The 72,089-nt window shown below is 42.6% G+C and overlaps 2 protein-coding genes across 4 annotated transcripts; one reads left to right on the top strand and one right to left on the bottom strand.

The window, feature by feature from the left end:
• Positions 1 to 11,502: 11,502 nt before the first annotated feature.
• On the bottom strand, positions 11,503 to 16,591 carry LOC117553273. Its single transcript, XM_034227146.1, has 5 exons — positions 16,538 to 16,591; positions 12,689 to 12,818; positions 12,302 to 12,542; positions 11,875 to 12,151; positions 11,503 to 11,621 (listed from the first exon to the last, which is right to left on the bottom strand). Exons 2-5 carry the CDS (start codon positions 12,780 to 12,782, stop codon positions 11,607 to 11,609), a joined length of 627 nt encoding a protein of 208 aa, XP_034083037.1. The 5' UTR covers positions 12,783 to 12,818; positions 16,538 to 16,591; the 3' UTR covers positions 11,503 to 11,606.
• Positions 16,592 to 21,267: 4,676 nt separating this feature from the next.
• far1 (fatty acyl CoA reductase 1) lies at positions 21,268 to 70,192 on the top strand. Of its 3 annotated transcripts, none has more exons than XM_034227073.1 (13): positions 21,268 to 21,392; positions 44,259 to 44,373; positions 44,856 to 44,972; positions 45,659 to 45,834; positions 47,595 to 47,774; positions 50,137 to 50,314; positions 55,882 to 55,926; positions 62,049 to 62,176; positions 62,288 to 62,355; positions 64,166 to 64,337; positions 66,161 to 66,290; positions 67,445 to 67,572; positions 67,961 to 70,192. In XM_034227073.1, the coding sequence occupies exons 1-13, from the start codon at positions 21,286 to 21,288 to the stop codon at positions 68,118 to 68,120; spliced, it is 1,704 nt and encodes a 567-aa protein (XP_034082964.1). In that variant the 5' UTR covers positions 21,268 to 21,285; the 3' UTR covers positions 68,121 to 70,192. The 3 variants fall into 3 exon arrangements, with proteins under 3 accessions (XP_034082964.1, XP_034082963.1, XP_034082965.1); XM_034227072.1 differs by lacking the exon at positions 64,166 to 64,337 and adding an exon at positions 63,439 to 63,610; XM_034227074.1 differs by lacking the exons at positions 21,268 to 21,392; positions 64,166 to 64,337 and adding exons at positions 40,604 to 40,653; positions 63,439 to 63,610 and having other exon boundaries at positions 67,961 to 68,120.
• The last annotated feature ends 1,897 nt before the right edge of the window (positions 70,193 to 72,089 follow it).

Here is a 72,089-nt window from a genome sequence, read left to right as displayed (position 1 = left end):
AAGGCACTGCACTCATACAGTATGTTGACGATCTTATGATTTGCGCCCTCACAGAAGAGCAGTGTGAGGCAGATACTATTGCATTGTTAATGCATCTCGCAGCCGAAGGCCACAAGGCAAGTTTGTCGAAACTCCAATATGTAAAAAGAACAGTTACATTTTTGGGTCATGTCATTTCAGGAGAGGGGAAAACGCTTTCAGATAAGCGTATTGCGTCATTGGCAGCTCTACCAAAACCTGTCACTAAGCGACAGATGATGTCATTTTTGGGAATGTGCTCATACTGCAGGTCTTTTATTCCAAACTATTCTCCTATTGAGTTGCCACTGCGTACAATTACGCATGTCAGTGGGTTGAAACCTACAGATCACCTCACATGGACAACTGAGGCCGATGAAGCCTTCATTAAAATGAAGCTGGCTCTTCAATCCCCACCAACGCTAGGCCTACCTGATCACACTAAACCTTTCACTCAGGCAGTGGATGAACGACATGGGTGTATGACCTCAGTTCTCCTTCAAGATCATGGGGGAAAACAAAGGCCTGTGGCCTATTTCTCCTCCAAACTGGATTCAGTAGCTGCTGGTCTGCCAAAATGTCTCCGTGCAGTGGCTGCAGCTGAGAAAGCTCTGAACTCCTCACGTGACACCTCTCTGCTGCACGATACCTTAGGTATCACACATGTCTGTTAGACATGCCTAATGTTTATGTCAAGCGATGTAACACTCTCAAGCCAGCATCTCTTATGCCTTTACCTGAGGACGGTGACGAACACGACTGTGTCGCCGAACTTCTGATTGTGTGCACACCTAGACCGGACTTAAAAGACATTCCTCTGACCAACTCTGATCTAATTTTGTATGTTGATGGGTCTGCCTCTCGCGACCAGGGGGGCACTAATCGGGTGGGATTTTCTGTTGTTTCAGATTCAGCTGTGCTCCGTTCCGGCCCGCTCCCATGTCACCTGTCGGCACAGGCAGCAGAGCTCATCGCACTAACTGAAGCCTGCACGTTTGCAGAAGGCAAAACCGTGACTATTTACACTGACTCACGATATGCTTTCGGGGTAGTACACGATTTTGGGGCTATTTGGAAGTGCAGACAATTTCTGAAAAGTGATGGTAAACCAGTGCTTAACCACGTACTGATTGCAGGCTTATTAGATGCCATTCTACTCCCATCTGAAGTTGCAGTCTGCAAATGTGCACACACAAGCAGTACAGACCCAGTTTCCCTAGGAAATGCGCCTGCTGACTCAGCCGCAAAGGCAGCTGCTCTGATTCCTCTCACACCTCACTCACACTCATTTGTTAAAATCCCTGTCACCTCCTAAACTGACAAGATGTCATCACTGACGTCCATGCAGCAGTTAGCTGATAAGACTGAGAAAGCTCAATGGAAGGCGGCTGGAGCTGTATTTGACCCAACCGCCAGCATCTGGTTTGGTCCAAATTCCAATCCATGTCTTCAAAGACATTTCTTGCCCCATTTTGCTAAATTGACACATGGGTTAGACCATGTGTCAAAAGGAGGGATGTTAGAAGCTATCAATCAAGAGTGGTTCACAAGGGGGTTCACAGTGACAGCTCAGAAGCACTGTGGAGCATGCCTGATTTGCATTACGCAAAATTCTGGTAGACCAGTAAAGGTTACAGGACCCGGAGCACATCCACCTCCCACTAGGCCATTTGAGCACCTAATGCTGGACTTCATTGAGCTTAGCCCATCAGAGGGTAAGAAGCACTGTTTGGTGGTGGTTGACATGTGGTCCAAATGGGTTGAAGCTTTTCCAGTAAAAGCACAGACAGCAAATGCTGTGGCAAAAGCACTACTTAGGGAAATCATCCCTAGATGGGGACTACCAGACAAAATTTCTAGCGACAACGGTTCACATTTTGCTAATGAGGCCATTACACAGATAGGAGAATACCTAGGCATGGACATCAGGAAGCATTGTGCTTATCATCCACAGAGTGGGGGTGCGGTGGAAAGAGAGAACGGCACAATCAAAAACAAACTTGCAAAATGCTGTGCAGACACAGGTCTGTCATGGACACAAGCTCTGCCCATTGTGCTGATGTACATGCGGATGCGGAAACGAACACGGAGCCAACTCAGCCCTTTTGAAATCCTTTTCGGTGCTCCTCCACAGATAGGACTCAAGGCTCCAGGATGTCCTCTTCCCTCCACAACGTTGTGTGAGGATGCTATGTTGTCATATTGTGTTAACCTGTCATCCACTTTAGCAGATATCCGACGTCAGGTAGCCGCAGCGTTACCTACCCCTGCCACTGGTCCACTTCACCATCTCGAACCCGGTGACTTCGTGCTGGTCAAGGATTTCCGGAGAAAGAGCTGGAAATCCAACCGTTGGCAAGGTCCCTACCAGGTGCTTCTCGTCACCCAGACAGCGGTCAAGGTCGCCGAGAGAGCTACGCGGGTACACGCCCGCCACTGCAAGGTCGTAGTCACAGGCCAGGAGAGACGGTAGAAACAGAGGGCAACAAGTGACGTGTCCTAGTCACCAACGAGTAGAAGCAGACGGCAACAAGTGACGTGTCCTAGTCACCAACAGGTAGAAACAGACGACGACAAGTGACGTGCCAAGTCACCACCAGCACCACACTTGCACTACATACACCAAACCTCACACGACCCACACGAAGTGCCACAAGCGAGTGCCAGCTGAGCGGTTCCATATGCCCCTGGTTCCTCGTGTGTTGTGCTTTCGGTGTGCGGGGTCTACTTGTCCGTGTCACAGAATCCGAGCGAATACATACACACACCAGATAGAGCATCCCCACCTCGTGATGAGGACTCGCCTGGAAAGACGACAACGCAACCGTGAGCAATATGGATACTACTGGAGAGCCTGGACAATCATAGAACGGTTCCTCTGCATATTTGCCCTGGTGATCATTTTTGGCCTGATAATCATGTGTACCTGTTTGATTATCCCAGTACTGAAGGAATGCGTGTCCAGCATGATATCCTCAGCTTTTGTTCAGTATGCTGCAATCCCGCTAAACGAGAATCCACGCCACAGCTACGAGAATCTCATACCTTGCACTCCTTTCCGTCACACTCCCGACTATGAGAATGAATCAGAAGAGTCCGAGTACGAGGCTACAATATAATCCATGCGAAGTAAAATGTGCCCTCCTCTTATGCTTAAAAATATATCGGAGTCTGTCCTCCACAAAAACAGCCAGTTTTCTATGATATGTTTGTGATGTGTTTACTTAAACCAGGAATGGGGTGTATTCATTGATGTGTTATATCAGTCTATCCTATCATTTTTATTGAGTGATCAAAGTATGATCAAAAGGGGGGTATGTAATGGCAAACTTTGTATATATGTAGTTTAAGGTTTCTTATAGTGCAGACTTTCTATAAGACCATACATGGACACATCCACTGCAGTTCCTAGAATGATGTGTTCTGCTTGTAACCTTTACTAGCACTTTCAGCAATTTCTATAATAATATATTTCTGCTTAGGACCTCTGTCAGCATTTTGCAAGTGTGTCTGTAATGATGTATTGACACTCATGACCTTTAAAAATGTCGAAGTAAGGTCTGGGTGATGTGTTTTAGTTCATGTCCTCTGTCTCCCTGGAAAGTGACATTTAAGGTCGCCTGAGGTCTGAACTTGATGAGGGGGCTGGGTACCAAGCGCAGGGCAATGGGCAAGTTCCTGTTTAGTTTCCGTCTTATAATCAAGTTCCCCATTTCTTAGCCCTCCATCTGTTGCTGACAAGTTTCATCACTTCCCTCTTGCTGAACGGGCCCCTGGTTCAATCTATTAGTGATTGACAGTTTCAGTTCCTTTGGAAAGCTTATCTCTCCTGCCAGGGCCCCTCCTAATAAGTGACGGAATGTTGTTGAACTGACAAAATCCTATATAACCTGTATGCATTTTCTACTCTGGGCGCACTCTCTAAGGATACTCTGTGTTCTGTGAGACCTGTGTCTTTGAGGCCTCAAATAAATAACCCGAAAGACAACTCTGTCTGTTTCACCATTTATTGTTTGATATTTCTGACTTGTGTATCTCCACAGTATTGACTAGGTCTAAAGATTTCCATAACAATCCATAAATTCATTTTGTGCTCAAAGTGCACCAGATTGATGCATTTAACTTCAACATTTAAAAAAAATCATACATTTTCTTTTCACTGAAAACAGGTCCCACAGACCCAAACAGCACACAAAGGTTAAAGGTAAGCATATAATAATGTTAAAATGTGCTAAATATATACACTGCAAAAAAACTCAAAAAGAGGAGTAAAAGTAGCCCCCGACTTGTTTTATTTTTTGAAAGTAGCCCTCATCCTAAAAAAGGTTGGGGACCCCTGTTATAGAACGATACATTTGACCATTTTAAGCTTGGCCTACCATTTTATTGGAGCGGCGAGGAACAGGTGGTGCTTGAAAAGGCCCATCTGTTCAAAGTGGGGAATGCCAGAAAAAGTTTGAGAACCACTGCCCTAATAGGACAGTAGGGTATAATGAGTTCTTTAAGGTAAGATGGCGCCTGCCCATTAAGGGCTTTGTAGGTGAGAAGAAGAATTTTAAATGATATCCTGTGTTCTATAGGGAGCCAGTGCATGCCCGGCGCCGTGGGAGGGCCAGGGAGGGCCAGGCCCTCCCATTTGACATTCCTGCCCTCCCCAATAAACACGTTTTTTTATTATTTATAACAATTAAAAAATATATATATTTTATTTTTTTCATTATAAATAAACTGTGAACTTTTATGCTACGATGTATGTGATGTCAGAACTAAAAAAAAAAATCGCAGGCGCCATGCTACGTCAAATAAATGCATGTGTCTGTTGTGATTTGTGATTCGTCCCCATTTAGACCAATCACAGCGTCACACTCTGCCACCTATTCTGGATTTGTTTATTGTGCATTCTGTAGACTCCCATTTCTGTTTGAATTAGAAAATGGACATCAAAAATTGGCTTAAAAGGTCTAATGATTTATTAAAATGAAATAGCGATGAAAGAACTGCAGCCGATGGTGCTGCTGGCGACCCTGCACCTGCCGTTGCAGCAGCACGCCTTAATGTCACAAGCTTGACCTAGGCAAACCCCGGGGCTGAGTTAGCGATGATCTTGGGGTTAATAAACCCAAGCAGGTGAAGCTGGATCGTTATCCAGGGAGATTGTTTTCAGGAAAGAAGCGCACTTTTGCCGCTGCATGGTACACAACAGACCATGGCTTGAAGATTTGTTAAAAGCAGACGCAGCCTTTTGATTCCCCTGTAGACAGTTTAAAGTGAATACGTCTTCATCTGATGCGGCTTTTACTGTCAAAGGTTTTTGCGACAGGAAACACGCATTACAGACTGATAAAGGACTGCTAAGGCATGCCGCATCAAAAGAACACATTTCATGTGAGCGATTGTGGAGAGAGAGACAGATACGCGAGGAAACAAATAAGGAAATTAGAACTTTGGTGCAGATCAGCTGGCACGGAGCCGTTATTACGTGTCAGCTGTCATTGATATTATAGCTTTTTTAGCTGTCAACCAACTCCCTCTCAGAGGTGACTCGATTCACTCCACAGCATGTCCGAGTGCAGTGCATAGGAACATAAACCACGCCCAAGGCGGGCTAAACAGTTCAACGTCTCCGTCTCTACTATTTCTCTCCGAGTGCAGCGATGAGGAAGCTGCCATCCGTAACCAGTGTGCCTTGCTCGTGATTTACCAGTGTCTGTGCTGCCACGCACAACAATGTTTCAAAAGTGGTTTCTATGTTGCCCTTTATTTGTGTATGTTTGCGATAAGTGTGCGTCTTTACGCAATGCCGTTGGCCTTGCTGTTTGATATATATTGTGCCGCAGGCCCGCAGCACGTGACAGTTTTGTGTGCCCTCCCATGAAAATCATATGCCCTCCCTTTAGATTTGTTCTGGCGCCGGGTCTGAGCCAGTGTAAGGCAGCCAGAACAGGAGTAATGTGGTCCCTTTTCCTAACTCTGGTTAGTACACGAGCTGCAGCATTTTGAATCAGCTGAAGCGACTTGACTGACTTCTTGGTACACCCTGATAACAAGGAGTTACAATAATCCAGCCTTGAAGTAACAAATGCATGGACTAGTTTCTCTGCATCGTTTTGAGGCAAGATATGCCTGATTTTTGCAATGTTACGTAGATGGAAGTAGGCGCCGGCGGTCCTTGAAATTGATTTTATGTGGGCGTTAAAGGATAAATCCTGATCAAATATAACACCAAGATTCCTTACAGTCTCACTGGAGGCCAAATTAATGCCATCCATAGTTAGTATATCTTTATATAATTTGTTTCGTAGATTCTTCGGGCCAAGTACAATAACTTCAGTTTTGGTCGTGTTTAACATCAAAAAGTTTAAGGTCATCCACGTTTTTAAGTCCTTAAGGCAGTCTTGAATTTTATTTAGATGATTAATTTCATCAGGCTTGATTGATAAATATAGTTGAGTATCATCCGGATAACAATTAAAGTTTACAGAATGATTCCTTATAATATTGCCTAATGGAAGCATATATAATGTGAACAAAATAGGTCCGAGCACTGAACCCTGTGGCACTTGTTAGAGATTAAAAGGGATATCTGGTCCGCTTTTCAAATCTCCGTGCGTCCCTATCAAGCTGGTTAATACAGGAAGGAATCCAGACCTACCAAGTAACCGTTAATCTACTTTAATGGTAATATGACAATACAATACAATCAATACAGTACAAATGCAATACAGTTAATCTTTGGGATCCCGAATTTACTTGCACGTGAGCCAGCCAGAGGAAAGAGGCTGAACACCGCGTGTGTGTCTGTGTTTATACTCTTTGACAATGGGAGGAGTTATCAGATCCTCCCATTTGGTCCTCCTTGATTGGCAGCCCCAAATATCACAAACACCTCCGACCTTAGGTTTCCCCAACCACTGTAGCAAGATCTAAGTTGAATGCAAATCAAGACATGCTCTCACCTTCCCCCATCTTCCTTTGTCCTCAAAAACACATGTCAACAGGCCCCAAATCCAGCTCACAGTTTTACCCAAATTATTCCCATTTTAAGCTTATCCATAGTTTGCTAACATGAATAAATACAAATATTTCACTACACACTCCATGGCTAACTTTGGTTTGCGTGGAAGATTCATCGTTAACACGTACAAACTGAGAGCGTTCAAATAGATAGGACCTAAACCAGCCTAAAGCAGTTCCCTGTATGCCAACTAAGTGCTCTAGTCTTTGCAATAGGATATCATGATCGATAGTATCAAATGCAGCACTGAGATCGAGCAAAACAAGAATAGAGACAAGTCCCTTGTCGGAGGCTATTAGAATGTCATTTGTGACTTTAACCAGAGCTGTCTCTGTGCCATGATGTGTTCTAAAGCCAGACTGAAAATCTTCAAATAAATCATTGTTTTTTAAGTAATCACACAACTGTTTTGCGACCGCTTTCTCAAGAATTTTTGAGAGGAACGGAAGATTAGAAATAGGTCTATAGTTGGCTAAAACCTCTGGATCGAGGTTGTGCTTTTTAAGAAGCGGTTTTATCACTGCTACTTTGAATGATTGTGGAACATAGCCTGATAATAAAGACATATTCATAATATTTAATAAAGAAGTGCTAATTAATGGAAAAACTTCCTTCAACAGCTTAGTTGGAATTGGGTCTAACATGAACGTTGATGGTTTAGAAGAGAGAATCATTGAATTTAATTGTTCAAGGTTAATGGCTGAAAAGCATTCTAGTTTACTATCTAGTGTAATATTAGAACTTACGTTTCCGGGAGCTGTTGATAACACTATACTGGTCAAAGGCAAGAGGTCATTAATTTTGTTTCTAGAGTAACAATTTTATTGTTAAAAAAGCACATAAAATCATTACTACTGAGTGCTATGGGAATAGAAGGCTCAGCCTGGCTACAGTGCTGAAAATAAATCTTGCATTATTCTCATCTATTAATGAAGAGTAGTAGGCTGCTCTCGCTTTACGCAGTGCTTTCTTATATTCATTGAGGGTAATATGCCAAATTAAACAAAATTCTTCAAGTTTAGTGGAACGCCATATCCTTTCAAGTTGTCTCGACTTTTGCTTTATTTTGTGGGTTTCGGCATTATGCCATGGAGCTAATCTATGTTGTTTTATTTTCTTATTTTTCAAAGGAGCAACAGAGTCTAATTTTATTCGCAGCGCATCTGTAGCACTATCAACAACATGATCAATTTGGGGTGGTGTACATTTTGTATAAGTTTCCTCCCTTATATGCAGACATGCTATCGAGTCAAGTATTGGTGGAATCTCTTACTTAAAGGAGACCTATCATGCTATATTTAAATGATATAGTGTATGACCATACCTATATAAGGTATATTTATACATTTTATTTTTCAAAATACCAAACAGATCATTTTTTAGCCATGCCTCGTTTCGCTCATTTTCGCTCTTTTCCAAGCCTGTCTTTGAAAATTCTGAGCAGCAGCTGACCACGCCCCCCTGCAGAAGAGCGGGGCATGAGCCGGTGAGAGTCACGTTAACATGCTTGCTGTGATTACGAGTGTGGAATAAACATGTCATCTCAGAGCAATGCATGTGTTCAAGCGTATTATCAATTTGATCCAGAGACTGACCCTGAAGCAGCGGAGGTTTTGGTGGAGGTGCAAACATCTCGGTTGCAGCAGGACGTTTCTGAATGGTTAGTTGACAAGCTGTTGTTCCTATTTATTTTTACTCTGTTACGATGATTGCTACTTATTCCGTTCATATTTTGGCTAATTAGCAAGAATGCTATGTGTACAGTTTATAACTTAGAGCTTGTAACGCAAAAACAGCGATACATATATATATTTATAAAGGGAGACATTCATATTTTCAGCATATATACAATGGCCTCATTGCGTTTATTAATAGTTTACAGCCCTTTTCTTCCAACATCGTGCAACAACCGTTGGAAAGTTCAATAACTTAGGGTGATAAAAAGTATAACTCCAACAACACCTCAGTTGTCAGCAGTGTGTGTAGTTTCATGTGTTTTTAAAAGCTCAGTTATTGACTTCTTTCTACAGGTGTACATGTGCAAATTGCGCCACGATGCCTTCTGAACGGAGAATGTGTGCTGCATGGCGATACCACAGGTAACATTTTTGATAGCTTCACTAAGTTGTCTGTTTAGAGAATGCATTTTTAACATGTCATTCAATATATCTTTATCACACTAGGTGTCAAGATGGATGCAGGAACTTGAGGACTCTGTAACCTGTGGTGGACCATCCTGGATTGGAGCCTGTGTGCCTGAATGTGTTCTCCCTGCAGAATGCATTGAATATTTACAGAGCTGAACATGGTGGACTACAGTTGAGGCAAATAGAGCAGTGAGTGGTTTGTTTCTTTTGACTGAAATTGTAAAACGAATGCCAATATTGTTCATGGAAATAAATACTGGTGTATATGGCTTTATGCAATCTTTCATTGTACATGTACTATTATATATATATATATATTATTACACAGCAATGGCATAACACACCCAAGTGTACGACAAAAAAAGTCCACACACAACCTTATGCTTTTGAAATCAGAATATTCTTTACCCATCCAAACATGAATAATCACGACACATTTGATATCAACTCGGAACTTTATTGTCAAAATCAACGGTTCTTTGAACCCATAAAAAAAAACTAAATGTACTTGTATTTTGTATAAATGACACAATATATTTTTTTAATGATTGCAGGCGTCACAGGTATCTAGCCTACAGAAGCTTTGTGAGCTGGTGCTGGGGCTTCCTTGGACGCAGGATCAGAGTGGTGATTCCGGCCTGCGTTGTCCTCAGGATTCGCAGGGAGTTTCCTGATCCGCGAAATGTGTATGTTGGGTTCAGACGGCAGCCAAATTGAACTGTGTAGCATACCCGGAGATGACCTCCTCCCTGTCAGGTCGCTCATATTGGGAACACAGGTCCTCTGGGATGGGTATCTTCAGAAGCTCCTGTGTGAATGGTGCAGGGTCCACAAAGACTTGGTCGAATATGAGGTCCATCAAGTTGGCCACGTAGCCTGTGCAATATTAAAAAAAGCACAACAAAAAATGTGGTTTAGATATGCATGTAAAAAACTGAAAGTTCTTTCTAATTTTTTTATTTTATATTTGTAAATAGTTGTATAATAAATATTTTAAACACTTACGGAATGTGGGGTCAGTCTTTACTGGTTTTGCTCTGCATTCTCCCTTCCTGGCCTTTGGGAACTGCAGTTTATATAGAGGGTTTCCAGTGGATGTAGTGGCTTGTGCACGCTCAGCGTTTTCATTGTAGTGCAGGGCTGCCAGGTACAGTCTTTCATTTCCGCCATGAGGGGAAAAAAAGTAAATATGGAGCAAAGCGCAGGATGACGGCATGGAATGACTCCAAAGATGAAGTCTGGTGGTGTGGGCTGAGTTTGGCCACAGCTTTCAAAATCCTCTTGGTTGAGAGAATTGTCTCCAGCTTGTGAAAGGCCGGCGTTCCTAAGAATTTGAAAATCAAAGTCATATTTGAATTGTCATGCTTTATAGATTGTGTCTGACAACATCCTGTATTCAATAGTTGTCCCTTACAAATATTTATAGAGGAGTAATGTAATATGGTTTATGAACAACATACCTGCAGCCATCCATTGGTATTGCGCAATGCGCAGTGGATGAAGGCACTTAGGGAACCATTTGGCCACTCTCTCAGGCCCGGTGGTGGAGGTTGCTGCAGTCCAGTATATGTGGTTTCTTATACTCTTCACCCACCCTCAAAGTTTTTCGCAGTCCTTTTTTGCAGCCTTCTCCAGTTGCTTAAAAATCCCTAATAAATACATTTAACATGTAGTTAATATACATACAAGTTTACTCAAAATATTATTATTATAGAAATTAACATAAATAAAAATACCTTTTTCTATGTGCCACACATCAAAGAATTGGGTGATGCTGTTTTCCCTTAGGAATTTCTGAATTTGCAGATGTCTGTCCGTGACAATACAGTCCAGAGTCACACCACGTTCCTTTAACAACTCCAGACTCCTTTTCAGGCCCTCTAACTCCATGTGGTAGCTTCCACCAACCTCATTGCTCTGTTATGACACATACAAATAACCATTGATACACACATTTTAAATATAACATGCAAACAGTGTTAAAGAAAAAAACATTGATATTTCATTTCACCCCACTTACCTGAACCAACTGGAGGTCAACGACTTTGTTGTTCTTCAGGTCCATCATAGTGTAGCTTCAGAACTTTGCATAGTGGCCTGTGAAAATATGTTTTACAGTAATTACTTTTCTCTGCGGATGGTGAATTTGTATTTTTGCTTGTAGTGTTTAGCATATGTTTTTCAGGAACCATTAATTGAACAAATCACACATAGTGAAACCCCTTTCTGAAATGTAAAATGTGAATTATATAAAAAATACATACCTGGAGAGTCAGCCCTCATATCACCACCAACTATCACTTTCTCCTCTGCATGGAGCCTCTGTAGCATGCCTTCCTGTGATTTTTGCCAGTAAGAAACAATCGCTGGCTCAATGAACATCCTGGCATGCCTTCGGAAGGTGTTGTATTTGCATAGCTGCATATTCATTGTTTGAAGACCTAATGGTTGAAAGAAAACCGCAAGAACACATTTTAATCTCAAAGATCACCTGTAGATTTGTTGACGAGTCGATGAGGAGAACCTGGAAAGTGCAAATGAGCTGCCCTTTTTTAAACAGGGAAAGAGCTGAACATGTCATTATTTTATGTCATCATTTTCTCACTCTTGTTATTGTTACCTTGTCCTATCGTATTTAACAACAACATTTGCATTTTCAAACATTGGCAATACAATCTTCTGCAGTTAATTTACCTTTGAAAGTTTGTAGAAAGATGCTCTGTTGACATATGTTGCAACTGATAGCTGCAGGTTTCCAACTGGAGTACTCCCAAGAACAGGCTGGCTATTCCAGTTTCTTGTAAACTGACAATGGGGGCACAGCTGCTGCACTGATATGAATGTACCGATCCTTCTGGTTTGTACATTACACACACGCTTGCACACAGGACATGATTCAAAAAGCTCCATGAGGCAGGTCTCATACACGATGTATGTGTTGATCGTCTGGGGGGGGTTTTGTTCTTGACCACTAAAACAAAAAAATAGAAGTTAATATCCATCACACAGATTGTTGCTTTAGAGATCTTTGGTGTTTCCCTATTATCAATGTTTGAATTATATACAGCAAAAAATACAATACATAGACAAACTCACACATAGTGACATTTCAGTAACTTACGACATGGCTGTTGTTTCTGTAGCATTTGTTATGGATTCTGCTGGATCATAAGTTGCATCCTGGCCTTCGGAAATCACCAAAGAAGAGCTTCCCTCAAATGGATCTTCGTATTCCTCTTCAAGATCCACACGGGGCCTCTTTGGTGGTCTCTTTAAGGGGGTGGATGTTAAAAAGGGCACTGGCACTTCCAACGGAAGTGTTTCGACACCAACGCTTCTGCAGGGAATTTTAGCCTGGACAGCTGTAACATAATTGTATTTGACATTAAAAACAAAACAAAAGATAAAACAAACATATTTTACAACAATTAGAAGCACACAAATTAAAGGCTACAACATCAGAATGTCAAGATGTATCCAAAGAACATTTGAAAAACGTGCTTCTAACCTGTACTTCGATGTGAACCAAGAGTCCTCGAGGATAGCTGTGTACGAACAGTACGGTACTTGGGTGGGTCAGTCTGACATGCAGAATCTGTCATCACAGGTAATCTGCTGGTAGCATGTGAGGTGCTGGCCTGTAAAGAAGAAAACAAAATCATCTCAATTTAGTATTCAGGATGAGAAAATACTATTTGGATAAATATCGTCTGAAATCCCAAAAGATGGGGGCTAAAACTCTCTATTTAGCAAAGCTCTTTGCTTAGCCTTTTCCAATCTGAGTTAGTTTTGAACCGTAACGTGCATGCTGTGTTTCTGACTCAATACAGATGATGTGTTGGAGAGGGGCTGAGCTCAGTAGACTGACTGTAATGAGTGCTAGCCACTAATTAGCCTGTTGCTAGGTAAGGCCTCGTCAACAACAACATACCAACGGGGCTTTAGTTCTGTTTTACTCATGGTGTGTGTCCCCCCTCACATACATACAGACCCGGCGGCAGACCTACGTCTCTGGGCGGGCATTTGATTTACCAGGGCGGGCCCACCCCGAAATTCACATTTCCCGGGAAATCTCGAGATTTGTCAAGGGGGGGGGGGGGGTTAGGTTGCCATAAGGCTGTTGACGGTCTTATTATAGACTACATCCATTGGTTGGTTTTGTGGCACATTTGTAACGCTGTGCCAACTTGGGCAAGCATGCAGGCAAACTTGAGCACACACAGGGTGGAGAGGTGAGCGATTGAGAGAAAGGGAGAGAGAGAGAGATTGAGCGAGGCAGAGAGCATGTGCAGCGGTCTGCTTGCGCACAGAGCAGGAGTTTGTGAGAGCCGGCTTGAGAGTCAATTTCTCTTCAAAATATAATTGATTGCCAGCCTCCCTTGTCCCTGGCTGGCTTGCTAGCTCGTTGGTAACTGATGTCTTCTAATATGCCTGCATCTGGCGCTGAGTTGCCATATTCCTTTCAAGTGTATAAGTGTGAACCACTTCCTGATATCCATTGTTGCAGATAAATATAAATGATAATAGCCAAACTAACCTAGCAAGCGTAAACTGACAGGCTGCTGTGCCGCATCTCACTCAAAAACCCACACGACTCAACCCAGCGAAAAACCAGTCTCGCGCGCAGCCTTTCATTCAGAATTTCATTCAGAATTTCATAGCATAATAAAAAAAATTATATTAAACTAATCTTTCAACATAGTTTAAAACAAAAATAAATATTAGGACAAAGCCCTACAAATAACAACAATAAACATAATCAGTGGCGGCTCCAGAGTGTTTTTGTTGGGTAATCTATGGTAGGGCTAACCCATACAGTGGTGGGGCTCAAATCAGTATTTGCAATGTAATTACATACACGCTCCCCTTGACAGTGAAACGCCAAGCGTGAGGTTTAGATTATTTCCCTGTCTCAATCCAAATTGAACTGTATGAAATAAAAAGGCACATTTGTGTTGTCGTAAATAAAAAGGGCGACCTGGAGCCAATCCTGCTATTTCCCCACAGGTGAAAGAGTTGACATGCTGAAAACCCAACCCCTGCAGGGGGGTCTGGGGGGGATTCTCCCCCAGGAAATACTAACATAAAATACACATTCTGGTACTCTCTTGAGAAGAAAAATAAATAAATCTATTACTACACGACATATTTAAAAAATGAATGCCATTTTAGTTTTCTGTTACTTTGTTCTGAAAGCTGAACCTGCTGCTCCTCACAGAGAGAAGAGGCTGTGTGAATGACTTTACATTGTGGATAAGGGTGGATAGCCCCCATTGTTCTGTGTGTCAAAATGAAAGACAACCGACACACCTATCAATCATCAAACCGTGGGGTCTTATTTCATTACGTGTTGATTCCTATCAACACGTAATGTTGTATCGATGTATATAGAGATCAGCGACGTGCAGTCAGGGGAGGCAGAGCCTCACCTGTCATACTCCAATGTAACGGAAAAACAACTAAAGAAAACCGAAATAGTAATAATAATAAAATGTCTCCACTGATCTGTGTTGTGATTTCTGTATGATTACAATCGCTTTTTATAGTGAAAATCAGCAAATTGGCCGAGCTCCGCTACAACTATGGGAGCGAAGAGGAGTGAGGCAGGGACGAGCTCTGGCTCACCTAAGCCCACAGTAAATTGCTGGAGTGCGGGCACTAATGTAGCGCGGGCACTTATTTTGTGAGCGCGCTCAAGCCAGTTACTGTGGGGTCAGGTCACCTCAGAATGCGTCACCCCACAGAAACTGGCTGGAAAGCGGGCCCTAAGCGCATGCCTGTTACCATCTCACTGTATGTCACCTATGTAATGTTTGTAGATCCCTTTATTACATTTATCCTCGCCATCCATAGTCTCTAAATAACTTATTTCACGTATATATGATATTTAGGCTCGCTGGTCTCACCATACAACGGCAATGAAAAAAGCACCTGGAGAGGCAGCCATAACCTCTGCCGCACTGAAGGGGGCGCACGTGAGCCCACATGTTCTTGTTGCTACTGTTATTCTACGCAGAGACGGTAACAACAAACTAGACTTTTGTTTTGAAACTAGAGGGAGATAAGGAGGACTTTTACAAAAATGTAATGGAGATTGTTGTCCAGAAGGATATCATGGACTTCATCTTCAAGTCAAGGTAAGACCACAATTGTAAAATGAACATGGGATCTTACTAAGAAAGAACAATCCAATATTTAGATTTGGGGTATCCTTTTGTTGAACAGTCTGTTTAAAATGAATCGAAGCATCAGACTAAAAAAGCTTTTGAAAATAACCGAACATTTCGATTAAGGTCAAAATATAATATTTGTAAATCTGACTCTGAAAGAGTCAGTGCCTCACCAGCCATGAACGTCACCGCACGTCACTGATAGAGATGTACTACAGCAAAAGTATTCTCCATCGGGACTTCCTGCAACAACACCACGCCGTTATCGTGATTCTGATTGGCCAGAAGACATTATCAAAGATGTTCTATTGAGAAGACGATCACTACGTGACAAAAGTTTTCAAACCGTTTCTAGTCTTCGGTATTTACTGCTGTCTGTGCAATTTACTCCGCGCGAGTTGGTGGACTTTATTTAGCTTACTTTAAAATCATTTTTCATGGTGGGGCTAAGCCATTTCTTGGTATGGCTGTAGCCTACCCCAGTATACCTTGGCGCCGCCACTGAACATAATAATAAAACAATTAAAATGTTGTATTCAGCCCTGATTAAAACAGCGGGCCCAAATCCTGGATGGGCGGGCCCGGCCCCATGGGGCCCGCCCATGACGCCGGGTCTGCATACATACACACAGTGTTGTATCCTAACACATCCCCATTTATATTCATGTGCGTAAACAAGTAAACATACAAAAGCTTTTACATATAACGCTGGAAAAAACAGCATGTCTCATTAGCGTAGCGTAGCTTAGCTTACAGATCTGATCGTTCTTACAGACTACAATCACAAAAGCTTTTACATATAACGCTGCAAAAAACGGCACTTACCTACAGAAGATTACGTTTGTTATTAGAACTTACTCAATATGATTTTAGAGGATACAAAATACTAATAAATAGGAGAATAAATACTTGTGTTATCGGCTAGGGCGTGGCTTTACAGCCTTCACACAGATCGCCATTACGGCAGTATGTCTGAATATGTTAGCAAATGCCTGATAATTAAAATAAAAGACAAAGCAAAGACTGCGGAGCGTACAATATAAAATGTTATAAAAACATATAAACACCTAACCGATTACTATTTGGGTTTGAGGCGACATTGATACGGCGAAGCTACATGCTACATGCTACATACTACAAGCTAGAGATAGCTTTATCAGGAAAAACACCGCTAAATAAAAACTTACAGCTTCAAAATTGGATGTGTCCTCACTGGCCTGCTCCCGGATGGTTGGTATTGATCCCGGGTTTAGCATTAGTTTGGAGGCATATCCGTGTTGGACTTGAGAGAAGTTCATAAACATGTCCGTGGTAAAATGTTTGGAACACCCAAACAGAAATCTGCCGTGGTCTTCTGGCACATGTCCCTTGAAAATGAAGTCTAGCCACAGATTATTTTCTTTTTCCACTGATGGCATTGCATGCAGTCCCCTGTCCCGAGTCTTGCAGCCAACAACAGCACAAAGTTTAACTCGCTTAGACATCCTGGCAAGAGCAGACAAAAACACAGATGTGACTGGAGTTGATTTAGCCTGCTGATAGCCTATATGCGAATGAGAGGTTTGGCAATGCACGTGGCCGTGGCTCATTCCCCTGATAGGTGGAGAGTTGACCAATAAGCGGAGCACGTCTCTTTGTGACATAGGAAAGTGTTGAAATCTGGATCCGTTTTTTTCAGATCCGTTTCAGCCACTTTTTTAGAGATTTGGCGAAGGAGGAAAATAGAGAGGGTTGTGTTTTCTGACACTTGGTGAGTTCCCTGGAACACCGGGGACACATATTCATGTATAAAAGACGTCCAAAGGTGCATTTTGCATGATAGGTCCCCTTTAAATTTGGCTATAGCACTAACAGATAGGTTTCTGCTGCAAGAGCTTTTGACTAATGCTTTGTAGTCTCGTAATAGTACTTCAAAAGTTACTAAGAAATGGTCGGATAAAGCAGGATTATGCGTTTCGACTAATAGTTGCTCAATTTCAATACCATAAGTCAGAACAAGGTCGAGAGTGTGATTATAGCAGTAGGTTGGTTTATTTACACTCTGACAGAAACCAACAGAATCTAATATAGAGTTAAATGCAACAGTAACGGTGCGTCCACACAGCAGCTTTGACCAAATCTTGAAAATCCTGGAGCTGGGCGTGTCTGACAGTTTGGGGATTTCGCGACCAACAACCAATCACATGAATATCACATGAATATCCCGCCCCCGACATACAAAGCAAAAAAACCCGGTTCTTCTACACTATTGTCAAATAGGAAGGGCTATGATGAACATTTATTTTTTTAACATTTTGAACATTTATGAGATTAATGTTTATGGTGCTATTTTATGGTACATTCCATGCTGGCTAATGATACTGTCTATGCTTGCTAGCAACGAAGTAAACTAGCAACGAAGTAAACTGGATATAAAATCCCCAAACAAGCGAAAACCTACCAGTTTCACGCACTGTCTCTGCCACCTCCCTCCATGCCTGGTTCCTCCGGTTTGTATCCCGGTAAGTAAATAGGGACTGGTCATAAAGAACCGGGTGATTTGCTACCGCAATAACTAAGTTCTCCTCCATTTTGGTGGAATATAGAAATGAACTGCGGGTCTCGTTCTCCCAGCTTGCACGCGGTTTGATTGGCTAGCGCTTGAACTGTCAGATTTGCATAAACGGATCTGATTGGCTGTCGCTTCCAGCTCAGCCTCAAAAGTTGAACATTGTTCAACTTTGGAATCCTGAACATCCTGGAAATCCTGGAAATCTTCGCCTCGCCCCCCCACAATGCAATTCGGCAACAAGCGAGGGAAAGTGACGTCATCCCCATTCAAAGTCAATGGGCGGAGACGCGCTGGAAGCGGTGGACAAATCGCCAAAAGCTGCTGTGTGTACGGGCCGTTAGGCTATTTTTATCATTGTCAACATGAATATTAAAGTCACCTATGATAATGACTTTATCTGTTTTAAATACCAAAGTTGATAAAAACTCATAGAATTCTGATAAGAATTCTGAACAAGGACCTGGTGCACGGTACACTGTAACAAATACGATTGGCTGCAAAGTTTTCCAGGTCGGATGCGTAAGACTAAAAACGAGGCTTTCAAAGGAGGTATAATTTAATTTTGGTTTAGTATTGATAAGTAAACTTGTATCAATGATTGCTGCAACTCCACCTCCTCGGCCCGTGCCTCGGGCAATATGAGTATTGATATGGCTGGGTGGAGTGGCCTCATTTATGCTGACATATTCTTCATGTCTCAACCAAGTTTCAGTGAGACAGCATATATCAATATTATAATCTGATATTAAATCATTTATCAATATTGCTTTAGATGCTAGAGATCTTATGTTTAAGAGACCACATTTAATATTCCTGTTTTGTTGCACTGTAGTAGTTGTTACATTTACTTTTATTAGGTTATTATTAGTGCTGTCAAAATTATCGCGTTAACGGCGGTAATTAATTTTTGGAATTAATTGCGTTAAAATATTTAACGCATGTGCAGAATGGCCGGCCCTTACGTGCCACCAGTGGCAGCGCCAGGGTATGGCTGGGGTAGGCTACACCCATACCAAAAAATTGCTTAGCCCCACCATGAAAAATGATGTTAAAGGAAGCAAAATAAAGTCTGCCAACTCGCGCGGAGTAAATTGCACAGACAGCAGTAGTAAGATTGATTTCAGTAGCCACGGTTTTGAAAACTTTTGTCACGTAGTGATCGTCTTCTCAATAGAACATCTTTGATAACGGGCGTGGTGTGTTGTTGCAGGAAGTCCCGACGGAGAATACTTTTGCTGTAGTACAGGGGTGCACATAACTGGTACGCAGGTTATGTGCGTAATCTCTCTGAAATGCGTACAGTCACTTGTGTCACAAAGGGCATTTGCGTACCGACGTACTTGTGAAGCTTTTCCAGAAGGCGGTTAGATCACCGGACGACAGAGTCGGTCTCCGTGTGCACAGACAGGGCTGCTGTTAACGTCGGTCTGTACAACGGAATTGTGCCAAAACTACGCCAACCGGCTACGGAGGGAGACTTCCCCCCTTCACTGGAGAACTGCGCTAAAACAGCTGATCACAACGTTCACACTCTGTGGTCACGAAGTACTCCACTAGCCCCCCCCCGTCGACTTTCCTGAAGTACTCCCCCGTTGATAGAAATCAACACGTAATGAATTAAGACCCCACGGTTTGATGATTGATAGGTGTGTGGGTTGTCTTTCATTTTGACACGCAGCATTTTTTTATAATAAACATAGATACTGTATGTTAAATGGATATATCCGCCTTCTTTCATTTATCTTTCCATTCCCACAACAATATACATAAATAAATGGCATATTTTGGACATAGTTCGAATGGTGATTAATCATGATTAATTAATTTTTAAGCTGTGATTAATCTGATTAAAATTTGTAATCGTTTGACAGCCCTAGTTATTATGTATGACACCTCTATTAGGTTTTACCTTAAATTGTCCTTGGGCAGACACACACACCGTTAATATTGGGTATTTTATTGGGTTCAGGATTCCTATGGATGACTGCCTAGGAGAGAGCGCAGAGAAGCGTGTAAGACTGCGACTCCGCCTCCTGGTCTCAACTCCAGTTTGTCATGGATTAAGTCCACAAAGCCCTGAAATGTTTGCTGAAATGAGATCTGCACCTTCCAAAGTAGGATGAATGCCGTCTCTCTTAATCAGACCAGGTTTTCCCCAGAAGGCTGTCCAATTATTTACGAAGCCCACATTGTTTGCTGGGCACCACCAAGACAACCAGCGCTGGTTTTATTATGAAAACGTCGAGACCGGAAATACTGTTTTCAACCCGTAACTTTACATGGAGGCTGCCGCACACCTCAAATCATCTTCGTAATATCTATCAAACTATAGGCTATATCCTACATATCGATTGGACGTGGATTCTAAAAATACAATATACACTTCTCGCTAGAAATCTAATCAAAAAGCGTTTTAATGGCCAAACTATTCTACAATTTAGGATTTTACAGAGGGTTATTTGTGAATAAACGACCATCTGTAACGTTTGCATTCAACGGGAGCAGGACGTATTAAGTGCTTGAACAAACGACATATTTGGTCGTAATAATTGGGCCTGAACAATCGGCATATTTGGTCGTATGAGCTGGAGGACTTGTTGATATTTTGCCTAGTTATCTGTCCTGCCCGGTTTTGACCCTGCCTGCCTGTTATCGGACCTCAAGTTTCGTGTCTGCCCCCTGATCGGATTTGTTTGCCTGTTTGACGGATCACCTGGTTCTGAGCCCTGTTTCTGCCTGCCCCTTAATTGGATTTGTTTGTCCGACTGCTGGATTTGCTGGTTTCGACCCTGCCTGTCCCTGACCCGAATAAACCGAACATTCTGAACACTGGTTGTATCTGTGTCGTACACAATCATATATGTAGGCCTATCCTGATGTGCAGGGTTCCTCTGGATGAAAACACATTTTGTATATTATACTACTGCCCAATTGCCCTCAAGGACAATTAGGGTTCATTAGCAATAGTGAACAGCCCCTGAACATTGCCCACCTGTTCTGTGGACACAGTGAGTTTTAGTCAACCTGAATCATTTTTATTAAGAAGTGAAGAAGTGAAATACTATGGCAGCTAATTTCTGCCACAGAAAATAAAAAAATCCTGTAATTCAAAATTATAATTTACTATCTCATTATTTGGAATGAAATTAACTTTAACATTTCTCATTCGTTTTAGATAGAAAGTCATAATGAGATAGTATGTCATAATAATTATATAGTATGTCAAAATAAAAAGATAGTAAATCATAATTATGATTTACAGGATCATTTCTTTATTTTCTTTGGCTGATATGGGCTTCCATAGCTATACGGAGGAGTGGGGCCTCTGTTTCACCCTATCTGTGCCGGGGGCCGCCGTCCTGCTGACGTCACGTCGGCAGGCTGATGGTTCCGCCCTGGCTCTCTTCCTGCTCAGCTCCTCTGTCTCTTCTCACGCCGCTCCGCCGCACAGAAACTCACAACTTCCAGAACCGGGAAACATCACATTTTGGGTACGTACCCCCCTCAATCAATGCTCACGATCCGCAGTCACTGAGCAGCCGCCCCAGCTAAAGCTAACTGCCGCGAGGCTCCAGTGTGTGACGGGTGTAGGGAGAGATGCGGAGGAGGGAGGGAGGGGTGTTGGTCGCAGATATACGCAGATAGAGGAAAAAAGTTACTCTTTGTGGGTAATACCGTTTACTCACATTTCACTGTCACGAATAAAGTCAGTCGTGACCCCCCAGCCTACATGGGGCTCAAATGTTAAACAACAATCTTAATGTGCTATGGTTCTCCTTTTTCCACCCTGTCGTTTCCTCTGTAGTTAGTTTAAGCTCTAAATGAAGGGAGGACGTCTGCTGGCAACACAGTAAGCACAGGGGCGGCGGGTACTGTAGGCTAGGGAAGGCTAAGCCTTCCCAAATATGTGTGTCACTGCATCTTGGTAAAATACAAATATAATGTTTGTGTCTTTGACATTAGCGCTACTATGCAGCCACCTGGATATGTTTGAGTTATCTCAACTAACCCTAACAAACGAGCGGTCCTACGACGCTGGTTATCAACTCGGTAAATCAAGCCAGGGTTTCTCTCCAGCTGAGAGCGCGTTCACGTGAAAGGGGCGGGGTTAGCTACATTTGACCAATCACAAACAGGGACAAGTGTACTGACAGCACAGCGTCATAGATGAGAGTAACTCCTACGTCACTTCCGTGCAAAAATTACGGCCCCGCCCACTTTTGGGGGAAAACAACGCTGTCATTTGAATGGCGGTCAATACAAATTCTGAAGTTTTTGCCAATCCGATCACATTTTTTTGAAAACCGTGGCTTTTTGGATCTTCAAAGAGCTCGATTACGATGGCCAGTCAGGCAAACAATTACATTCGATCATTGTAAATTGACAATCGGTCTCGATATATGGTTAAATTAAAATCAGTAGGCGAGCCTGTAATTTCTCCAGCTCTCTCTCTCATGAGCGAGGCGGAACATAATAGTTGTATCATGCCAACAAGCTGCCGTGTCGTTTATTGCACCTCAAAGATAAAAAATAATCAAGAGTTCAGTGCGTCTGTACTTCCTCTAAGAACAAAGGACAGTAACAGAAGAGCTCTGTGGCTTCAGGCTCGATCGCCATTCAAATGACAGCGTTGTTTCCCCCAAAAGTGGGCGGGGCCGTAAAGTGACGTAGATGTTACTCTCATCTATGAAAATCGATCGCCTACTGCTATATTTAACCATATATCGAGCCCGATCGTTGATTTATAATGGCTTAATGCAATTGTTTGCCTGTCTGGCCATTGGAATCAGGCTCTTTGAAGATCCAAAAGTCTCCGGTTTTCTTACATTTCTGATCGGATTGGCAAAAACTTCAGAATTTGTATTGACCGCTGTTCAACTGACAGCGTTGTTTTCCCCCAAAAGTGGGCGTAGCCGTTATTTTTGCCCGGAAGTGATGCAGTTGTTACTCTCATCTATACTTCATTGATGAAAAGTAAACTAATATTAGACAAATATGAACTTTAAACATCCATGATTTACACATATAATCCAGGATACAAGCCACATAGTTGCACCTGCAAGGAGAATACAGAACAACTGGTTAACAAATAAATAAACTACAGCGTACAACAGTTTTATGATACTGCCCCATAAGACACGAGGGGATCTGACTTTAATTACATTTGAGTTGAGTGTTTCGTCAACTTAATGTGTTGCTTAAAATAATATGTCTGCATACAGTATATGTGACAATGTAAGTGTTGCACGGCCAGATACGGCTCGAGAAGCTGACTCAGATAAGGAAATATATGATATATTATGATATTATATGATCGATGATTTGATTGATGATGTGATATCAGTGTGATATGAATGATAAAGTGCGACACGTCGGCGTCTTCTCTGCAACGGCAGTTTAAACTGTATTTCCTTTATCCTGTAATATGACTTGATAGATTTAAACTCCGCACACTGAGCTCTGATTGGTCAGCAGGCGGTGCTTTCACTGAGTTGATCTGTTTTCTTTAGACGCCGGAGGCGGGCAGCGTCAGGTAAAATAAAGTTATTTAGCCTTCCCAAACCTGAGCCTCACGCACCGCCTATGAGTAAGCATTATCTGATAATTCAGGACGAGGCTGCTGACGGCCTTTCTTTGGATGTGCTGCCGGGCTTCACAGTAATCTGTTACAGTGTAGGGGGGGGGTGTCTCATACTTAATGTAACAACTCCATCAGGTGAGCAGATGAGTGCGTGATGTATGTTGCAGCAATACACGGTAGGGGTTTCACAACTACCAATATTTACTAGTCGACGCGTTTTTCAAAATAGCAGTCGACTAGTCGTTACGTCATAATAAAGACACACAAAGAGAGGTGTACAACTGTATTTTATATCGGAACTCATACAGTTACATTAAACACTGCATTTTAATGTGTGTTACATGGCTGAGTAAATAACAAACAGTAACTGGACTTAGTAAATAACAAACAGTAACTGGACTTAGTAAATAACAAACAGTAACTGGACTTAGTAAATAACAAACAGTAACTGGACTTAGTGAATAACAAACAGTAACTGGACTTAGTAAATAACAAACAGTAACTGGACTTAGTAAATAACAAACAGTAACTGGACTTAGTGAATAACAAACAGTAACTGGACTTAGTAAATAACAAACAGTAACTGGACTTAGTGAAATAACAAACAGTAAACTGGACTTAGTGAATAACAACAGTAAACTGGACTTAGTAAATAACAAACAGTAACTGGACTTTAGTGAAATAACAAACAGTAACTGGACTTAGTAGAATAACAAACAGTAACTGGACTTAGTAGAATAACTAACAGTAAACTGGACTTAGTAAATAACAAACAGTAACTGGACTTAGTGAATAACAAACAGTAACTGGACTTAGTGAATAACAACAGTAACTGGACTTAGTGAAATAACAACAGTAACTGGACTTAGTGAATAACAAACAGTAACTGGACTTAGTGAATACAACAGTAACTGGACTTAGTGAATAACAAAATAACGGACTTAGTGAATAACAAACAGTAACTGGACTTAGTAATAACAACAGTAACTGGACTTAGTGAATAACAAACAGTAACTGGACTTAGTAAATAACAAACAGTAACTGGACTTAGTAAATAACAAACAGTAACTGGACTTAGTGAAATAACTAACAGTAACTGGACTTAGTGAATAACTAACAGTAACTGGACTTAGTAAATAACAAACAGTAACTGGACTTAGTAAATAACAAACAGTAACTGGACTTAGTGAATAACAAACAGTAACTGGACTTAGTGAATAACAAACAGTAACTGGACTTAGTGAATAACAAACAGTAACTGGACTTAGTGAATAACAAACAGTAACTGGACTTAGTGAATAACAAACAGTAACGGGACTTAGTGAATAACAAACAGTAACTGGACTTAGTGAATAACAAACAGTAACTGGACTTAGTGAATAACAAACAGTAACTGGACTTAGTAAATAACAAACAGTAACTGGACTTAGTAAATAACAAACAGTAACTGAGTAATAACAAACGTAACTGGACTGTAGTAAATAACAAACAGTAACTGGACTTAGTAAATAACAAACAGTAACTGGACTTAGTAAATAACAAACAGTAACTGGACTTAGTGAATAACAAACAGTAACTGGACTTAGTAAATAACAAACAGTAACTGGACTTAGTAAATAACAAACAGTAACTGGACTTAGTGAATAACAAACAGTAACTGGACTTAGTGAATAACAAACAGTAACTGGACTTAGTAATAACAAACAGTACTGGACTTAGTAAATAACAAACAGTAACTGGACTTAGTGAATAACAAACAGTAACTGGACTTAGTGAATAACAAACAGTAACTGGACTTAGTGAATAACCTAACAGTAACTGGACTTAGTAATAACAAACAGTAACCCTGGACTTAGTAAATAACAACAGTAACTGGACTTAGTGAATAACAAACAGTAACTGGACTTAGTGAATAACAAACAGTAACTGGACTTAGTTGAATAACTAACAGTAACTGGACTTAGTGAATAACTAACAGTAACTGGACTTAGTGAATAACAAACAGTAACTGGACTTAGTAAATAACAAACAGTAACTGGACTTAGTGAATAACTAACAGTAACTGGACTTAGTAAATAAACAAACAGTAACTGGACTTAGTGAATAACAAACAGTAACTGGACTTAGTGAATAACAACAGTAACTGGACTTAGTGAATAACAAACAGTAACTGGACTTAGTAAATAACAAACAGTAACTGGACTTAGTGAATAACAAACATTACTGGACTTAGTGAATAACTAACAGTAACTGGACTTAGTAATAACTAAACAGTAACTGGACTTAGTAATAACAAACAGTAACTGGACTTAGTGAATAACAAACAGTAACTGGACTTAGTGAATAACAACAGTAACTGGACTTAGTGAATAACAAACAGTAACTGGACTTAGTGAATAACTAACAGTAACTGGACTTAGTAATAACAAACAGTAACTGGACTTAGTGAATAACAAACAGTAATGGACTTAGTAAATAACAACAGTAACTGGACTTAGTGAATAACAAACGTAACTGGACTTAGTAAATAACAAACAGTAACTGGACTTAGTGAAATAAACAGTAACTGGACTTAGTGAATAACAAACAGTAACTGGACTTAGTAAATAACAAACAGTAACTGGACTTAGTGAATAACAAACAGTAACTGGACTTAGTGAATAACTAACAGTAACTGGACTTAGTAAATAACAAACAGTAACTGGACTTAGTGAATAACAAACAGTAACTAGACTTAGTAAATAACAAAACAGTAACTGGACTTAGTAAATAACAAACAGTAACTGGACTTAGTAAAAACAAACAGTAACTGGACTTAGTAAACAAACAGTAACTGGACTTAGTAAATAACAAACAGTAACTGGACTTAGTAATAACAAACAGTAACTGGACTTAGTAATAACAACAGTAACGGACTTAGTAATAACAAACAGTAACTGGACTTAGTAAATAACAACAGTAACTGGGACTTAGTTAAATAACAAACAGTAACTGGACTTAGTGAATAACAAACAGTAACTAGACTTAGTAAATAACTAACAGTAACTGGACTTAGTGAATAACAAACAGTAACTGGACTTAGTGAATAACAAACAGTAAACGGACTTAGTGAATAACAAACAGTAACTGGACTTAGTGGAATAACAAACAGTAACTGGACTTAGTAAATAACAAACAGTAACTGGACTTAGTGAATAACAAAACAGTAACTAGACTTAGTAAATAAAAACAGTAACTGGACTTAGTAAATAACAAACAGTAACTGGACTTAGTAAATAACAAACGATAACTGGACTTAGTAAAATCGACAGCAAAAAAACTCTGTTTACTGAAATGCCCGTAAATCCAGTGCGCAACAGCGCATTGCGCAACAACAGTTTACTCGCTGTCCTCCACGATAACGTCCACCTTTCCAGGTTTTGGTTTGCGTTGAGGAACCCCAACGCATCGACATGTGAGGGAAGGAGGCTTGACCGCTTTCGGGTGACAGTGTTGCCTGCCAGGGAAAAAACCCTCTCACTCGGGGTGCCTGTGGCTGGAATAGCCAGGTAGCTCCTCGAAAGCTTGGCTAAATGGGGGACGCGGTGCGCGTTTTCTGCCCACCACTCCAGTGGGTTATCCATTGTGGGGATATGCGGTGTCCGCTGGCAGTCATCCCGTAGCTCATCATCCGCATCACTGTAGACCCGTTTTTTCTTGCTGCTCGTCTGCCTCTGTCCTGTGCTGACGCCGGTCCGTTGCTCACTGGTGCTAGCATTACTGCTAGTGCTAGCTGTCGGCAGCGGGTGTCTCATCTTCAGATGGTTGCGCATAGCAGATGTATTTTTGTTGTACTTCAGTACAGCTGTACACAACTGACACTTCACTGTGGAGTTGGTTACATCTTTGTTGAAGTACTGCCATACATAAGAATGTCGGACGTGTTTTGAAGCATTTTGCAGCACCTCGTTTACCTCCATTTTTCACACGACTAGTTGACTAGGGCCTACAGCGCCGACTAGTGGTAAAGGTAGTCGACTAGTCGACTAGTCGATTAGTTGGTGAAACCCCTAATACACGGGCAGCAATACACGGGCAGTTCTTGGGGGGAAATGGTACCATCATCCGGTTTAGGTGCTAAATTAATAGTATTATATTTAACATGTTACACATATATTTCTGATTTATTGTAAAGTGTAAGAGATTTAAGATGCTTTTTCCTGCCTACAGATAATTGTTAAACCCTCAGGGGTTAATTTCTCCACTGTCAGATCCACACACAAAACAGACATTTGAGTCTCTTCTCTGAGGTCTCAGTACTCAGACTCCAGTTGTTGCTACTGTTGGTGTCCCATGACATTCCTCTTGTACTGTTTGACTTGTGTGTGTGATTTGACCTGGAAGACATGCCCATACCAGAGATGGTGCATTGTGACATCACTATAAGCAGGGAGCTGGCATTTCTTACTGGAATCGTGTTCTCGGTGTTCCTGGAGAATACATCCATCGCCATGGTCTGACATTGTTGCCTTTTGAATTTCTAATGTTTTCTGCTGGTAAATCTTTTTTTCTGTGTTAGATGACATTGCAAATGGATACTTATTCAAATGGTTTGCATCTCCCTGCTCTACATTTAGTTTTGATGTAGAGATTTAAGGAAATGTCTCTGTGACAAAGGTTTGAAATATCACATTTCTTGCCCTTTGCTTGTCGTTGGGTATTCACGCTCTTCGGGAATGGATTGCTCTTGTGAGACTCTTTCTGCAGGCCGTTTAATCTCAGCCACAGTGCTCAATTTAAGCATTCTAATCCGTCTGATTAATTATTTAAAGTGAATATTTGCATCAGGGATCAAGTGCTGCCTGTCTGACTGCCTGAGAGATGCAGTAGCTCTTCAGAGACACCTAATGGAGGATACCGTGGATGAAGGCCAAGGCAGGTCCCGGCTCAGGCTTAAGATTACAGATCCTACAGTTTGATATCATGGAGACTAAACGAGAACGTACCTTTTAGTCCTTGCTGATATGCTTTAATGTCATCTGTAAGAGACTTTCAGGTTCTCCTTCTCAGGGCATACTGCAGAGGGAAACAGATTTGACCTGTCCCAGTTCTGCATTGGTTCACATAAACACAACTGCAGTGACATACACAGGACCCCAGCTTTGTGTATCAAGATGTATGATCATTACATGATTTATCTTATTTAAGATTTATTTACAACATTTTGTAAGAATTACTTACACAATTAAAACCAAATCCAAAAGATTCCCTCTTCAGTTAGTTCATGACCAAATTGAGTTTGTTTTCTCAAACATGGACACTGAGTTTGTAGACAGGGCAGCAGGAGGAAATCTGAGCCCTGGTGTAGTCCTGCCACTTAATGTGACATTACCTTAACAACTGGCACTTATTCTTTATCCAAATGAATATATGTTAAGTTTATTAACATATACTGTAGGGGTGCAACGGTTCACAAGTCACGGTTCGGTTCATACCTCGGTTTGGGGGTCACGGTTCGGTACGGGTTCGGTACAACAAGGAAAAGCAAACAAAAGTCCCAAATGCATAATATTTTTTTGCTGTTATTTATTTGTAACAGTCGTGCAAGTTTTGGTATGAAAATAAGGAACTCTACCATTTGGAATCATTAACTGTATTATACAGTTAAAAACAAACCACAAACAGTAACACACACACTCAGATGGCCATATTATCTATAATGGCTAATGTCAAACTAAAAGGTTAAATAAGCTGTACAACTAAAAATAATGTCTTGAAAATATTAAAATAAATAATAAGAAAGTGTTTCAATAAAAGGCAATACAGAACTGTATAACATCTCCTGATGTCAAAATATAAAATAAATACAATGATAAATATAAAACAAAATAAAATCTGTACCTTTAGGAGCAATGTCTAACATGTGTAATTAATTTGTGAGTGTGTGAGGCCATTATGCCTAAATAAAGGTACTCAAGCTTTACTCTATTTTCAAGTTGTTCTTCAGAAAGATGAGTTTGTCTACGTTGTGAGGGCGGATCTGTTGGCGGTAACTGTGTCACCTGCCGTCGAGAAAACCCTCTCGCTGGGGACTGAGACTGACTCGGATGTGATTGAGCATGTTTGAAGTGTTACCACTAGCATTCCGCACCGCTGTCGAACAACGCCGACACACCGTCCTCGTCCGATCCACAACTCGCACACCATCATTGTTGTAGTCCACAGGGAACCTGAAATGTTCCCACACTTCTGATTTAAAAGAAGCAGGTGGGTCTTCTAGCTCCTGTGTGTTGTGTGAACTCGCCGTAGCTACTAACTTTTCTTCTTCATGTATTGTGTTCGTTTTGTTGTGTTTTGTTCTTCATTTGTTATTTACGGGCAGCTGGCTTTTAGGCGCAATACCGCCCCCTGGGTTATAAATAGTGTAATACTGCCCTGAGTGACAGACTTTTTTCCCACTCGTAAAAAAAGGCGTATTTGCCGTGTGACTGCATGTGCCGAACCGTGACGTCCGAACCGCGACGGGACGAATACGGATACCGTTACACCCCTAATGTACAGTATACATTTCTGACATACAAACGTTGTCTACTTGTTGCTCTCATTATCATTGTGAGTGCTGTGCTTACAGAGATGACAGCCAACAAAAATAAGTTGAAATAATCCTGATTAGTTTCATTTGGGTTGGTCTCATCCTGTCCGAGGTATTTTTTGCATCTCTGTAAAACCTAGTAATTGAGCAGCACATGTCGAGGACTGTGCTCACATGTTTGTACTGACGGTGTGTCAATATCAGGTTGTGCAGGACGACACACGCCCTGATTTCACATTTATCTGGCTGCTGCTTGCATCGAAGAACAAAATAACACGAGACACCAGAGGCCTGTACTACAAAGCCGGATTTTCACTTAGCGAGCTAACTTCAGGGAAAACTCTGGGTTTCCGGTCCTACGCCAAACGAGCCGGATCATTTGGCTCGGCTCACCAAGAAGAGCCGGCTCTTTCGGCTCCCAAACGGCTCTTCAGTTTACCACATATTATACCTTTTATAATTCAATCAAATGTAGCCCTGTTTTGACTAATGATGTGTACACATATATCACTTAAATTATTCAATACATCCTTTGTACTGAAGTATTCAAAAGTAAAAATGACATGTTTAATATAAACGATTTGCTGTGGCCAAATGTTTTCATTGCATTTACAGACCCGTGTAACTCTCTGAGACCACCCAGTGAATGCACTGACTTGCAGAACCACGCTACATAAAGCAGATAGCAACACCTATAAAAACTTAAGCATAGACATTTAGAAAAAGGACAGCTACTGTATCGACATTTTAATTATATTTAAAGAAAAAAACCTTAACAAAACAGCAGGGCTCTATTTCAGTATTAACTAAAGAAAAAAAGACAGCAACAGCTGAGCCTAAAGATAATCATAAATAACATAGTGAAAATAAATATATTGCAATGCTCAAAACAGCAGTATCCAACAGTCTCTAATCCTTGGATATTACATGCATGCACGGAGCACCCGTAGCACGGAGATCATCATATCATTCTGTCTTGAATTACTTGTATCGTTCGTTCGCGACCGACACATCACTACAAACTACTATACCAATTGCTTCCAATCACAAAGCACAGGTGTGCAGCATATGTTCAGCTCATCACAGCATGAAATGCATTGTATACAATTAGATAAATGACCAGATAATTGCACACAAAAAGCCTTTAATTCACCATTACAACAGGACTATTAAGGGTCTGCAGACATATTGTCCAAAAGCTTCCCTCATTGGGCTAGATTTATCTGTGACTTATTATTTCCCCCACCTTGTGAGTGCATTCAAAGCTGCCTGCAGTCATGCAGCGATGTAGCGATGGTGATAGATAGCGATGGTGTACAGCCTGGGTGGGGGAGTGATGGTGTACAGCCTGGGTGGGGGAGTGATGGTGTACAGCCTGGGTGGGGGTGTGATGGTGTACAGCCTGGGTAGGCGTGTGATGGTGTACAGCCTGGGTGGGGGAGTGATGGTGTACAGCCTGGGTGGGGGAGTGATGGTGTACAGCCTGGGTGGGGGAGTGATGGTGTACAGCCTGGGTGGGGGTGTGATGGTGTACAGCCTGGGTGGGGGGTGTGATGGTGTACAGCCTGGGTGGGGGTGTGATGGTGTACAGCCTGGGTGGGGGTGTGATGGTGTACAGCCTGGGTGGGGGTGTGATGGTGTACAGCCTGGGTGGGGGAGTGATGGTGTACAGCCTGGGTGGGGGTGTGATGGTGTACAGCCTGGGTGGGGGTGTGATGGTGTACAGCCTGGGTGGGGGAGTGATGGTGTACAGCCTGGGTGGGCGTGTGATGGTGTACAGCCTGGGTGGGGGAGTGATGGTGTACAGCCTGGGTGGGGGAGTGATGGTGTACAGCCTGGGTGGGCGTGTGATGGTGTACAGCCTGGGTGGGGGTGTGATGGTGTACAGCCTGGGTGGGCGTGTGATGGTGTACAGCCTGGGTGGGGGTGTGATGGTGTACAGCCTGGGTGGGGGTGTGATGGTGTACAGCCTGGGTGGGCGTGTGATGGTGTACAGCCTGGGTGGGGGAGTGATGGTGTACAGCCTGGGTGGGCGTGTGATGGTGTACAGCCTGGGTGGGCGTGTGATGGTGTACAGCCTGGGTGGGGGTGTGATGGTGTACAGCCTGGGTGGGCGTGTGATGGTGTACAGCCTGGGTGGGGGTGTGATGGTGTACAGCCTGGGTGGGGCGTGTGATGGTGTACAGCCTGGGTGGGGGTGTGATGGTGTACAGCCTGGGTGGGCGTGTGATGGTGTACAGCCTGGGTGGGGGTGTGATGGTGTACAGCCTGGGTGGGGGTGTGATGGTGTACAGCCTGGGTGGGCGTGTGATGGTGTACAGCCTGGGTGGGCGTGTGATGGTGTACAGCCTGGGTGGGGGAGTGATGGTGTACAGCCTGGGTGGGGGTGTGATGGTGTACAGCCTGGGTGGGGGAGTGATGGTGTACAGCCTGGGTGGGGGTGTGATGGTGTACAGCCTGGGTGGGCGTGTGATGGTGTACAGCCTGGGTGGGGGTGTGATGGTGTACAGCTGGGCGGCCCCTTGGCTCAGATAATATGCAGCAGACTGTTCCTCCGCAGCAGTCTGAGCAGGTGTCCACTCACAGTGCACTGTGCAGCGAAAGTCACAATACCAGAAATGAAGTCAATTGTAGTGAAGTTCCATGATTCACCTGCTGTTTCTGACACATCAAGGCTTCAGACATTTGAGTGGGGAATTTTCTGGTGTATTTTATGTCGTAGGACCAAATGTTAAAATCTCTTCAGCCTTTAGTCTACTTAAACACAGACCTTATGTCAGGCTTCTAACAAAAAACATGTTCAAGCTGACTCATTTCTGGGTTATGGACTCATTCTTGCACCACTCTAATCTAGGTTTTGCAATGGATTCTTGCTAATCAATCTCATTCTACACTACTGTTTAATATTGGTGTGCTCTCAGCCGGCTAGCTAAGCTTGATTGAAATATATCACTTTATGTGATGTATCCTATGTAAAAACATGCTAAATATTAAAAGCAGTTTTGATAAAGGAAGGTTAAAGTTCTTCTTTATTATTTATACAGATTGGAAACGGTTTTGAATGTAATCATTTTATTTTTTTTATCAAATGTTTTTATTCACACAAATTTAGTAAAATGCAATGTACAATCACAACACAAATAACACAAAATACAGAAAAAAGAAACAATAACAACAATCTGACAAGAGGACAAAACTAAGGGGAAAAAAACCCTCCCACCCCCAATCCCAGGACCTCTCACGACCAATGACTGCAAACAACTATATCAGTGAAGATAGCTGGATCCGCTCCTTCAATTTTTTAGCTGTCGACACCCATAAACCGATATTGGACTCCTTAACTCCAATCACGCGTGCAGTGGACAGTTCCATGTAGACTACGTCAAGAAACGTCAGTAACCAGCAGGTCACTGAGAGCTTGTCGGGTTGTTTCCACCTCATAGCAACCAATTTCTTGGCAGCCGTAAGGCCAGCATAGGGAGGTCTTTTCTGGTACCCAGTAGCCGGCAGCTGAGATAAGTCATTTAAAAGAAAACGCACACAGATACAGGTACAGTCAAAGAAAATATGTCGGACAATTTATAGGAGACCCCGTTTCAAAAGCGAGCAACAGGCGGGCATTCCCAGAACATATGGAGAAATGTACCAGGAGCCCCCATGGAGCACAGGGTACGGTTTTGAATGTAATCATGTGAAAATGTTGCGTCATGTAGCCTGGTTGTCATTCAACTGTTCCACCATTAGGGGTGTAACGGTTCACAAACATTTCGGTTCGGTACGTACCTCGGTTTTTAGGTCACGGTTCGGTTCGGTACGTTTTCGGTACAGCAGAAAAAATCACCACAACATAACATATTTTTTTTTAATTATTATTAAACTGTGACTAATGTATTCACTCAAATAAATACAAAATATAATAAAATGAACATTAAGGTGCAGCATTTCGATGAACTGAAATAATCTGTATTTGAACTTTACTGTACTAGTACTCACAAAACATAAACTATTAGTTTTGGGTTTTTAATTATTATTAAACTATGAATATTCACTCAAATAAATACAAAATATAATAAAATAAACATTAAGGTGCAGCTTTTTAATTAACTGAAATAATCTGTATTTGAACTGTACTGTACTAGCACCTAAGCAGCCAGTTTGACATTATGACTTGCTTGTCATTGTATTTTCATGTTTTTTTAAAGAAAGATGTACTTGTCCACATTGCTAGCCGAAAGGGCAGATCTGCTGGCACTAACAATGTCTCCTGCTGTGGAGAACACCCTCTCTCTAGGGACAGAGGTAGCAGATACAGCCAGGTAGCGCTTTACTAACATGGCAACATAAGGATATTTGGCGTTTGTAATAGCTTTGGCTTGGTCTGAACTTTTTGCGAGTGGTGGAGGCTTAAATGCTAGCGGGAGTTGGGTTTGCACTTCAGTCTTTTGGTACCGGTGATATTCACGTTCGGGTGATGCCTTTTCAAATGAGTGTGCAAGTCTGATGTATTGCCAGCCGCGTAACCAATGTTAGTTGAACAATGCCGACAAACAGCTTTGGTTCGTTCCACCTGTCTTTGTCCGTCATCCTTGTACGTAACTGCGAAACCAAAATGTTCCTAAACCGGAGACTTCAATGATGCTGGAGGATTTTCGAGCTCAACTTTATCTGCGTTCGCCATTTCGATAGTTCCTCAAATTACTGACTACATTTGAACGCATCCCTCTGACATAGTATGCCTCTCGTCCAATGAAATGACTTGCTCGCTCTATGACGCGTTGAACACAATGTGAGCAAATTACTCTGAATGCTGCGACGCAGCACCTGAGATTACTTCCAAGAAGTTGTTCACGTTCTCAATTTTTTACGTTTAACGTTATATTCGTTCGGTACACTTCGGTATACACGTGTACCGAACCGAAGGGCCCGTACCGAATAATTTCGGTACGGGTACGTGTACCGTTACACCCCTATCCACCATGTACAGTTTGTAATTCAAATGTAACATAAACATATAAAGTTATTATATTCAGAAAAGGACATGTTTATCATACAGTGTTGGGGAAGCTACTTTAATAACATCACACTGGAAGAAGTCAAACTACCCGTCAGTAGGAATCTGGTTTAGTTAACTAAAGGTTACTTTGTTGATCAAATGGATCAATCTGTTACTGTAAACAAGATCATCCATCTTCCTGAATGCCAGCTTCATAACAAAACACAGGGCTTAATTATGAATTATTATTGTTCCTTTCTCAGACATATCTCCTTAGCCACTGGCTTGGTCAATCTCGAGTAAAGCTGGTCCAGAGCCACTATTTCAAGCATGCTACGTCATCGAGTGCCGCAGAAGGACTGTTCCAATGTCCAGCATACTTGGAATTCTACCGAGCCCGGCGTACTTCATAGCGAGAAATTTCGAGGCTGCACATGTGTAGACTCCGCGGTCTTACAATCCCCACAATGCTTTGCGCACGTACCAATTTCCCCAAATCTGTGGCGGAAAATGTAAGGCGGGGCCTCTCATATGACGCACACCTGCTAGCCTGTTCCACTCTTCGTTTTCCGAATGCCAGGAAGTATTCTTGCCTCGCTTCTGAAGCAAGTGACTCGGAAGACATGTGCTACCAAGCAAGCGTACTCGACATTGAGAAACACCCACTGACTGAACCTGGAGTGTGTGCTGAGGAGCTTTACACATGCAGTATGTCGGTGTGAGAGCTGAATAACAGGTTTAACTGTGATGTGCATGAGCTTTGTTTCTGCCACTGCTCGGGCAAAGAATAACAGAAGATTATTCATTTAACTTTAGGTAGTGCTGTACAGTCTGCAGTCAGTATGCTGAACAGTCTGCAGTCAGTATGCTGCACATTCTGCAGTCAGTATGCTGTACAGTCTGCAGTCAGTATGCTGAACAGTCTGCAGTCAGTATGCTGCACAGTCTGCAGTCAGTATGCAGTCAGTATGCTGAACAGTCTGCAGTCAGTATGCAGTCAGTATGCTGAACAGTCTGCAGTCAGTATGCAGTCAGTATGCTGCACAGTCTGCAGTCAGTATGCTGCACAGTCTGCAGTCAGTATGCTGCACAGTCTGCAGTCAGTATGCTGCACAGTCTGCAGTCAGTATGCTGTACAGTCTGCAGTCAGTATGCTGCACAGTCTGCAGTCAGTATGCTGCACAGTCTGCAGTCAGTATGCTGTACAGTCTGCAGTCAGTATGCTGCACAGTCTGCAGTCAGTATGCTGCACAGTCTGCAGTCAGTATGCAGTCAGTATGCTGCACAGTCTGCAGTCAGTATGCTGCACAGTCTGCAGTCAGTATGCTGTACAGTCTGCAGTCAGTATGCAGTCAGTATGCTGCACAGTCTGCAGTCAGTATGCTGCACAGTCTGCAGTCAGTATGCTGCACAGTCTGCAGTCAGTATGCTGCACAGTCTGCAGTCAGTATGCTGCACAGTCTGCAGTCAGTATGCTGCACAGTCTGCAGTCAGTATGCTGCACAGTCTGCAGTCAGTATGCTGAACAGTCTGCAGTCAGTATGCAGTCAGTATGCTGTACAGTCTGCAGTCAGTATGCTGTACAGTCTGCAGTCAGTATGCTGTACAGTCTGCAGTCAGTATGCTGTACAGTCTGCAGTCAGTATGCTGTACAGTCTGCAGTCAGTATGCTGAACAGTCTGCAGTCAGTATGCTGTACAGTCTGCAGTCAGTATGCTGTACAGTCTGCAGTCAGTATGCTGTACAGTCTGCAGTCAGTATGCTGTACAGTCTGCAGTCAGTATGCTGTACAGTCTGCAGTCAGTATGCTGCACAGTCTGCAGTCAGTATGCTGTACAGTCTGCAGTCAGTATGCTGCACATTCTGCAGTCAGTATGCTGTACAGTCTGCAGTCAGTATGCTGAACAGTCTGCAGTCAGTATGCTGTACAGTCTGCAGTCAGTATGCTGAACAGTCTGCAGTCAGTATGCTGTACAGTCTGCAGTCAGTATGCTGTACAGTCTGCAGTCAGTATGCTGTACAGTCTGCAGTCAGTATGCTGTACAGTCTGCAGTCAGTATGCTGTACAGTCTGCAGTCAGTATGCTGAACAGTCTGCAGTCAGTATGCTGAACAGTCTGCAGTCAGTATGCTGTACAGTATGCAGTCAGTATGCTGTACAGTCTGCAGTCAGTATGCTGAACAGTCTGCAGTCAGTATGCTGTACAGTCTGCAGTCAGTATGCTGTACAGTCTGCAGTCAGTATGCTGAACAGTCTGCAGTCAGTATGCTGAACAGTCTGCAGTCAGTCTGCAGTCAGTATGCTGTACAGTCTGCAGTCAGTATGCTGAACAGTCTGCAGTCAGTATGCTGAACAGTCTGCAGTCAGTATGCAGTCAGTATGCTGTACAGTCTGCAGTCAGTATGCTGAACAGTCTGCAGTCAGTATGCTGTACAGTCTGCAGTCAGTATGCTGCACAGTCTGCAGTCAGTATGCTGTACAGTCTGCAGTCAGTATGCTGTACAGTCTGCAGTCAGTATGCTGTACAGTCTGCAGTCAGTATGCTGCACAGTCTGCAGTCAGTATGCTGTACAGTCTGCAGTCAGTATGCTGAACAGTCTGCAGTCAGTATGCTGTACAGTCTGCAGTCAGTATGCTGAACAGTCTGCAGTCAGTATGCTGTACAGTCTGCAGTCAGTATGCTGTACAGTCTGCAGTCAGTATGCTGCACAGTCTGCAGTCAGTATGCTGTACAGTCTGCAGTCAGTATGCTGTACAGTCTGCAGTCAGTATGCTGTACAGTCTGCAGTCAGTATGCTGAACAGTCTGCAGTCAGTATGCTGTACAGTCTGCAGTCAGTATGCTGCACAGTCTGCAGTCAGTATGCTGTACAGTCTGCAGTCAGTATGCTGCACAGTCTGCAGTCAGTATGCTGTACAGTCTGCAGTCAGTATGCTGTACAGTCTGCAGTCAGTATGCTGTACAGTCTGCAGTCAGTATGCTGTACAGTCTGCAGTCAGTATGCTGTACAGTCTGCAGTCAGTATGCTGTACAGTCTGCAGTCAGTATGCTGTACAGTCTGCAGTCAGTATGCTGCACAGTCTGCAGTCAGTATGCTGAACAGTCTGCAGTCAGTATGCTGCACAGTCTGCAGTCAGTATGCTGTACAGTCTGCAGTCAGTATGCTGTACAGTCTGCAGTCAGTATGCTGTACAGTCTGCAGTCAGTATGCTGTACAGTCTGCAGTCAGTATGCTGAACAGTCTGCAGTCAGTATGCAGTCAGTATGCTGTACAGTCTGCAGTCAGTATGCTGTACAGTCTGCAGTCAGTATGCTGAACAGTCTGCAGTCAGTATGCAGTCAGTATGCTGTACAGTCTGCAGTCAGTATGCTGTACAGTCTGCAGTCTATGAGGGGCCGTGTAGGCCAAAATTCAAACTCACCTCACACACACACTACTGAAAACATCTGGCCTTGCACACACACTACTGAAATCCTCTCACATTCACTACTGAACACCTCACACACACACTACTGAAAACATCTGGCCTTGCACACACACTACTCAAATCCTCTCACATTCACTACTGAACACCTCACACACACACTACTGAAAACATCTGGCCTTGCACACACACTACTGAACACCTCACGCACACACTACTCAAAACATCTGGCCTTGCACACACACTACTGAAATCCTCTCACATTCACTACTGAACACCTCACACACACACTACTGAAAATTAAGCCTCACACGTACACACTACTGAAATCCTCTCACATTCACTACTGAACACCTCACATACACAATACTGAAAATTAACCTCACACACACACTCCTGAAAAACATTTTACTGAAAGGTTCTCAGTAGGGAATGTGCATGTGTTTCACCTATGTGTGTGTGAGGGGATTCTTGCTGTAACGGAAGTCATTCTTGCTGTAACGGAAGTCATTCTAATGTAACGGAAGTCATCTGCTGGTGGTCTCTTTGCTAGCCCCGTTAGCTTCATTAGCTCCAGGCTGCTACTCGGACGTGTTTTTTGTGTTGATGCCTGGTGGAGTATTCTTCATTGAAATATCGCACTTATCTTATGGCTCTGCGGTTCAAACAGACCGTCTATGAATGCAGTTTATTCGGTAAGTGAAATTCAAGCACTTTATTTCTTACTTGTCTTTTTATTCAGCTAACAAGCGAGACGAAGCTACATCTGTGCTAACGATGCTATCCATAGCATAGGCTACAAGTTAAAACATTAAGAAGAATTATACTGTAAAACATAAGGCTTCTCGGTGAGGTTGGTAAAATAAGGTCATGCTTTAGTTAGTTTGCTAGTTAGGTAACTGTATGCATTGTTATTGTTAATTTAAAATAGCTATGCTCGACGATGCAGACAGCTAGCGTCACATTAGTGTTGAAGAGCAGAGTATGAGATTAACCTCACTATAAGATCTGTGTATCTGAAAAATATGAATCTCACATTTCCAGTTGGTTCCAGAAATAACGTTGACGTAGATATTGCAATATGGTTTGTTGAGCTGGAGTTGATTGTTGAAGCTTACTGGTTAACGTTCATCATATTAAACGAACGAACCCAAACGTTGTTGTTTTTAAATAATATTATTACCAATACTTACTTAGCATTTTATTATCATAACACTGGAGAAACCGATTTATTGTGGCAGCAGAACGTGAACATGTAACTTAATGCCTGCATTTGAGGACGAAAAATAGCTCAGTCAATGCTTTAGGGACAAGGAAATGATTTGTTTAAATATTAGATATGACGTTATGTGTGCTTCTGTGACAATGAAGCTTATTCATTGCATTACATTTGTTGAAGTTGTTTGTCTTTTACCCTTACGTGTGTGTTACAAATGAATGTGAATATGGCATAGTACAAATATTTAAATTGACTGTCTCATGAAAAACGATTCTAAAATAAAAAGGACCCCAAAGTGAGTCAGCAAAACTTTCAATAATAATCTAAGGTATTGAGTTTTGGGATGTTACTTGCATACAAATCTATAAATGCCTTAAGGTTTCTAAAACATACAATATGTGGTAAATTCAACAGTGGACCCAGCAAAGATTCACATTTTTGCATGATTTGTTATTGATTTGTTGCTGTTACTTAATTTTAATAAATTCAAGTCAAGCTTGGTTACATGTGATGGTAGCTATATGCTCTTACCTGTGTGCCTCCTCCGCAACCAGACTGTATTCAAACTCTTAAGTACCAGTTCTATCTACTTTAAACAATTAAAAAGACAAAATCAACTACATTTATTGATATACCAATCTTTATTTTTGGGGCCTCTTCTTCTTTTAAATTAAACTTTCAGACATGAGATATTGAAATACAGTAATAGTTTTGTCTATTTAAAAAAGAATGAGCCATTCCTTACAGTTAACTTCATATTTCTTATTGTCTAAAGCATTTATGACACACATTTCCCCCTCATATTCACAGTGTGGATCAATTGAGACAGCGTGCAGAGACTTTGAGAGAAACCTCAGCATGACGGATGTCCTGTCTGTGGGTTTGGCTGGAGAGGACTGAGGTGGAGAGGTCTTTCTCTGGGAGGAGGCCCAGGCCTGATGAAGAAACCACCTAACTGCATCTGTGAGCACATACTGGGCTCAGCTGTCACAAACAAATGATGGTCCTGTTTGACTTTGTGTTCACAATAAAAGTGTAGTTTCTTAGTGAATGTCCTGTATTGGTCTTTAATCTGAAATCAGCTTTTCATTTTCTTCTTGCCCCTCTGAGAAAACGGTGAGGCAGTTGTGTCCTTCAGGTATGTCATTTCCTAACAGAAATGACAAACATATGACATTATTGCAGAGCAAGTGTGTTATTTATGAAAGGTTTGTTTATTTAGCGGCTGTAGAAATAATGTATTTTTTTAATTTTAATGTGTTTTTTTAATTCATCACTTTGTACTACAAAGATAATCAGATTATGAATGAACAGTCTGCAGTTAATCAACATTAAAATATCTTATTAAATAATATTCAACTGCTCGGTTGTCTCACTGCAAGAACCACTTTTACCACGTCTTTTACAGACAATATGTAGAGACAAATGGTAGCAATTCTCACAATGTAAAATAATAATTGCCTTAAATACATTGAAATGTGAAAGCTGATTATAGTTGTTACTTTATCTATTTAAACCAGAACGTTTCTCGATTCTTTGTACAGTATGAAAGGGGTCTTTGTACCTTTGAGTCCATGCTGAAGTTCACTGATGTTAGGAATAGGTCTGTCTCTCGTGGTCAGCATCCTCTGGTCTGTCTGCATCACCTGGAAACTTTAAACAAACAGATGTATATGTAAAGTAACAATGTGTTGGTCACAGACTTGTTTTTACATGCAAATGTCATGTGATAATCTTTTTGTTATCCTTAAAAAAAAGTGCTGGATATCAAAGCCCACACACACGTAAGGGTAAAAGACAAACATCTTCAACAAATGTAATGCAATGAATAAGCTTCATTGTCACAGAAGCACACATAACGTCATATCTAATATTTAAACAAATCATTTCCTTGTCCCTAAAGCATTGACTGAGCTATTTTTCGTCCTCAAATGCAGGCATTAAGTTACATGTTCACGTTCTGCTGCCACAATAAGTCGGTTTCTCCAGTGTTATGATAATAAAATGCTAAGTAAGTATTGGTAATAATATTAATAAAAACAACAACGTTTGGGTTCGTTCGTTTAATATGATGAACGTTAACCAGTAAGCTTCAATAATCAACTCCAGCTCAACAAACCATATTGCAATATCTACGTCAACGTTATTTCTGGAACCAACTGGAAATGTGAGATTCATATTTTTCAGATACACAGATTTTATAGTGAGGTTAATCTCATACTCTGCTCTTCAACACTAATGTGACGCTAGCTGTCTGCATCGTCGAGCATAGCTATTTTAAATGAACAATAACAATGCATACAGTTACCTAACTAGCAAACTAACTAATGTACAAGCATGACCTTATTTTACCAACCTCACCGAGAAGCCTTATGTTTTACAGTATAATTCTTCTTAATGTTTTAACTTGTATGCTACGGATAGCATCGTTAGCACAGATGTAGCTTCGTCTCGCTTGTTAGCTGAATAAAAAGACAAGTAAGAAATAAAGTGCTTGAATTTCACTTACCGAATAAACTGCATTCATAGACGGTCTGTTTGAACCGCAGAGCCATAAGATAAGTGCGATATTTCAATGAAGAATACTCCACCAGGCATCAACACAACAAGCACGTCCGAGTAGCACCCTGGAGCTAATGAAGCTAACGGGGCTAGCAAAGAGACCACTAGCAGATGACTTCCGTTACATTAGAATGACTTCCGTTACATTAGAATGACTTCCGTTACAGCAAGAATCCCCTCACACACACATAGGTGAAACACATGCACATTCCCTACTGAGAACCTTTCAGTAAAATGTTTTTCAGGAGTGTGTGTGTGAGGTTAATTTTCAGTAGTGTGTGTGTGAGGTGTTCAGTAATGAATGTGAGAGGATTTCAATAGTGTGTGTATGACGTTAATTTTCAGTAGCGTGTGTGTGAGTTGTTCAGTAGTGTGTGTGTGTGTGAGGATTTCAGTAGTATGTGTGCAAGGCCAGATGTTTTCAGTAGTGTGTGTGTGAGGTGTTCAGTAGTGAATGTGAGAGTATTTCAGTAGTGTGTGTGCAAGGCGAGATGTTTTCAGTAGTGTGTGTGCGAGGTGAGTTTGAATTTTGGCCTACACGGCCCTTCATAGCAGTCAGTATGCTGTACAGTCTGCAGTCAGTATGCTGCACAGTCTGCAGTCAGTATGCTGCACAGTCTGCAGTCAGGTCAGTCTGCAGTCAGTATGCTGCACAGTCTGCAGTCAGTATGCTGTACAGTCTGCAGTCAGTATGCTGTACAGTCTGCAGTCAGTATGCTGTACAGTCTGCAGTCAGTATGCTGTACAGTCTGCAGTCAGTATGCTGTACAGTCTGCAGTCAGTATGCTGAACAGTCTGCAGTCAGTATGCTGTACAGTCTGCAGGCAGTATGCTGAACAGTCTGCAGTCAGTATGCTGCACAGTCTGCAGTCAGTATGCTGTACAGTCTGCAGTCAGTATGCTGTACAGTCTGCAGTCAGTATGCTGTACAGTCTGCAGGCAGCATGCTGCTCTTTTATCCTCATGGTTTCAAAAGAAATGCCAAACCTGTTTTAGCTTTTCATTCAGCCCATCATTGTTTTATTCACATAACCTACATAATCCCAGATGGCTAAATATGAACCGGTTGGTATCAGAATGACGACATTAGTTGGATTGCACAGAGGTCTCTTTAAATCATGTCAACTGTAATTCGACCCTATCTGACCACATTCCATATTCCTGTCGTGCAGAGAAATGGGGCAAGAGTTTCCTGATCATTATTTCCAACGCAAAGTGAAGAAGACATCTGCACATGCTCACATAATCTAGACATGTGTGTTGTATTTCAAACCGTCGCAAATATGTCTTAGTAATGTTGTCATTTTGAAAATGATCATACGATCAAAGAAAGTCCTTCAGGGAATGATCTGATGAGTTATCTCATGTATGGCCTGTTATCAGCTCAAAGTGTCGTACTTATAAACCCGTATCCTTGAACTGATAAGGCCGATACAGAGCTGCTAGTGCAAACAGTAACACATCACGTGATCTGCTGAAATGCATGCCTGACTCAGGGACTACAGATATTTAGAATAATGGTTAGTTCATCAACAGAAAATAAATGTTTCCCTTTTTTTTAAAGCAAACGGTCAGATTAGATTCAACTTGATTGTCTTTGCACAGAGTAGGACACCGAAATTCAGTTCTAACTAGAAGTGAAAAATAACAACGTGCAGAGTGATGTTTAGAATAATATAAATATATATACATCTGACAGTATTTACATTATGAACAGTATAGGCAGTATAAACTGCAACTTTTTCTCAAACCTTTTTATGAAATCATGTTAAAAAAGAAATACAAACATTATCAAAACATTTTTGGTTGTGGGTTAAAAAAAACAGATGCAAATCGTACCAATATTCACATCACTGACAGAGTGATCACTCACTTAAGTCCCTTCTGAGCTCCTATGGGAACATCCTCTTACATTGGTAATGTCACTGAAGTTCATTTTAGATCCACCTCCTCATGCTGCACGTTGCTCACTTTGTATCCTCTCTTTGTTTCTGTCCTGTCTGCAGGTGCTGTGGTGTGAGGGGCTCACTGAACAGACCAACAGACATCATGGTGAACATCCCAGAATACTTTGCAGGGAAGACGGTGCTGATATCTGGAGCAACAGGCTTCATGGGCAAGGTACAGTAGCCAATCAGAAAGGACCAAAGCCAACAACATGACCTGCTGAGGGAGATGAGAGGAAGCTGTGTGAAGACATGTACAGTTAACATCAGTTATCTTCTTGTTGCTAACTGATACATGTTGCATATCATTCAAATGTCCTTTTACTGCCCAACTCAAACACAGCAAACACAGCAGCCATTGTGTCAGGGTGTCCTTCAGGAAAAAAATGTATGCTGGGCAGTGTGTCCCGGAATATTTCAGTGTCACAAAAGAATGAGAGAAATTCCGGTTAAATATTCAGTGTGACCTTTTCTGAGGCACTGAGGGTACTAAGTTATTGCGGAAACGTTATTTTACACAATGTTAATGCAATTGAAATCTGGCTTAGAGGTTTTAAATATTTGCACCATCATACACTAAAGCAAATTCCTGGCAATAAAGGTGATTCTGAAGGAGGAGCTAAGAGTTCCTGATGGAGTTCTCACTTCTTGGTTCAGGTTCTGCTGGAGAAGCTGCTGCGGTCCTGCCCTGAAGTCAAAAGTGTGTTTGTGTTGGTCCGGTCCAAAGCTGGTCAGAGCCCCCAGGCCCGCATCGCTGACATGATCAACTGCAAGGTGAGTGGTGAGAGGGGGAGGGGGGGGGGCCTTGAAGTAGCATCTGCAACATTGTTCAGACGCCACTTGAAACGTACCACTCCCCTCAGCAGATGTGTGGTTGCCTGTGGTGGAAGGAAATGATCTTCAGCATTTGATCTACAACCACACTGACCCTCAGTGTTGTGCTGCACTGTTACTTCCATTCAATCAGTGTTCCTGTGTGTAGAAGCATGTGCTTAAGATGAGAAATGCCCCGTGTTTCACAGTTTGGGTGTCCTGCATAAACCTTTCCCCAAAATCTAAGTTTTCCTTTTTCCATTCTAGCCTTACTGAAAAATATCAAGCACAACAGAGGACATTTAAATGAATGTTGAATAATATGTGAGGAAATGTATGTTGGTTTATTCACATTGGTTACAGTGTGCTGTAGGTTTGCTAACATTGTCAGTTTCTAGAGAACAGGAGAAATATACGTAAAGATCTGAGATCAGTTTAGTGAACAGTAGTGCATTCTGCCATCAGCTGTTCAACACTGAGACTACAAATAGTTGGCAGACAAATTGAACTTTGAAAACGTTGCACTGCACTCTAAATAACTGCTGAATACCACAAATGCCACATTATTTAAATGCAAATTTATACTTTACAATTTATAGCTGTACAGTTATAAGCAGTGTTTTTGATTTCATCATTTCCCCATTCAGTTGTTTGAAAGACTGCAGGACGAGCAGCCAGGCTTCTCAGAGAAGATCACAGCCGTGAGCAGCGACCTGATCCGGCCCGGGCTGGACCTGAGCGAAGAGGACCAGAGTGTCCTGGCCGACCGCGTCAACATCGTGTTCCACTGCGCCGCCACCATCCGCTTCAACGAGCCGCTCAAGTGAGCCCTGTTCATGTTGCTCACTTTCCTGTACCTATCTTTCAATACATATCTTTGGATATGGCTATTTCTCCCAGATGGTTAAGCAGGTCTTTATCAATGTGTTTCTTTCTCCACTTATACATTTGGTACAGTTGTTCATAGTTCATTATCTGTTGTGTTTTCGCAGTCAAATGAAGAACTGATGAGTGTTTGCTTGACTTAGCAGTGAGAAAACAACATGGTTTCAAGAGATCGTTCTCTCTTAAGTTAGAATTACACAGAAATGTTCTTTATTACTGTGAACCAAACACTCACAATGTTAACCTTTGAGACATGTCGGATTGTGTTTGGAAAGCAACTAAATTACTTTGGAAGGAGTTTTTTGGGTTTGAGTTTTTGGGTTTGAGTTTTAGTCACATTTGATGCTATCTGTGTATCTTATGTCAGTGTTACGTTCCCTTGTAGATCTAGGGGTACCAAGGGAAGTAGCGACACACAAGATAGCCGGACGAGAGAAAAAGGAGAGGAAACTGAATGCTGAAGAAGTTTAAGTGAGGTTTTAATTAGTGAATAAGTAAGGCGGCTCACCAGCCAAATTACCAAAACAAACTTGCAATAAACAACACACAACTATGCTGGGTCTCATACAGAGACATGCTGCACACATGCAGCCAGATGAGAAGGAGAGAAAAAGCCTCTCACTGCCGTCCTCCTCCGGTCCTATATGGAAGCCCTGATTGTCAATTAGGAGCACCCGGGGAGAGGCTGCACCTGGGGACAATCAGAGGGAGAGAGAGGAAAACACACACACGACCACACAAACACTACGGCACGTAACAGGCAGTCTGGCGAAAAATAATTGTACTGATAATGGTATTTAAAGAAATAATTCAACATTTGGGCAAATAAGTATGTTGGTGAAGGTGAAGGAGGTGTGCATTCGTGTGTGCATTAGTGCGGCTGAAGCTCAGTCTGTAGGGACTTGGCTTGGGAACCGAAGGGTCCCTGGTTCGAGTCCCTATCGGACCAAAAATAGTGTGGACTGACAGCCTCTTCGCTCTACCAACTCTTCATCTGTATATCAATTGTAGGTTTGTGCATGTGTGTGTATTTCAGGCCTATGTGTGTCATTTTATACCAACACTAGAAATAAAACCTGAATATCCCCTTAATAAAGGTCCATTTGAAGCATGGAGTCAGGATGTGATTAGCCTAGCTTAGCTTGGAGACTTAAAGCATGGGGAAGCAGCTCCAGCTCTTTCCAAAGAGGAAAAATGTGCCCACCAACACATCTGAAGCTCACCAGTTTACATGTTGTATCTCGTTTGTTTAAACTGTACACACATTAAGAGAGCGTGGGGTTAGAGTAAATGCTGGAACTATTGCGTAACAAGCAACAGTCCCTTTGTGCAGCGTCTGCAGCTACAGCGCTCATTCACTCAGTGTTGGTCTGATCTCTGTAAAGGCATGAACAAAGCTGGCAATCTCACTGCGACAAGACTTTGGGACTCTCTGACTATTGTTCATGAAATGGATCCACAATGTGACTTTGACATTATAGCTGTTTTAATTGTTGTATGACAAATTAGATATAATGTGGTAGCTAGTACACTAGAGAGCTTCTGGTAGATGTTTCACTTGTTGATGCTAAGCTAGGCTAACAACATCCTAGCTAGAGAAATGAGATTGAACAGACTCCAAAATGTTTGTCTTTAACCCCCCAGACGTACTGTTGGGTCAGTTAGATTAAACGTAACCGTCTCCCCCCCCCCCCTCAGAGATGCAATGCAGCTGAATGTGCTGGCCACTCAGAAGATGCTGGCCCTGGCCCACAGGATGAAGCATCTGGAGGTCTTCCTTCATGTCTCCACCGCCTACGCCAACTGTGACCGAGAGCTCATTGAGGAGGTCGTGTACACCCCCCCCGTAGACTACCGCAGACTCATCGATTCTCTGGAGTAAGTTGGTCTGATCAGCTGTGGTGATGCTTGTTTCTCCACACAGATGTGTTCGTGCTCTATTGTGTCATCAGTTCACAGTAGATTGGGTTTATGGTTTTTCAAAGGGACTCTACATTTCCTCTTTGGATGCATAAAAAGCCAGTAAGAATGTACCATAAAGATTAGTGTCGCTGATACACTGATCATGCCAGCTTAGCAGGGCCGGAGAGTAAAGGCTGCTTTAGTAGCACTAATGTTGTTCAGGCTGTCAGTCATTAGTAAAGCATTAGAAGCCTACAGAGGCAGTGCAGATTAGTACGAGGTTTCTGAGCGATGTATGTATAGAAAGGTAGCCTGGATATATATGTGCAAACATACTGAGTTTTACTGTGGAATGAATTAAACAAAATGGACCTTTAGCAGTGAGATGTATTCCCGTCTGATGCAGAGTGGTTTTAAGTAAGACCTCTTACTCATAGACTGGAATGTGATGCCTTTCTTTGCGTGGAGTGGAAAAGGTTTTCACATCCAAATTCATGCAGTTTAATGTTTTAATTAGTAATCCATTTTAAACATTAATTCAGCTCATTAAACATTTGCCAACTCCGTGGTTAAATATCTGATATGCCATTAAACGATTTATTAAAGACCTTTCGTCTCGTGTTGATGAAGTTAAAGAGACATCTTAGCAAACTGGCACACACTGAATGTAAACACACACTGTTTGCTCTGTTACCTGTTCAATAACATGTCTCTTTTAGACATTGTGATCCAAGGATCAGTGGTTGAGTGATTACAGGAGAGGTGAGGACAAGTACAACGTCACTTATACAGACAAAAGAGTTTTTGAAGTAAGACAAATACCAAGTGTGGCCAAAACACACAACTGTGTGTGTGTGTGTGTGTGTGTGTGTGTGTGTGTGTGTGTGTGTGTGTGTGTGTGTGTGTGTGTGTGTGTGTGTGTGTGTGTGTGTGTGTGTGTGTGTGTGTGTGTGTGTGTGTGTGTGTGTGTGTGTGTGTGTGTGTGTGTGTGTGTGTGTGGTGTGTGTGTGTGTGTGTGTGTGTGTGTGTGAGAACTTTAAGAAGAAAACGTTAACCTTTATGGACTCTACATCTTTCAGCGGCATCTGTCCGCCACTTTGCTCTAGATTAAAGGTGGGGTATGTAAGTTTGAGAAACCGGCTCGAGATCGCTAGAATTTGAAAATACACGACCGGAGAAAATCTGCCACTTCCTCACAGAGCCCCTCCTCCAACACACACGAACGCGCACATGACCAATGAGGGCACGAGATAAGTTTGTGCACAGATGGAAGGCTGACAGGCAGGTAGGCCATCCAGTTACTTTAGCCGGCTCAAATGATTGGTCGTGCTTTTTACAGCGCCACAGCTTCCACAGATGACATTTTTTAATGGATTTGTTGTCAAAGCACTTCAGATATGCATTTCTATCGGGATGTTAAGAGCATTCCATGGAATATAACAAAAAGTGTATCTCGAGCCGGTTTCTCAAACTTACCTACCCCACCTTTAAGTACATTTTTCTGGTATCAGTACTTTACTCCACTACTTATTTTTCTGACGACTTTTTACTTTTACTTCTTACATTTTCAAAACAGATTCGTTACTTTAGTTTTAATCTGCATTTGGTGGCGTGATCATTATTATTTAGTCATTGCATGCAAGTTGGCAATGGCCTTGATAATCCCCTGAATTATCACTGACATTTTTGGACCACATTTTGTACTAGTGTTCATGGTTCAACGATAATGGCTTCTACTGAGTTAGACATTTGAGGTTTTGAGTTTTGTATAGATTGCGCCTGAAATCCAGATAAATTGTTATCTCTTCCTCGTAGTGCCTTAAAGGTGGGGTGTGTAATTTAATTCAGAAACACTTTTTGTTATATTCCATGGAATGCTCTTAACATCCCGATAGCAATGAATATCTGAAGTGCTTTGACAATAAATCCATAAAAAAATGTCATCTGTGGAAGCCGTAGCGCTGTAAAAAGCACGACCAATCATGTTAGCCGGCCCGGCTAAAATAACTGGATGGCCTACCTGCCTGTCAGCCTTCCATCTGTGCACAAACGTATCTCGTGCCCTCATTGGTCATGTGCGCGTTCGTGTGTGTTGAAGGAGGGGCTCTGTAAGGAAGTCTGAAGGAAGAGGCAGATTTTTTACGGTTGTGTATTTTCAAATTCTAGCGCACTCAAGCTGCTTTCTCCAAAATTACATACCCCACCTTTAAGCTTGGCAGTACAATCACCATATTATTTGTTCATTTATTTCCGGCGATTAAAGACACATTTGTATTGCTCCATATTAAAACTGTATTTGGTTTAATCAATAACTTTATTTATTGTTCACTTTGTCCAGCTGGATGGATGATGAGCTGGTGTCTGCTCTGACTCCCAAACTCATCGGGGAGCGTCCCAACACCTACACCTTCACCAAAGCCTTGGCTGAATACATGGTGCAGCAGGAGGCCGGAGACCTGAACGTGGCCATCGTCAGACCCTCCATCGTGGGGGCCAGTTGGAAGGAGCCCTTCCCTGTGAGTCACCCAGCCTGCTGGTGTTGTGTTGCTGTGTCAGGATGTGATTCACCTGGAGTCAGGGAGAGAGTTACTGTTGAATGAAATGTTCCACTACACCACAGATTAACTTTAGGTTCTGATATTCAAATGTACTAAGGAAGGGAAAACCATAATACTTATACCAACTTTAGGGCTCTGGCCATTTTCTGTGTTTTCAAAATCTCCTGAATATTGCAGTAGGATTGTGTTCATTTAAAGGTGTTAATGTTTTGTATTTTTTCGACTCCACTTCGAGCGATAGAATTACTAACTAAGCACTTATATACTAATAAAGGACTGGCTTATCTAAAGCCAGTTGAGTAGCACTTGAAATGTTTTAGCTCTATGAAACCTGATGTACTTATATGATTCTGTTTTCTTCAAGTTTGTATCTTGTTGGTCGAATGCACTTATTGTAAGTCGCTTTGGATAAAAGCCTCAGCTTAATGTAATGTAATATTAGCTTAGCACAAGGTCATGTTGACAGGCCTCAGCGTCACATGCGTTATAGGTAGTTTGAAACAATGATTTATCCACTTCACAATGGTGAAGAAAATACAATTACTTTAACAGAGGTAGCACAAAAGTGGCCCTGTTTTATTGTGTGTATTGAACACACAACATAATATTTTCTCTTCTCTTAAAGCACTCCCTCTTTAATGCTGCAAACACAGAAAGGAGTGAGGCATGTGCAGACAAGAAGCTCTGTACACCTTTAGCTCCTGATTAATCACTGTGGAGGGCCTGTTGCATTTCTGGTTTAGGAGAGTTTGAGAAAACATACCGTAAATAAATCAAGCAATTCCTTGCATATAAGACAGTTTAGCCAGCAAATGCAGCAAAATATGTCAAATTGCAATTTTGTTTAGTAGTATTAGTTAGGGATGTAACGATACCAAAAACTCACGGTACGATAATATCGCGATAACAAGTCCACGGTACGGTATTTCAACCCAGTCTCATGGCATTTCGTGTTCACCAACACGATTTCCCCCTTTTTTTCGTGTTGCACAGCACGATTTTAAAAGCAATGTATTTCTACTGGTAATGACGCTCATGGAAGCACGACATTCGTTTGTGTCGGCTGCCCTTAAAGGCAATGTGAGTGTCCATTCCCATTGGATAACGGAGAATTGTACACCCGGAAGTAAGTATTCCCCTTACTGTCGATTGATTTTACAGTGATATCTGCACTACTCATCGACTAAAAAACACCAGATTATCCTTGTTAATTACACAACATTGATTGGTTTAAATTGTGTGCAATGCTTTTATATTTTTCCCCTTCAATTCGGAGAAACAAATATTTTTTCGGAGTAAAGGATGGCAGAAGACACTACACTACCCAGAATCCCCAGCGATCGTTTAGGACTACACCATGTGCTCTGTTTGACAAACCCCGTGATAGTCCTCAAGCTCTGTGATTGGAAAGTGTGCTCCGAGGGTTACGCCATTCATTCCAATGGCTGGCGTCTATGTCACTTGATCTTCAAATTTCTCCCTGCAGAAAAAAAAAACATGGCCGAACTTCGTTTTATTCTCGGTGGAAAATAATAATAATAATAATAATGCATTTTTTATTAGAGCGCTTTTACAGGTGCTCAAAGCGCTTTACAAGTACACATTACACATATTACACATGTAAGAGTCATTACTGCGGACATTACCCACAGGATTAAATGCGGGTAAAGTGTCTTGCCCAAGGACACAACAGCCTGACGCAGTGGCAGCCGAGGCGGGATTCGAACCAACGCCCCTTGATCTGATGACCAACGCTCTAACCACTGCGCCAAAACCGCCCCAAAATGCCTATTTTAAAGTTAGTTTGGCCATTAAAATGCGTTTTGATGTAATTTGATGCGAGAAATATGAGTTGTTATTTCAGATTATGTGTGCAGTGGATGTACATGATGTTTTAGTTTGCTAGTTATTATGAAGATTACTTCAGGAAGTTTTCATTGTTACCAAGGTGGTTGCTAGGGACGCTGCTATCGATATTATTTCTGTTATGTTGTGTAACTGTTTAATGGTGTTATCTTTATTGCTACCCCCTTCCCCGTCAATGTATAGTGTTGGTCCACAGCGCAAACGTATTAGTTTAACAAAATCCGCATCTAAAGATACGTTATTTTCCCCTGTGCAATTCCAGTCTCACATCTCACAGCACATCGTCATTAACAAATACCGGAAACAGACCGAAAACATAAAAAAAAAAAAAAAAAAAATACTTTATTCCGAGTGTGCTTGCTTTTCTCTTTGGAAGTCATCACATAACGGCATTGTAATACACGGTTCAGCTGCATTAAATATTACATATCTGCCGTAGTTCTGTATTTATAGAGCCCTGATGAGCAGACTTCTAGACAAACATGAGGAACTGAAAACGTGACGTGGATCATAAATATATCAGCCATTAAACAACATCTTACATTTCTTTTTGCACAATACGTCTCCTTGCAGTATCAACACTAATTCGGCTGACTTTTATATTTGATCCAATTGGTAGATAGGCTGTATTTACACCATAAAGGTGCACAGCTGATATAAAGGGACACCTAGTGGTTAAAGCATGTTATTGAATTTCATTAGTTTTATTATTAGATATTAATAGGATCCCTATAAAGTATATTCATTACTCGTTATTCTCTACTAATAGTTAATTAAAGACTGTATATAATGACTATTTTGCACATCCCTTTCAAGATTTTCTAAGGTTTATTGACATATCATATAGGCCTACACAACTATGGTGTAGTTCTGCATTGAATGAAAAACTTGGGTCGCAGGTTCCTCAATAGTGCATTACAAGACATCTATCAATATTTGTGCATACCTCCAGCAATGTTAACTATGTTGAAGCACTTGTTTTAACTGATATTATACATAATGTATTATACTCTTATAAGATGTATGTAGATATTTCATCTCCGGCCTTGTCAGGTATTGAACAATCAATAAATAAAGAACACAGAATTGTTAAATATAAAACACAGAATTTGTGTGATTATACTAAATGATTTACAAATAAACACCACTGCATATTTACAACTGTTACACATGCTGATGTAACGCAAATGTTCCAACTTGGGATCAATAAAGTATATCTTATTTTAAGCTGATCGATCGCTACTGCCATATTTGCAAAATTTGCCTCTGAACCTTGACAAGTGCATGTTTCAGGCTTATCAATTAATGTAATGTAATGTAATGTTATCAATTAACAACAGGGGTCACAAACATAAGACCAGCTGTTAAATAAAGCTCTTCTGACCTTAGCTGGCATGTGTGTATATATATTAATGCTGCCCATTATGGGCACAAGCAATTTTCACCCATTTATTAATTATATGTTTTAAATTTGAGTGTTTCCTATCCCCTAAACCTCCAGGGATGTACACAGTTTAATACTGGCAACTTCTTATTATGGGAAATACGAAAACGTCTTTTACAACTACAACTCCCAGTAGAGACGTGCCATAGATAAAGAACATGTTGCGAAACACAATAGCCAGCATGTGTAGTTCTGGGGATGGGGTGGGGGAGGGGGGGACGCGGTGGACCCGTTCAAATCCAGTTTTGGACAGTCTGCTGTGGTTCCATCCCATTTCAAGTGCTGTTCGAGGCTCGGCGTAACCCTCGGAGCACACTCTCCAATCACAGAGCTTGAGGACTATCACGGGGTTTGTCAAACAGAGCACATGGTGTAGTCCAAACGATAGCTGGGGATTCTGGGTAGTGTAGTGTCTTCTTCTATCCTTTACTCCGAAAACATATTTGTTTCTCCGAATCGAAGGGGAAAAATACAAAAGCATTGCACACAATTTAAACCAATCAATGTTGTGTAATTAACAAGGATAATCTGGTGTTTTTTAGTCGATGAGTAGTGCAGATATCACTGTAAAATCAATCGACAGTAAGAGGAATACTTACTTCCGGGTGTACAATTCTCCGTTATCCAATGAGAATGGACATTGCCTTTAAGGGCAGCCGACACAAACGAATGCCGTGCTTCCATGAGCGTCATTACCAGTAGAAATACATTGCTTTTAAAATCGTGCTGTGCAACACGAAAAAAAGGGGGAAATCGTGTTGGTGAACACGAATCAAAAGATTAAAAATCGTGTTGGTGAACACGAAATGCCGTGAGACTGGGTTGGGTATTTATCGTGATATTGAATAATAAAGGGGAAAAAAAGTTTATTTTTTCAATAAAAAATTGTTTTACTCGGAAGATATTTCTTTATTACATAATACATCTGATTTGTACAGCATTTTAGTAGGATAGCAGTATTTTAAAGTGTCAAAAACAAAGTGACAATACAAGACTGGAACAAGAAAACCAGTGTCTTTGTACCTATAGTACTACCAAACAAAGTAGGCATTTTCTTTGTGCCACTGCATCTCACAAATAAACAAGGACATTTAATAATCAGACCTTGCAATAAAATAAATCAAGTTTCACTTTAGTTTTTCAAGTAACTCAACTCAAACTCACTAGTCACTCACTCAGCATCATCAGACAGGTTTTTAGGAATATGAGAATGTCCACATTTCCAGGTAGAAGCTGGGATGTTTGGGCATTTACAATATCCCCTGCTCTGGAAAAAACTCTTGGTACTGATGTTGCTGGGAAAGCAGTGGTCGCGTTAACCGAATATTTTATTTAACAATGACGGAAAAATCTGAAAGCAGTCATTTTGACAGATTAGAACAAACTCGGAACAGCGCCAACGTTTCCCCGCAGCGAGGCTCTGGTGTTATGCCGTGTTATGCATGCCCTCCAAAAGGAAATGATATAGTTTCCAAACCGTACCGTACTTTGCCGTACAGAGGTGCATGCACACTCGGCATAACACCGCCCCCCCCCCGTTGACAGTTCACGAGCGTGCTCTCTCGTGAACTGTTCAGACCCGACGGGTAATAACGGATTATGACGGATATTTTACGATCCTGTCTGTCAAAATGACGGACAGCGAAAAAGTCTAACGCCACCTCAGTGGGACGGAGAGATATGCTTTGGCCATGGGTGACAGCAGTGGGTCAAACTGTGCATTGTCTCTCCACCACTTCAAAAACAATACAGTTTTTGCCAAGAAGGTGAGGCTTATTGACAGGGCGAGATATAAATATACTGTTGGTACTTGTCAATGTCTCTAGGTGTGTAAATGTAGCCCTGTTAATACCATGTCCTTTTGTGTTCTGTTGTTTTATGTTCATGTTGTAACCTACTTGCTGCCATGTTGGACAGGTCTCTCAAAGAGATCGATGATCTCAATGGGACCACCTGGTTAAATAAAGGTTTAAAACAAAAAAAAGTGTTTAAAAAAGAATTAATAAAAAAAAAAAATCGCGGTAGATTTAGTCAGTCTCACGACGGTATTGGGACGTTTATTTACCGCGATATTCGGTATATCGTTACATCCCTAGTATTAGTAAGTAATTTGGTAACTAAAAAAACTAAAAATGTCTAGATGAATTCCTGTTGATTAAACAGCTGATGGTTTCAGTTCTAATGTAAAGCTCCTCTGCTCTGACTGCTCTCTCAGGGTTGGATTGATAACTTCAACGGACCTAGTGGAATCTTCATTGCCGTAAGTATTGACAGAAACCGTATCATTGTTTTTATCGATTTATAGAAAGATGAATTGTTTCAGTAAAGCATGGTAGCCTAGCTCCACTGAAAAGAAAGAAAGAATGATAAACAGACACATAATTCCTTGCATCAACTCACTGAAAGGAACCACATGGATGTGAAAACGTGCAGTTAGATGGGGGGGGTCGCTGTCTTTTAAGTTGCCCTGATGAACTTGTACTTAGTGTACTGCCTGAGCTCCTGCAGCAGACTCGGCGTGCCTGCTGGTGTTCTTGACATGACCCTCCTCCGATGCCTGAGGAAGGACAGTTGTTACTGATTTGAAATGGAACATCAATCACATTATCAGAGAGTTACATATGTTAGACTGCTTCAAAGTTATACACACTGTCAGGTTTTAGGTTTGTCCTCCTGAGAATCACAACTATATATAAGTATTAGGTCAGAGGTTGTTTATGACACAAAGTTGCACCAGGAAAGATGATGTACAAATGCAGCTGCCTTACCTACGTAGGATTAAATCCTAAAATATCTACTGCAGCCTGAACCTGTCTTAATGACTGATTAACGTGCTTCAGATGTTCCATTGTCAGAATTTCTTGACAGTATTAGCCGCTTTCACACCAAGTATTTTGCCGTACTTAGTGCCCAGCACTTATGGTGCATTTCCACAACAGCGCGGAGCTCGCTTTAAGCGTGCCTTCCCCGGCCCGTTTTTTGGTTGCGTTTCCACTTGGCGTAGTTCCGGCTAGCGGGTACTTTTTCACAGTTTTTCTGGCCCCATAAAATTGAGGTTCTTTCCGGGCCAACAACCAGGCTGAGTCGGGCTGAGTATGCTAAACTAGAGAGAGAATCGCTGGCAAGGGGGCTACAACTCCAACAAAATGAACATATTTGACCGTGATTTAATTGTAATACACGTTTCAAAACAATGCCGAAGTAACAACATACTGATACCGGTTAGTAAAAACCATGAATTAATGCTTTGACAAGTCTGCAGACAGACGGCAGGCGAAAAACCTTTTAGAATGCGTGTTGTCTAAATGGAGATCGGCTAAGCTAACGCAGTATATGCTCCGACCGTCCACACTCACAACAACGGCCTATACAAACATAAATAAACCAGCGACTGTATTCTCCATGACACAGGCAGTCTGTGGTTTGTACTTGTTTAACTTTTGTCTAGTTTCTGAACAGATATGAGGAGCTGTGAGCTCTGAGTGCTAACAGCTAACGGCTGATGTTGTTTTTCTGTGGTTCTCATTGAAGATGACGTCACGTCTCCGCCTACACTGCGTTACTATAGTTACTGCCCCAGTTCCTAAACTGTAATGGAAACACAGCATAAAGTGAGCCAGTCCTAACAAGGCCTAATGAGGCCTAGCCATACCGAGCGAGGCCGAGCGAGGCCCTGGGTGTTTCTCAATGTCGAGTAAAGCTGCTCCAGAGCCACTATTTCAAGCATACTACGTCATCGAGTGCCGCAGAAGGACTGTTCCAATGTCCAGCATACTTTGAATTCTACCGAGCCCGGCGTACTTCGTTTCGAGGCTGCACATGTATAGACTCCGCGGTCTTAAAATCCCCACAATGCTTTGCGCACGGACCAATTTCCCCAAATTTGTGGCGGAAAATCTAAGGTGGGGCCTCTCATATGACGCATACCTGCACACTTGCTCGCCTGTTCCACTCTTCATTTTCCGAATGCCAGGAAGTATTCTTGCCTCGCTTCTGAAGCAAGTGACTCGGAAGACATGTGCTACCAAGCAAGCGTACTCAACATTGAGAAACACCCCCTGTAGTGGAAATGCGCCATTAGTGCCAGCACTTAGTTCCCCCATGGAACTAAGTACAGATCGCGTTCACACCGGAATAAATTCCCTGAGGGAAGATTAGGCAAATGAAGCCGCTGACGTCACTTCGTCTTCTTCTGCTTTGGGTTTACTGGCAGGCCGCAAACAACTTCACGGCGTATACTGCCACCCGAAGTCCCCGGCCGGAAGTCGCCGGAGTTGGGGACTGGCTTCAGTGGTAAATCACTCCACCGCTCCCATGTTTTCTTTTGTGTTGCCATAAGTTATTCTCTCTCCGTTGGTGCGCGGGGCTAATGCTAATGCTAATAATGCTAATGCCAGCAAATACAATGGCTGCTTCACAAAACTTTTCAGAGTTTCACGGGGCGTGGTTTGCAATTCGCCCAGCCAATAGAAATTGGTACTTTTTTCTCCCCAGGATAGTACCACCTCTCTAGCAGGGACTGAAAATGGGGGTAAAAGTTCTCTGAACCAAGTACTCTTTTTGGTGTGAACGCAAAATTCCAGGCACTAACGGAACTAACCGAGAAAAGTACGGGTAAAAGTACTCCGGTGTGAACGCGCCTATTAACAGACACACCTGTTTTAAAAATGACAGAGTTTTAGTGGGCCTGTTTAATGCTGCTGTTTGCTGGCTCACATAATTCAACTTGTACTGAGCCTCTGAGCAGAGTCCTCCTGGAGAAATTTGCCATGTCGGGAGGGACAGGAAATGGTGAGGATGTGGTGTGTAAACATCAACTGTGGAGCTAACGGGCTAACAAAAGCAGTTCACAAAGTCATCAGAGGTTGAAAGTAACCAAGCAGAGTGTAGTCCAAAGAGAGTATACGACTCTCATGTGTGAGGTCATCTGAAACAGCTCCAAATGAGTGCTAATGTTTCTGCTAGATGTGAAACAAGCAGTGGTGTAGAGTAACTAAGAACAAGTACTGTGCCTAGGTACCATTTTCAGATTTACTTTCAGTATTTCAATGTTTTGCTACTTTGTTCTTCTACCCCACTACAATTCAGAGGTAAAAGGTGCACTTTGACTCCACTACATGTATGTAAAGGTCACATGTCATGACTATTTCCACTGATCATAATTCCATTGTTGAGGTCTACTAGAATATATTTATACTGTGCAATTTTCCAAACTCACATTGGTTTCGCATACAGCATCTCTGTATAGTATGTGTATTCAGCAGTATTCACTCTCTCCACTAAACGGCTCATTGCAGCTCTTGCCCCCCCCCCTCCCTGCGAGCTCAGTGTGCTCCGATTGGTCGGGACCAGTCGGGACGTTGTGAATCACGCTGAGCTCCGTGGAGGTGTTATTTCCTTGTTTAGCGATACACAGCCAAACACAGCCAAACTCATCCTGAGCACACACAAAGTCACAGCCGAAGTAAAAACAATAAGTGTAGCTTGATATTGAGTAAGAAAAAGGTTGATAAACGCTGTGAGAATGGGTCTGTAGAGAGAATGGGTCTGCAGAGAGAATGGGTCTGCAGAGAGAATGGGTCTGCAGAGAGAATGGGTCTGCAGAGAGAATGGGTCTGTAGAGAGAATGGGTCTGTAGAGAGAATGGGTCTGCAGAGAGAATGGGTCTGTAGAGAGAATGGGTCTGTAGAGAGAATGGGTCTGTAGAGAGAATGGGTCTGCAGTGAGAATGGGTCTGCAGAGAGAATGGGTCTGTAGAGAGAATGGGTCTGCAGAGAGAACGGGTCTGCAGAGAGAATGGGTCTGCAGAGAGAATGGGTCTGCAGAGAGAATGGGTCTGTAGAGAGAATGGGTCTGCAGAGAGAATGGGTCTGCAGAGAGAATGGGTCTGCAGAGAGAATGGGTCTGAGAGAGAATGGGTCTGCAGAGAGAACGGGTCTGCAGAGAGAATGGGTCTGTAGAGAGAATGGGTCTGCAGAGAGAATGGGTCTGTAGAGAGAATGGGTCTGCAGAGAGAATGGGTCTGCAGAGAGAATGGGTCTGCAGAGAGAATGGGTCTGCAGAGAGAATGGGTCTGCAGAGAGAATGGGTCTGCAGAGAGAATGGGTCTGCAGAGAGAATGGGTCTGCAGAGAGAATGGGTCTGCAGAGAGAACGGGTCTGCAGAGAGAATGGGTCTGCAGAGAGAATGGGTCTGCAGAGAGAATGGGTCTGCAGAGAGAATGGGTCTGCAGAGAGAATGGGTCTGCAGAGAGAATGGGGTAGAGAGAATGGGTCTGCAGAGAGAATGGGTCTGCAGAGAGAATGGGTCTGCAGAGAGAATGGGTCTGCAGAGAGAATGGGTCTGCAGAGAGAATGGGTCTGTAGAGAGAATGGGTCTGCAGAGAGAATGGGTCTGCAGAGAGAATGGGTCTGTAGAGAGAATGGGTCTGCAGAGAGAATGGGTCTGCAGAGAGAATGGGTCTGTAGAGAGAATGGGTCTGCAGAGAGAATGGGTCTGCAGAGAGAATGGGTCTGTAGAGAGAATGGGTCTGCAGAGAGAATGGGTCTGCAGAGAGACGGGGTCTGCAGAGAGATGGGTCTGTAGAGAGAATGGGTCTGCCGAGAGGATGGGTCTGCAGAGAGAATGGGTCTGTAGAGAGAATGGGTCTGTAGAGAGAATGGGTCTGCAGAGAGAATGGGTCTGCAGAGAGAATGGGTCTGTAGAGAGAAGGGTCTGCAGAGAGAATGGGTCTGTAGAGAGAATGGGTCTGCTAGAGAGAATGGGTCTGCAGAGAGAATGGGTCGCAGAGAGAATGGGTCTGTAGAGAGAATGGGTCTGTCAGAGAGAATGGGTCTGCAGAGAGAATGGGTCTGCAGAGAGAATGGGTCTGTAGAGAGAATGGGTCTGCTAGAGAGAATGCGGTCTGCAGAGAGAATGGTCTGCATGAGAGAATGGGTCTGCAGAGAGAAGGGTCCTGCCAGATGAGAATGGGTCTGCAGAGAGAATGGGTCTGCAGGAGAGAATGGTCTGCAGTGAGAATGGGTCTGTAAGCTGGAGAATGGGTCTGCTAGCAGAGAATGGGTCTGTGAGAGAATGGGTCTGCAGAGAGAATGGGTCTGCAGAGAGAATGGGTCTGCAGAGAGAATGGGTCTGCAGAGAGAATGGGTCTGCAGAGAGAATGGGTCTGCAGAGAGAATGGGTCTGCAGAGAGAATGGGTCTGCAGAGAGAATGGGTCTGCAGAGAGAATTTCGCCGCGATCCCAACTGTCTGTTATCAGCCTGCAGCCAGGGAGGAGAAATCAGCAGAGCTGCCTGCACTGAGTGTGTGAGGAAGTCCGTGGATTGGTCAATTTGGACCAATCAGCGGGGGCTTAACGTAACGGCTCCGCGGACGTAACGTAACGGCTCCACGGATTGGTCCATTTCGTTCCGGGGACGACATGACGTCATGATGTACCAGGAAGAATCAAATGGACAGTGACGTATCTCCAACGAGGCGTTTTGGGGAGGTATTTTCTGTGTTAGAGTTTTACTCGATACATGGTGTACTTTGAGGGTTTTGACTCTGCACACCATTTACATGCATAAAAACCTTCATAACACACAAGGGGACGGGTAATAACCGGAAAAGCATGACATGTCACCTTTAATACCTTTAGTTACTTCACAGATGTGGATGAATTATATGAAATCTAATCAAGTGTTAAATCAGACTGTAGTTCCACCTGGAGTAAATCCACCAGCTACCCTGCAGTATACAAAGTCATTCAAACTAGCTGCACCTTTACCAGCTTTGAGAACACTTTCATGATCAATCATTCTAACATGACATGTTACTTGTTAGACGCTTTTATCCAAAGCGACTTACATACTCAATACTGTGGACAATCCCTACAGGAGCAATTTGGGGTGAAGTGTCTCAGGGACACAAAGACATGCTGACTGCAGTGGGGTTTGAACCTGTGCTCCCCTGATCCCAACACCAAAACCCACTGCACCACACGCCTCCCATTATAAAACATATCATATATATTATTCTGAAATGGACCAATCTGCACAATGACTCCTTTTACTTTTGCTACTTTCACTATATCTTGATGATAATACTTTTGTATTTTTACTTGAGTAACATTTTGAATGCAGGACTTTTACTGTAACAGAGTATTCCTACACTCTGGTACTTGAGTACAAGATCTGAGTACTTTTCCCACCTCTGACTGCCCTACTACAGCCGTTCTTTTATCTGCCGCTCACATTATGTCACAGAGCAGTCATAAAATAAATAATATCTAAGCCAACTAAATCCAAAGTGAGAGGGTAGGGTTTGGAGAGCCCTGTGATCATGATGCTAGATTTCTGTTCCATGACTAGTTTACAGTTTCTTTGTGTGGCCCTCTGCAGGCTGGTAAGGGGATCCTGCGTACGATGAGAGCGTCCAATGATGCGGTGGCGGACCTGGTGCCGGTGGACGTGGTCATCAACGCCACGCTGGCTGCTGCCTGGTACTCTGGATCTCAGACACTCAAAAGGTTGGAGAGACACTTGTCTCACACATCTTCTGGATAAGTTGGAATTAAATGTTAATGTGCTTTTAACAGTACAATTCAACTATTCCCTGAACTATTACCTCCATATCACAGGTCTAAAAGCATCATGGTGTACAACTGCACCACCGGAGGCATCAACCCGTTCCGCTGGGGGGAAGTTGGTATGATTCCTCTTTCTCTCTGCTAAACACAGCCTCTGTAAAGGCCTTACTGGTAATGACATACTCTGGTTGTAATATGATCCACTGTCTGGCACACCCAGACTGAGAGCGTTGGTTCAGTCGTACCCTATGGATCCTGCTTTATAGCTGCCGGGTCATTATGTGGATCCTACCCACAGAAGACACACATAGTAGGTGATTATTCACAATGCCATTTAGTCATTCTACATTCATAGATTTGATAATCACACCTGAACTGAGTTTATTTATCTTTTAGTTTTAGGGTTTACTATAAAGTGCAGCCATAACTTCTCTCGTTCAGCCGTGTACACAGTGATGTTGTGTTGTACCTCATTTAGGATACGCATTAATGGGTGCATCCTTCGGAGTGGCTACAGGAAGAGTTAAAGTCTGAGAGATGATGTTGGTTCAGGATGAGAACACATTCTGTCTGAAAAGTGCATAACTACTGCCTAGTGCCTACACAGTCTATTGATTCAAAGTTGAACTCTTCTGCTGTGGTCCTTCAGCCTACAGATGTGCACATGGGTTTTTATATACAATGTTAACTTCAGTGGTTGGAAGAAATGGAATAAACTATAGTTGACCACAAGGTCAATTTGAGTAGCTGTTCAGGAGGTTACTATCAAATCCCACAGCAGGTCTGCCTAAGCACCATGGGTACAGTAGCTGACTAAACTACATTTCAATGACCCTTGACTCCGTCTGCTGCTGCTGAACACATGTTATCAGTCGGTGGAATTGTTTTGCCAATAATGAATATCTTTGTGAACCTCAAGTACTATATGTGCGCAGCATCAGAGGAGTATTAGATGCATTTAATAGTTTGTTAAATCTGGTGGTTTTATATTGGATTGCTGTTTATTTAGTTGATGTCCTGTGAACTACACAATGATGGTCATGATATGCTAGCATTTGGGTTATATGTAGAGTCAAACATAAGCTTATCAGATGTGAGCTATATAATGATTGGGGAAGCAGTGCTGAAGCTTCCAGTCAGGCATATAAACATGTGTGTAACTGCTGATTTGATGATGTGTTGAACCACCTTGTGTTTCTTAGAGTACCATGTAATATCCACATTCAAGAGGAACCCCCTTGAGCAGGCCTTCCGTCGGCCCAATGTTAATCTAACATCCAATCACCTTATCAATCAGTACTGGATCGCCGTGAGCCACAAGGCTCCGGCCTTCCTCTATGATCTGTACCTCAGGCTGATTGGACGAGAGCCCAGGTAACCTCATCATCGCCGACTTGGACGTGTCTCGCCTCTGCTGTTTAACGCCAAACGCCCCTCACACGCCCACACACCTTTGCTGCTTTAGTCTGTCACTTTCCTGTAGTGTAGTAGCCTAACTGCGATGCTAATGTGTTACATGATGCTTGTGTGCAGTTGTGTTGGCAGTTGAAGAGTGTATAACCCAGCTGCTCTCACACCAGAGTCACTGCTGGGTTCTGCACTCTTTACAGCTTGCTATTTACAATGTGGATATCCTCAGTTGGGTTCCCAAACTGTCAGCACTGAGGGCATCTTAGTCCAGCTCATCATGGACTATGTTGGACTTCAGAATGAACATGCTTTTGGGAACCCAACCCAAGTTGCCATTTTCAAAATAATGTTAACATCCAGATATATAAATGTCTGGAGCCATTCAGATATCATTCTGTTACAATGACAGCAGGGGTCAAGCCCTCACTAAGGGCTGCATTGTGCCTTTATCAGAAGAGGAGGAAACAAGCCTTACCTTCATCTCGTCCTCTCTGTCCTGTCATATGTCTCTCTCTACAGAGTACTGTATAAACATGAACTTCAAGACCAATCCCTTAGAGCAGGCCTTCAGAAGGCCCAATGTCAATCTGCGCTCCAACCCCTTTACTAATCAGTGCTGGACGGCGCTCAGCCACACGCTGCCCGCCCTGCTCTATGACTGCTGTCTCAGGCTGACAGGCCGCAAGCCCCGGTAAGGTTGCAACGGCACCCCCACCCTGCACATTCCCACCTGCCAGTCAGCACCCCCCCCCTCCCTTACTGTTTGTCTGTTTTCTTTACTGACTGGTTCTGTGGGATGGAGGGAACAGGGAAGGGTCCAGGCAGCAGGGACAAACTTTGGCTCTGTCTTTAAGCGACCCCATGGCATCAGCTGCACTTGTATGTGAAGACAGGTTGTCATGACAACAAGATGTGGCTTCTATCAGAGCATGTTTTCAGCTTTGCTCTGTTGTTGGGAATGCTTTTCTAAGACTTTTTGTAAACAAGCCATGCTATGAACATGACATCCATTATTACCATCACTTCTTACCCAATCATGGAAATCCTGAGGCATCATGGCACTTGGCAAAATTGTGTCCAGTCGGGGACACATCATGTCCCGCTGAACACAACCCCTATGCATGTTAACCGATTGATGTCCACATTTATGTTCTTTCTTCACTACAAGCCACAGGTATTTCAGACAGTAGATGCAAGCCAAGCAGTCACTGCAGTTAGCGTGTTAATCAGCTCTCACTTAGTGTTTGGCTGTCTGAAACTCATTTGGCTTCGTAGCTAACTCACATTACTAGGCTGTGATGTGATTGGGAATGTCAGCAGCTGTTCTGTCAGTATTGTCTCTGCCTCTGTGTGCTGATCAGCCGTGCATGTTCATCCTCTGAATGAGGACAGGAGGAATCTGAGTCTCAATCCGCCTGCGTTACTGTAAATGTTCATTCAGAATGACGGGCCTATTGGATAAGGGCCTTTTTATTCATGATACATTTAAATAGTTGCAACCATGCAATTTACATTCTGGTAAAATGTAGACTTGGAGAACTTTTACGTTTCAATTCATTACAAAAACTGCGCAGTTTGAGACCCAGAGACCCTCCTTTAATCCTAACCCTAATGGGCACTGCGGTTTTATATTTCCACCCTGATTACCAGAAAGCTGTTTACTAGTTTTGAATAATCATCACTAACATCTCAACTAACATAAACTGAAAGATGTTAACTGGATTCAGAGGAGGGCTCTGTCTGTCCCTCGGCACCAAATCCCATTTCAATCCATATTGAATCCATTTGACCTGAAATATGTTGATTGGTCCATTTAACGGTGTCCCGTGTCCTCCTGACCTGCAGAGTGAATCCAGTTAGTGATCAGGGCTCTCACTCACACTTGTAGTGCTGTCACAATGTGTGTACCCCCTCTTGACCATGTTGAAAATGTGTAAAGAGAATAATGATGTATTTTGAACATTTCTAAACCATACCTGTAAAACAAACTTTTGCACTACATAGTTTTGTAGCTAAGTTGAAATCATTTAAGGTGAAGAGGGGCACAAACACATAGCACGGTACAGCTCATATTACCACCTGTATATATTACAATTGGAACGTTACTAGATTTTTGTAATTTGTTCACGCCTTGTGAAAAATCTGTGCACATCTCAGGGTGTCAAATAATCCATTTCAGACTGAATTCAAACTTGTTTTGTATAAAAGAACTTACTTTTGTATTACTCTACCTGGTGTTAATCTTTGTCGTTTTTTGCTAACCTTCTGCCTCTGCTCTTCATTCCTGATTCCTCCACTCCTCCCATGTTCCCTCACCCCACCACCTCTCTTTTATTTCCTTTCCCTCTCCTTGCTGCTTCTCTCTGCACTGCCCTTCTCCTATGGTTTGCTCATCATCTTCTCTCTGGCTCTGCACTACAACCACCTTTATCCCTTCATATCTTTTTCACCTTCCTCCATATTATTGCTTCTTTCCTTTTTTTCTGTCTTGCTTTCACCGCTGGTTTATCATAGGATGATGAAGACAATCACGCGCCTCCACAAAGCCATGATGGTCTTGGAGTATTTCACCAGTCACTCCTGGGTGTGGAGCAACGAGAACGTCACCATGCTCATTGGCCAAATGAGCCAAGAGGATAAGAAGGTGGGAGGACACAGATGATGGGCTTGTGTTTATCTGTTGCCCATGTACGCTCCGCCACACAGGGCTAAAACACTGAGGAGATTCACCACTCGGTGTGTTACAGTCTGACACAGGCTGGCTGCAATAGAGAGTCATTCATCCAGTGCTGACGTCAGTGTGGGGAACAGAGAGGCTTTCAGAGGGCTGTCTGCAGGAATGTGTGTGTGTGTGTGTGGAGGGGATGTTGGTGTGCTGCCACTTTCACACATTAGACTTATTGTTCCTGCACGAAGAGACACTCACAGTAATTATCTTCACGGAAGCATATCTGATGAAAAAATACCATAAAATAGTTTATTTCATTAGTAATTCCACAATAGTGTTGAAAGTGTCGAAAAACAATTTGACAGGCAGTTTGAGGAGTCACAACCTGAGACTGAAAGGCTGCCAACATTAGCGCCACGTCACTGCTCTCTGATCCAAACCACGGTCCTCTCCTCTGAGCTAATGATGCCGTGTGACTGCGTGGGGGAGACCACTGGGGGTTCAATGAGACAGCTGGAGTTCAGTGCTGCAGCCTTCAACACTGAAATATGCAACTCTTCCCTTTCCCTCTTTTTTGATATGTTACCTTAAATGTCGGTATAAGTTCAGTAGAATAGGACCAGTAGTGTCTCCAAATGTTTTCTGAACCATTGTTATATGTGGGAAGGTAGGATGGGTCATGCTATCAGTAAACATGATACATTGTGCTAAGCATCAGCATGATGAAGTTGTCACTGTGAGACTGTTGGAATGCTCACATTAACACTAATCCTATTCCTAAATCAATGCTATTCCTAATTGTAGCTCCAGAGAGCCGTGTCATCTCAGTACATCTGGGTTGTATATTTAAAGAGGCCCTAATTAGCTTCCTTTCCTGTAGTGTGTGCTATAGGTTTGTGTACATGTAAATGCTCTGCAAAGGCTCCAATCCCTGAGTTTCTCTCGCTTTTGTTTTCTACACTGTAAAAAACCTCAAATATTTAAAGTACCAGCCAAAATAAACAATCAAGAATATGTGGTAATGAATTCCATCTACGGAAGATGTGCTTATTGTTGTAGACTGCATCTTTTGTCAGTCACTGCAAAGTTTTGATTTTAACTGAATGTTTCTTGTGTTTTGATTTGTGTAGGTTTTCAATTTTGATGTGCGTCAGCTGCACTGGGCAGAATACATGGAGAGCTACTGTATGGGCACCAAGAAATATGTCCTCAATGAAGAGCTGTCGGGCCTGCCTGCTGCACGCAAACACCTCAACAAGTAAGACAGACACCAGACAAACTGGAGCGCTCATCTAGGTCACAGTACACTCCATGCGTCTCTGCACATTGTTTACATTCTCATCTGCCTAGCATCTTTCCATTAACAACTGATGTCTCTTCAGTAAGAAATGACTTTTCTGTCAAGTAGTTGTTCAGATGATCCTTTGGAGTGCAGAGTGGCAGTTCTCCTCTCAGCCTTCACAAAGCTCTTGTGAATAGTTCAGCATGCAGACTGTCAATGAGTATCTATGTAAATGGTGCTGAACTGTGGATACGAGTCTTGTTTGAGTGACTTTAGACACTTCCTATCTGTACCATAGCAAACCTCAAATAGGAGTCCTCCTTTTTGAAGTCCATGAATCGTCTGAATTGTGTTTTCTCCCCAGGCTGAGGAACATCCGCTACACCTTCAACACCGTCCTGGTTGTGCTCTTCTGGCGCGTCTTCATCGCCCGATCCCAGATGGCCAGGAACATCTGGTACTTTGTGGTGAGCCTCTGCTTCAAGTTCCTCTCCTACTTCAGAGCGTCCTCCAGCATGAGATAAGGATCCAAGCGACGGGTGGTGGGTGGGGGGGACGAATCAATGAAGAAACACTGGCTGTGGATGATGACCGGTTCCTGAGCTCAAGGCCCTCGCTGTCTGTCTTTGGCCCGCTTTGCCTGGAGGATCAGATGGACCCGTTTCACCCAGGAAACAGAGAGAACCACTGGAGGCCACAGCCCTCTGAATGTTGATCTCTAGCATTTCATAAAACAGAGGGCATGGATCTATCTCACTTGTACAACGCTCAGATTAACAACTTTTGGACGAGTTAGAGAAGCAGGAGCACAAACCCTGTTCCTGTTGGTTTCCGTTAGCCCCGCCTCCCTCTCCGGTGCCGACTACTGCTGCAGTCTTTGAGCTCCAACGCATCCAAACTCACTCCACCTGGTCTGCCTGCTCGCCTGACTGCCTGAAACTAAGCTATGCATTGGATGAAGCTTCGCTGCAGAACCCCTCCGTCTGTTTTCAGTCCTTCCAGTCTTCCTCTTCCCCCTCTCCTTGTCCTTCCTATGTAACCTTTGATTGCAAGATAAGCAGTCAAACTGCAGTGTAAGTTATATTTCGCTGTCACCTGAAAACATCTCAATTTATTTTCTACCTTGGTATTTGTGATTGTTTTTTGTCATTTATTTTTCCTAGTTAGGCCTATTCAAATGTCTACAAGCAGGATTGTGTTTGAAGAAGAATAGGTAGCTGTCAGCTTCTGGGGGTTTGAGGCAGCTAAAGGAAGAATCTGTACTGACTCAGCGAAGGCTTGTTCAGGGAGAGGTATCGCTGAAACTGCTCCCCCTCAGAAGCCCGATTCTGACACCAAAGCCATTTCACCCAGTGGAGTGTTGGCAGCTCTGTGAAGAGAATGTTTCCATTGCAGGGGCTTTAGGGGGGGGGGGGGGGCTGTGCAGCACTCAGAGTTATCTTTAATCTTCCTGCTTGGCAAAAACACTGACAACAACCCCCCCCCTGTATATCTCTGGCTAGTTCCATAATGCGTACAATATGGATTGTATATGGCGGCTTTACCCTGTGCCTACACACTGATTGTACTTTAAGGAAGCTTCTTCTTCTTCTACAGGTTTCCTTTGTCATTCATCTTAAAGCTCTTTTTGCCAAAGTACCTCTACCAGCTCAGAGGATGGGGGGGTGTAGTCAAGAGGAGACATACTTTCATTTAAGGCTTCTTTCATTTAGTTCTGGAAGCCATTTTGATCATGGATACACAGTGGGGGGGATGACTGTTATGCATTGCTTTACACTACCTTTCAGGTAGCTCACAATCTGTGTTTAAGTCCTTTGTATGGGTCATCATTCGTCATGTTACTAGTTCATGTTCTATATTAGTTCTGTAACTGTGTAAGTATGCAGGGTTTGCTTATGCTATTTATAACCTGCTGTTAAACTCCGGGACCGTTCTGTTGCCTTCTTCATCCTGTCTTGTTGCATAAGAAATGAGTTTGTTTTTGTTCAGATGAATGATTGTCTTGTTTCTCTGGGTTTTCTATGAATGAATCATCATTGCCATAGAGTCTCTGACCCACCTGAGGTTTACACTGTCTCCGGGGTCTGGAGCAGGCAGAGGGGTCTGAACAGCAGTGGGGGGGCCGTGCCCTACTCTCTGGTTGTTTGCATGTGTCTCAAAATGTCTTCGCCATAGTAGCTCCAAACGCCTACATGTGGTATCTCTCACCTTCACAGCATGAACCATTTGACAAAGGATCATGTGACCTGGTGGAAGGATGCACCCTTTTGGAAAGATGTGTGATTCGTGCCTGAACTTTTTAAAATATTCTAACAATGTGAAATTAGATCTGTTTTCTAATTATTTGATGTACAGCTCTATTTAGGTAGACTTCAAATTACAGATGTATTTTTATGCTGATGACATGCGTGGATATTTTACCTACAAGAAGCTTATGGATCCAACTTTAGCTGATGTAAATAATAATAGGTAAATATGAGTGCAGTATGTGTAGAGCTGAATTGAAATGTTAAAGGTTGCTTGTAACTGTGCTGTATGTTCATGTACTCTCATTGTCTCTGAATGTAACAGAATAACAGCCTGACCTGTTTGCACAGACTGACTCATCATTGACTCCTGAACCACAAACACTGTATTCTGAATATTGAGTGTCTCTTCTTCGAGGGTCATGTGATACATTTTCTCTGTTCCTCCATGCTCTTGTTACTGTGATGCTGAATGGCTGCTATGCTTGCTTAGAGTTGTTGTTTGGGGGGGGGGCTTTTGTTTTTTATTCAAGCTTTATTTTATGGAGGAGTGAGAGTGACGCCCAGGGCCTCTTGCTGTTCCACCTTTCAATGTTAGGAGACCCTAGCAGTGTTCTGTTGCTCCATCAGAGCCCTGTGCTCTGATCAACTCCACGCAACTCTTCATAATGCTCCAATATTGAACTTATTGAAACCTCCAGAAAGAATGTTAAATATGTAAAACATGAAATATTCAAGTCTGAATGTGCAATAATCAAAGTTAAAGGAATCATTTCATGTTTTGGAAAATGCACGTTTTGTCTTTTTGCTGAGAGTTGGCATCAGAAGCTGTGGATCTTAGCTTAGCGTAAAACGTGAAAACTGAGTTAAAGGTCTCCTATCATGCAAAATGCATTGTCTGATGTCTTCTCCACATCACCATGTGTCCCCGGTGTGTCAGGAGACTCACATAGTGATGTCTTCTCCACATCACCATGTGTCCCCGGTGTGTCAGGAGACTCACATAGTGATGTCTTCTCCACATCACCATGTGTCCCCGGTGTGTCAGGAGACTCACATAGTGATGTCTTCTCCACATCACCATGTGTCCCCGGTGTGTCAGGAGACTCACATAGTGATGTCTTCTCCACATCACCATGTGTCCCCGGTGTGTCAGGAGACTCACATAGTGATGTCTTCTCCACATCACCATGTGTCCCCGGTGTGTCAGGAGACTCACATAGTGATGTCTCCTCTACATCACCATGTGTCCCCTGGTGTCGGAACTCCTGATGATGTTCTGCCTCCACATCACACATGTGTCCCCCGGTGTGTCAGGAAGACTCACAAGTTATGTCCTTCTCCACATCACCATGTGTCCCCGGTGTGTCAGGAGTACTCACATAGTGATGTCTCCTCTAATCACCATGTGTCCCCGGTGTGGTCAGGAGACTCACATAGTGATGTCTTTCTCTCCACATCACCATGTGTCCCCGGTGGTGGTCAGGAGACTCACATAGTGATGTCTTCTCCACATCACCATGTGTCCCCGGTGTGTCAGGAGACTCACATAGTGATGTCTTCTCTACATCAACATGTGTCCCCGGTGTGTCAGGAGACTCACATAGTGATGTCTTCTCCACATCACCATGTGTCCCCGGTGTGTCAGGAGACTCACATAGTGATGTCTTCTCCACATCACCATGTGTCCCCGGTGTGTCAGGAGACTCACATAGTGATGTCTCCTCTACATCACCATGTGTCCCCGTGTGTCAGGAGACTCACATAGTGATGTCTTCTCCACATCACCATGTGTCCTCGTGTGTCAGGAGACTCACAAAGTGATGTCTTCTCCACATCACCATGTGTCCCCGGTGTGTCAGGAGACTCACATAGTGATGTCTTCTCCACATCACCATGTGTCCCCGGTGTGTCAGGAGACTCACAAAGTGATGTCTTCTCCACATCACCATGTGTCCCCGGTGTGTCAGGAGACTCACATAGTGATGTCTTCTACATCACCATGTGTCCCCGTGTGTCAGGAGACTCACATAGTGATGTCTTCTCCACATCACCATGTGTCCCCGGTGTGTCAGGAGACTCACATAGTGATGTCTCCTCCACATCACCATGTGTCCCCGGTGTGTCAGGAGACTCACATAGTGATGTCTTCTCTACATCACCATGTGTCCCCGTGTGTCAGGAGACTCACATAGTGATGTCTTCTCCACATCACCATGTGTCCCCGGTGTGTCAGGAGACTCACAT

This window comes from Gymnodraco acuticeps, unplaced genomic scaffold (genome assembly GCF_902827175.1).
Source record: "Gymnodraco acuticeps unplaced genomic scaffold, fGymAcu1.1, whole genome shotgun sequence".
Classification (NCBI taxonomy): Eukaryota; Metazoa; Chordata; class Actinopteri; order Perciformes; family Bathydraconidae; genus Gymnodraco; species Gymnodraco acuticeps.
Note: the sequence above shows the minus strand (reverse complement) of the source record. Positions and strands in the feature narration are given on the sequence as shown.

What these genes read in the sequence shown, in the direction of transcription:
- far1 (XM_034227073.1), top strand. Translation starts at nt 21,286, where the DNA reads ATGGTTCCGCCCTGGCTCTCTTCCTGCTCAGCTCCTCTGTCTCTTCTC. An exon ending in CTAGTGGAATCTTCATTGCC is followed by an intron (nt 55,927 to 62,048) that starts GTAAGTATTGAC and finishes GGCCCTCTGCAG; the next exon opens with GCTGGTAAGGGGATCCTGCG. An exon ending in GTTCCGCTGGGGGGAAGTTG is followed by an intron (nt 62,356 to 64,165) that starts GTATGATTCCTC and finishes CTCTCTCTACAG; the next exon opens with AGTACTGTATAAACATGAAC.
- LOC117553273 (XM_034227146.1), bottom strand. Translation starts at nt 12,782, where the DNA reads ATGACAGATTCTGCATGTCAGACTGACCCACCCAAGTACCGTACTGTT. An exon ending in TGGTTCACATCGAAGTACAG is followed by an intron (nt 12,543 to 12,688) that starts GTTAGAAGCACG and finishes ATTATGTTACAG; the next exon opens with CTGTCCAGGCTAAAATTCCC. An exon ending in ACAGAAACAACAGCCATGTC is followed by an intron (nt 12,152 to 12,301) that starts GTAAGTTACTGA and finishes TTTTTGTTTTAG; the next exon opens with TGGTCAAGAACAAAACCCCC.